The 60,948-nt window shown below is 43.2% G+C and overlaps 3 protein-coding genes across 3 annotated transcripts; 1 reads left to right on the top strand and 2 right to left on the bottom strand.

Moving 5' to 3' along the window:
• Window positions 1–309: 309 nt before the first annotated feature.
• Window positions 310–18,806, bottom strand: LOC306974140 (uncharacterized protein). The gene is made up of 9 exons (XM_079571306.1): window positions 18,679–18,806; window positions 11,671–11,714; window positions 11,518–11,587; window positions 9,382–9,447; window positions 7,163–7,347; window positions 6,998–7,132; window positions 3,273–3,517; window positions 1,721–1,979; window positions 310–403 (listed from the first exon to the last, which is right to left on the bottom strand). Exons 1-9 carry the CDS (start codon window positions 18,737–18,739, stop codon window positions 329–331), a joined length of 1,140 nt encoding a protein of 379 aa, XP_079427432.1. The 5' UTR covers window positions 18,740–18,806; the 3' UTR covers window positions 310–328.
• A 10,750-nt stretch (window positions 18,807–29,556) lies between these two features.
• On the bottom strand, window positions 29,557–43,813 carry sars2 (seryl-tRNA synthetase 2, mitochondrial). The gene is made up of 16 exons (XM_079561024.1): window positions 43,500–43,813; window positions 39,773–39,868; window positions 39,677–39,706; window positions 39,465–39,605; window positions 37,320–37,374; window positions 37,122–37,185; window positions 35,479–35,584; window positions 35,357–35,404; window positions 34,726–34,834; window positions 33,250–33,295; window positions 33,090–33,177; window positions 31,894–32,006; window positions 31,665–31,758; window positions 30,060–30,152; window positions 29,843–29,908; window positions 29,557–29,765 (listed from the first exon to the last, which is right to left on the bottom strand). The coding sequence occupies exons 1-16, from the start codon at window positions 43,773–43,775 to the stop codon at window positions 29,625–29,627; spliced, it is 1,566 nt and encodes a 521-aa protein (XP_079417150.1). The 5' UTR covers window positions 43,776–43,813; the 3' UTR covers window positions 29,557–29,624.
• Window positions 43,814–44,375: 562 nt separating this feature from the next.
• LOC306978120 (kelch repeat and BTB domain-containing protein 8) lies at window positions 44,376–55,813 on the top strand. The gene is made up of 6 exons (XM_079576604.1): window positions 44,376–44,784; window positions 45,338–45,491; window positions 48,279–48,357; window positions 48,446–48,673; window positions 53,363–54,856; window positions 55,796–55,813. The coding sequence occupies exons 2-5, from the start codon at window positions 45,338–45,340 to the stop codon at window positions 54,834–54,836; spliced, it is 1,935 nt and encodes a 644-aa protein (XP_079432730.1). The 5' UTR covers window positions 44,376–44,784; the 3' UTR covers window positions 54,837–54,856; window positions 55,796–55,813.
• Window positions 55,814–60,948: the final 5,135 nt, after the last annotated feature.

Genomic DNA, 60,948 nt, shown 5'->3' with positions numbered 1-60,948 from the left:
TTCACAATCTGCTGCTGTGGACCAACAGACAGAAGAACAGTCAGGACAGCGGCGACACACGCGGTAAATATCAAACATTATTCAGATTATTGCACAGATTATTGCACAGATAGAGCACAGGACGGTTACAGAGACGTGGAGAAGGTCAGAGGGGAAGAGGAGGCGGGGTTTATACCCACGTAAACTCTGGAGCGTCCTGAAATTAAAGTGCTCGATGCTTTTGCTCAAATCTCGTCGTTTAAAACCTGGACTCACGAAACGGCGTCCGGAGGAAGCATGAGGGGGGGTTTCTCAGTTCGGGTTCGGGGGGTTAGATTCAGTTCGTGTTTCAGTTTCCTCCTCGGCGAAGGGCCCTGAGCTCCGCCGCCACTTTCCGCAGCTCCACCTCGATCTCCAGCAGCTCCTGGTCAGAGCGGGGAGAGAACACCATCAGTTACAGCTGTGGATGTGTCGTATCATCTGGATGAGTCCGCCTACTTTGAGAAATATTATTATACAAATCAGAAGGACTTTAATCGTTTTAGAGTTTAATCTTAACCTCTTACCACCCGCCTAAACCAGATGCATTCTGTCCTCTTTGCCTGTTATATAGGCCTGTGTAACACCTCATTTGAAAGACCCACGTTTTAAAAGCTTCTTGGGAAAAAAGCACCAAAACAGCCACAAAAAATGAAGAAGAAGAAGAAGAAGATCTTTATTTATATAGCGCCTTTCACAGACATATAGTCACAAAGCGCTTTACATGAGACAGTTGTACATTCACTCCATACTCGGTGGTGGAAAGCTACGTCTGTAGCTTCAGTTTCCCCTGGGGGAGACTGTCAGAAGCGCTTTCGCGACTACACACGTCTGCGCCAACGGACCCTCTGACCACCACCATTCACTCACACACATCATTCATCCGAGATGAGAAGAAAACAAGGATGTAAACGCGACAAACGTGACAAAAATTCAACAAAAATGTGACAAAAATTCAACAAAAATGTGACAAAAATTCAACAAAAATGTGATAAAAATTCAACAAAAATTCAACAAAAATGTAACAAAAATTCAACAAAAATGTGATAAAAATTCAACAAAAATTCAACAAAAATGTGACAAAAATTCAACAAAAATGTGATAAAAATTCAACAAAAATTCAACAAAAATTCAACAAAAATGTGACAAAAATGTGACAAAAATGTGACAAAAATGTGACAAAAATTCACCAAAAAGTGACAAAAATTCAACAAAAATGTGACAAAAATTCAACAAAAATGTGACAAAAATTCAACAAAAATGTGACAAAAATTCAACAAAAATGTGATAAAAATTCAACAAAAATGTGACAAAAATTCAACAAAAATCAACAAAAATTCAACAAAAATTCAACAAAAATTCAACAAAAAAGTGACAAAAATTCAACAAAAATTCAACAAAAATTCAACAAAAATTCAACAAAAATTGACAAAAATGTGACAAAAATTCAACAAAAATGTGACAAAAATGTGACAAAAAATCAACACAAATGTGACAAAAAAAAGAAAGAAAGAAAGAAAAAAAAACATACAAAAGGTGACACAACACAGCAACAACGTGAGGAAAAAGATCAGTTTTGTGGGTCTTAGCTTTCAAATGAGGTGCTACACAGGCCTATAGCCAAAGAGGACAGAATGCATTTGGTTTAGGCGGGTGGTAAGAGGTTAAACCTGGTGTGTTTAGTCCCGGGTCCGAGTCTCACCTCTGTGTCCTCCTCCTGCTCGTCCTCTGGCCGGTCGTCCTCCCTCACATACTCCTCGTCTTCATCGTCCTCTCCTTCTTTCTCCTCTTTCTCCTTCTCCTCCTTCTCCTCCTCTTCCTTCTCCTCTTTCTCTCGTTGGAACTGCCGCGTGGCCTCGTCGCTGGCCTTCTCCATCTCCCTCTTCTGCTCCACCTTCTGCTCCACCTTCTGGCTCTGCGTGGGCGTCACCTCGGCGTCGCTGGGCCCGGTCGGGTCCTCTCTGGAAAACAACACAGAAGGTCACACTTCAAAAACCCGCCGACTCCAGGACGCCTTTTTCATGGGCATTTCGGTGCTCAAATTGCCTTCCCAGTGCTGTTACTATAGCCTTTTTCCTTCTTTCAAGGAAGATTCGCTCGTCCCTTTGCTGGAGTTTGTCCAGTGGGAAGAAAGAGTGAGTGCACCGTCTTTTCTCACATTTCTGCCTAAATTGGTCTAAATGTGGTCTGATCTTTATTAACCCCTTAACTCCCACCTGAACCGAGCACATTTTCTCCAGTTTGGCTTTACCCCAGTCCAAAAGCTTCTGGAAAAAAGCTGTGAAAATAGCAACGAAACTGAGACGAAAACAATGATGGAAATGTGACAAAAAATTGACAAAAATTGGACAAAAAATGACAAAAATGTGATAAAAATTTGACAAAAAAAGACAAATGTCACAAAAAAATGTAGAAAAAAATAGATGAAAATTTGACAAAAATTGATGAAAGTTTGACAAAAAATGACAAAAAAAACGACAAAAAAATGACAAAAAGTGACAAAAAATCGACAAAAAAATTACCAAAAAATTTGACAAAAAATGACAAAAATGTGATAAAAAATTGACAAAAAAAGACAAAAAATTGATGAAAATTTGACAAAAAAGGACAAAAAAATTGACAAAAAAATGACCAAAAAAACGACAAAAAAATGACCAAAAAAACGACAAAAAAATGACAAAAAGTGACAAAAAATCGACAAAAAAATTACAAAAAAATTTGACAAAAAATTACAAAAATGTGATAAAAAATTGACAAAAAAAGACAAAAAGTTGATGAAAATTTGACAAAAAAGGACAAAAAAAATGACCAAAAAATGACCAAAAAAACCAACAAAAAAATGACAAAAAAACGACAAAAAAATGACAAAAAGTGACAAAAAATCGACATAAAAAATGACAAAAAAAGACAAAAAAATGACAAAATTGTGACAAAAAGTAAAAAAAAAAAATTAAGGAAAAAAAAATAATAATGAGTTGAAAACCCCCAAAAAATTATGAAAAAAAAATGTGATGACGTGAGGAAAAAGATCCATTTAGATGAGTTTTGTAGATCTTAGCTTTCAAATGAGGCGTTACACTGGCCTACAGGATTTGGGTAAAGCTGACCTGGAGAAAACGCTCTCGGTTCAGGCGGGAGTTAAGAGGTTAAAGATCAGACCACATTTATGACTAGTGTCAGCAGAGAACGGTGAACTTACTCCTCCTTCCACTGCACATCATTTAAAGCGTGTCTTTAACAAAGCGTCTCCTCACGTGTGTGCCTCGCTCGCGCTCTCCGTCGCTGGCCTGGAGGTGGCGCCGTCGCTGCTCCTCTTCTGCGGCCCCTGCTCCTCCCTGATCCTCTGCATCTTGGCGTCCAGCTCCTGCAGCTCCTCGCGCCTCTTCTGCACCTCGGCGTCTCCTTCGGGCGTTTTGCTCTGCAGGTCCTGGAGCTCCGTCTGCACCTTCTCCTTCTCCACCATCAGCTCCACCTCCGCCTTCCGCCGCTGCTCCGCCTCCTGAGGACGAGAGGGGGGGGGACATTAGGGCCCCGGGGTCTGATGGCGGATATGTGATTATTCATATAGGCTGATGTGTTTTCATCTCTCAAAAAGCCTGCTGTAAAGCCTTTAACCTCTTAACTCCCCCCTGAACCGAGAGCATTTTCTCCAGTTCAGCTTTACCCAAATCCTGTAGGCCAGTTTAACACCTCATTTGAAAGCTAAGATCTACAAAACTAAATTGATCTTTTTCCTCACATCATCAGATTTTTTTTCATCACTTTTTTTGTTGGGCAGTCGTCTCATTTTTGTCAAATTTTCGTGACTTTTTTGTCACTTTTTTCTAAATTTTTTCGTCAAATTTTTGTCCATTTTTGTAATTTTTTTGTCACTTTTTCGTTCATTTTTTCTCAATTTTTCGTAAAATGTTTCTCACTTTTCTCTCAAATTTTTGTCCATTTTTGTAATTTTTTTGTCAAATTCTTATCACTTTTCTTAAATTTTTCTCACTTTTTTCCTCAAATTTTTGTCCATTTTTTGTCACTTTTTCGTCACATTTTTTGATTTTTTTTTTTTGGTCCATTTTTTTGTTACTTTTTGTCACTTTTTCGTCAAATTCGCATTTTTTTTGTCAAATTCGTATCACTTTTTCGTCCATTTTTTCTCAATTTTTCGTAAAATTTTTCTCACTTTCTCAAATTTTTGTCCATTTTTGTCAGTTTTTTGTACATTTTTTCGTCAATTTTTTTGATTTTTTTTTTGGTCCATTTTTTGTAACTTTTTGTCACTTTTTCGTCAATTTATTCCTCAATTTTTCGTCAATTTTTTTCCCAATTTTTTCCTCAAATTTTTTTCACTTTTTTCCTCAAATTTTTGTCAATTTTTGTCATTTTTTTGTACATTTTTTGTAATTTTTTGGTCACTTTTTCGTCCATTTTTTCTCACTTTTTTCTCAAATTTTTGTCCATTTTTGTCAGTTTTTTGTCATTTTTTTGTCACTTTTTCGTCAAATTATTCGCATTTTTTTGGTCAAATTCTTATCACTTTTTCATCCATTTTTTCTCACTTTTTTCCTCAAATTTTTCTCACTTTTTTCGTCCATATTTTCTCAATTTTTTGTCAAATGTTTCTCACTTTTTTCTCAAATTTTTGTCAATTTTTGTAAAAAAATGTGTACATTTTTTGTAAATTGTTTGTCACTTTTTCGTCAATGTTTTCTCACTTTTTTCACATTTTCATCCTTGTTTTCGTCTCAGTTTTGTCGCTATTTTCACACCTTTTTTCCAGAAGCTTTTGGATTGAGGTAAAGCTGGAGAAAATGTGCTTGGTTCAGGTGGGAGTTAAGGGGTTAATGTTGCAAAGGCACATAGACTTTTTGGGCTCATTGTCAAACTCTGATCTCTACGGAGCTGTATTTCTAAACACTGACTCTGAGCGGCAAGCACTATTTTCCAGGAGACATTTGATGGCACATCTTTAGGAAGAGTTTCGCTGTTATAGAGCTCCACAGTCCCGCCTCCTCTCCACAGTCCCGCCTCCTCTCCACAGTCCCGCCTCCTCTCCACAGTCCCGCCTCCTCTCCAAGTCTTTAACTCTTGGGCTGAATCCAGCTCTGTGGTTCTAAAGCGACCGCAGAGTCAGACGCAGGTGAAAAAAGAACGTCTGAGATCCATCTAGTTTAACTGCGAGCCTTCGTCCTAGAACTACATTACCCAGGATGCTCGGGAGTCCCATGATCGACTACGAGGCTTTTGATTGGTGGAGCTTCACGTTCCCCCACGTGTTTATTTATTGTAATGTAGAAAACATATTATAAACAATGTATTCAAACATAATGCAGGCAGATAGTTGACGTTTTATCCAGATCTAACACTGACAGTAAGAAAAACGTAAAAAAATGTTCCCAACGATCCAATTAAACGAACCACCGATCATTTTTATTCACATTAGCAGATTCAGATTGTTTAACAGTGAAATAATATAGAACTTTTGTCTGCAAAGTAAAAGAAACTGGCCGTGTTTGCTGAAAACCTCGTTGCCTTGACCAGCGGGCGCGATGTTGCAATGGTTCTTGGGATACGGAGTTTCTATAGTCAGGAAGTGAATGATGTCACAGCCTTGTACCTTTGCCTTTTCTTCAACATCAAGTCTTCTTTTTGGATTGAAATGAAACATTTTATGGTCACGAATGGCTACATCGCTGATTAGCTTTTGCGGTGACGTTAAACTCTTAATATTTGAATTTTTGGAAAATCGACGGTCGTGTAGACGGGGATTTTTTGCTTCCGGAGCAACAAGACTGCAAGGGGCGGGACTGTGGAGCTCTATAAGCACTTAGGTTTCTGGCGGGATAAGAAATGGACTTTTAAAGCAGTACTAAGTAACTCTTCCCCCTAGAGGCCGTAAGCGCCACTGCAGGTGTCGTAGCATGTTGTTTTTTTTACTCATTAATCGTCCCTGAGAGTAAATCCTTCACTGACAGAAAAGACAAAGAGAGAGAGAGGGATATTGTTCATCCAGTTACACAATGGAGATCATTTGTTTCACTCAAACTTGGCTGTAAATACTGTTAGCTTTGCCCATTAGCATGTTAGCTTCTTCTTCGTGATTCCATTAGTGTGTATTGGTGACTCCGACCCGGTGGCAGGAAAGTTGCAATGGTGGTTTTCTGGCCAGAGACACCAGAGGGAGATGAAAGACCCTCCAATCATCCCATTAACACTTGTATCACCTCCACAGGGACTACGGGGAGGATTTATTAAGAGAAAAAAATTACAAAAATGTGACGAAAAAATTACAAAAATTTGATGAAAATGTGACAACAAATTACAAAAAAATTACAAAAAAATTGACAAAAAATGACCAAAAAAAGGACAAAAATGTGACAAAAAATTGACAAAAAATTGACAAAAAATTGACAAAAAATTGACAAAAAATGACAAAAAAATGACCAAATATTGATAAAAAAATTGACAAAAATGTGACAAAAATTTGATAAAAAATTGACAAAAAATGACAAAAATGTGGTAAAAATTTGACAAAAAATGACAAAAAAAAATGATACAAATTTGACAAAAATTTGACAAAAATTTGACAAAAAATGACGAAAATTTGATAAAAATTTGACAAAAAATGACAAAAAAATGACAACAAAAAAAAGACAAAAAGTGAAAAAAAGTTGCTTAGTAAAATGATGCCATAACCTTGAATCTAAATGACTATGTTTTACAGAAACAAATGTTTTATTCCATTTAATTATAGAAAAGAAATGGTTCAAACCACGTTTTAATCAGTTCTTGATGGTGACACAGTTTATATGCAACACTTAACCACGTCACTGCCACCTTATTTACATGCAAAGCTTAAAGCGTATGGACTGGAGAGCTCACAGCCTATAGGCCAGTGTGATACGTAATTTGAAAGCCAAGACCTTCAAGTTTCTAAAATGTGAGATCTGTGAGAGTGAAAAGTGAAGATAAAAACCGCTCTGCCGCTCACCTCCGTCTCCTGCTCTTTGTCCTCGTAGATTTCCTTCTTCTTCTTCTTCGCCTCCTTCAGCAGCTCCTTCACCTCATCCTCCTCTTCATCCGTGGTCTTCCTCTGTTCCTCCTCTCCCTCCTCTGTCTCCTGCTCCTCCTCCTTCTTCTCCGGTGCCTCCTTCACCTCGTCCTCCTCCTCGTCCTCATCCTCCTCATCTCCTTCTTCTCCTTCTTCTCCTTCTTCTCCTTCTTCTTCGTCGTTTCTGTCCGAGTCCCTCTCCTCCTCTTCCTCGTCTTCGTCCTCCTCGTCCTCAAAGTCGGCATCCTCGTCGGCCATGTTGTAATCGTCGTCGTCGTCGTCGTCTCGCTCTCGTTCTCTCTCTGTGAGAAACAAAGTGTTTGTGAAGTCGCCGCCTCCTCATTTCATCACATTTATCACGTTTGTTTTTCCACTTCCTTATTCAGAGTTTCTTTCTTTAAGTCGAGGTTTTTACATTTTAAAGTCACAGACGAGGCTGGGAGACAAATCTGTTTGAATTTGAAATCCAGTCGGCAGCTTAGTTCTTAGTGTTAATAATGTGGATGTTACAAACTGCACAGGGACTTTTCCGTTTTTACAGTGATGCCTTTGATGTTTTTGGGTTTGTTGATGCATTTTAACGCGTGTATTATATTACACTTATTTTTATTGGTGAAAAAGGCCTCAAAATGAACTAAACAAACATGACGTGTCCAGCTCGTCTCCATGGAGATGTGACTAAACAGCCAAATATGAGCTTTAAACAGGTCAGGACCTCGTCCAGATCCATTCTGTGATTCCTCTGTAGTGATAAACTTAAACATGAGCTGGTCATGAGGAGCATGTTTTGTGTTGATGGCAACAGTGTCGTCCAAAATAGGGATGCACCGATACCAGTATCGGGTATCGGGCCGATACCACATGCTTGTACTCATACTCGTACTCATTCATGAGGTCCCGATACCGGAAACCAATACTATTTGACGTGCGGCCAGCGCAGCTACGAGGCGCAGCTCTCAGCTGAGGAGAGAAGAAGCAACAAACTGGAGAATTGTTTAGTGTAAATACAATAATCCACATAGAGCTGACTTTAGTACAGACTGCGCTCTCTAAACCAGAGTCTGAGCTGGATTTAACCAGAGCTAAATGTTGTTAGCGCTGCAGCGTCTGCAGTGTTTACAACATACAGGCTAACGTTGCTAACTCGCTGCTAGTGCAGTTTTGGCCATTCTGACGCCGTTTTATGCCCAGGGGTTTATTCATCTGAAAAACTAACCCAGCGACTAAAAAGTCCTCAGAAAATCCAGATTAAAGACATACAGCATGTCCATATTGAGCGAAAATGAGCTGCAGCAGAACAATGAAAACGCTGTAGCTTCTCGCTAAGTTACTACAAACACACGAGAAAATCTACAGGAGCTGAAGTAAAGACGAAAAGAGACCATTTAAGTAACATCTCAATACTATTGTTCAATAAAAATACATAAATGAATAAAGCTCAGGCTTTGGGAGCTTTAGGACATGGGCTTTTCTGTCTATGATGGACAGTGCAATAAAAATAAAAAATTATATTGAATGAAAATAAAATATAAATAATAAATGGCATCAGCACAATTCTAATAACTGCTCTTAAATGTGTCGCCGACTTTACTTAAGTAAATGAACATGAGTAAATTAACTAATTACAAACCAATCTGATGTGAAAAGAGTAAGAATGTTGAAGAAAATGCCTTGTACTCGTATCGGTATTCGGTATCGGCGAGTACTTAAATCAAAGTACTTGTTCTCAGTTTTAGAAAATGTGGTGTCGGTGCATCCCTATTCCAAAATGTTACGAAGTGTCCCTTTAACTAAAAACAATACTGTATATCTTTAAAATATATCTACAGTGGCCCGGCTCTACCTCAGATGCAGATAACAAGTCACACACATTCCCTTTCTTAGGATTTGCAAACGGAGGAAAGATAACTGGACAAAACAAGCTTCAAATCAAAACAACGCCGCCCAAGAAGTGACTTCCTGTTTGGATCCAGCACGCCAAAATAAAAGCTCACAGCTCGTCTCATTGATTCGTTCAGCAGGTTCTGGCAACATTACAAGAATATCATTAAATACACATTTAAGTTTTTTGTTTGTTAATAGTTCGGCAGAAAGAAAGTTGAACTAATGAATATGATGGTGCTTTTATTTTGGTGAGCTGGATCGAAACAGGAAGTCGCTTCTTGGGCGGCGTTGTTATGATTTGAAGTTGTGCACAGGCGGGTTTGAAGCTACTCGGTTGCGAATGAAGTTTTTTCTTAATAATACAGTTTTTCTGGTGCCAAACGGCTCTTGATGATAAAACCCTGTGATCCGCTTTTCTTATAAGGTTGAAGCGTTTGTACCGTGTTGAGCCAGATCCTGCAGCTCCTGCAGCAAACCGCGGTGTCTCTGCACCTGCTCCAGCTCCTCTGAGGAACAAACCGCTCGTTAATAATGTTAATAACATCACATGAAGAACAACAACGTCCTGCTTTCTGTTCAGACTCTTATAGTCCTGTCGCCGTGGAAACAGGGCCAAACAGTTTCTCATGAGGAGATCCTGTCCTGTGAGTGTGACCAGGGCTAGACCGGCCGTCGGGAGATTCGGGAGTTTTCCCGGTGGACCGACGTACTTTTGGGCCGGTCGGGCCAGTCAGATCGAGAAAAGGCCCGTTATACCTTAACACCGGCCCACGATTAGAGGGAAAAGCCATTGGAGGATCTATCATTACATAGATGCAATTACACAACTTCTCCACTAGAGGGATGTGATGCCTTTTATGCCCTGCTGGTGGCGCTTTCTTGAGTCATGGTTCAGATAATCTGGTATAATGAGCAATGGGCCTCTGGGACATAACACTCATGCCCCTCACATTGCGAATATAAGAGGAAATAGTTTATTGTAACTCCCTCCAGGACCCACAGAACCTTAGACCACTATTTTTTATACATTTTAGACAAATGTTTGCAAAGAAGTTCATGCTGGGAGTTGTCAGGTGACTCGTCGTCAGTGCAGTTTGTAAATCTTCTAGTTTCCATTGAAAGGATTTACAATGTTTGTCTTTTTGTGATTTCTGTTCTCATTCCACACGTCTGTAACTGTGTGGTGAGTTTTACCGTTTCATCTTCATCTACAGTCGATCATTTGGTTGGTTTGGAGAAGTTTATTTGTGTTGCAGTCGCGAGAGGAACTTCATTAACGGAACGCGCATTTTAAGATTGTTAAGTCATTTTACAAAAGTTCCTTCAAGTTATAAATGACAAGATAAAAGTGTTGAGTCTCTGAGGCGTTGCTTGAATTCAGCAGAATCAAAATGCAACGATTGTCCTCGATTTGTAGCTTATACTGTTTTAGTTCAAGCCAAGGGTTTATTGTTTTGCTCATCACCTCGACTATTGCATTGAATATGACAGTTTTTTTTTTTTTAGAGGGCCGATCTTGACCCAAAGGTCCCGGGCCGAATTTTTCTGCCAGTCCAGCCCTGAGTGTGACTCTTATTTATCGACTCCATTCGAGAGAGAAAATGATGATGCAGCTCAGTCTCCTCCTTTACAGGCTCCAGAAAAGGCCAAAAGGCTCCAGGGCTAAAACTATATCATGTATTTAACCGAGCTGGTTTAATGGTAGATTTATTTGTACTCCGCTCTGATGTGTTAAGGGAATAAACTGTATTTTTTTTTAGAAATGTTAAAAGCCTTTGGAGCCGGGATTTTAACCCCTTAACTCCCACCTGAACCGAGCACATTTTCTCCAGTTTGGCTTTACCCCAATCCAAAAGCTTCTAGAAAAAAGCTGTGAAAAAAGCGACAAAACTGAGACGGAAACAATGATGGAAATGTGACAAAAAAGTGAGAAAACATTGACAAAAAAGTGACAAAAATTGACGAAAAAGTGGCAAAAATGTCTCAAGAAATTGACAAAAAATGGAAAGAAAATTTACAAAAATGTGACAAAATGTGCCAAAAAATATTTTAAAATGTGATAAAAAATTGACAAAAATTTGACACAAAATGACAAAAATTTGATAAAAAATTGACGGAAAAATGTGGGGGAAAAAAATACAAAAAATGTTCTAAAAATGTGACAATAAAAACACAAAAATTTGATGAAAAAATTTAAAAATGTGACAAAAAAATGATAAAAAAAAATGGACGAAAAAATGACAAAAATGTGACAAAAAATGACAAAAATTTGACCAAAAAAACAAAAAAATTGATGAAAAAATTACAAAAATGTGACACAAAATGACAAAAAAATGACAAAAAAGTTACAAAAATGAGTTGAATACCCAACAAAAAAAAGATGGAAAAAAAATCTGATGACGTGAGGAAAAAGATCCTCTCGGTTCAGGCGGGAGTTAAGAGGTTAAGTCGTTTCAGACACGTGTAAAGTCCTCATTGGTTTCCATGTGTTATAGAAGCTTCTGGAGCCACTAGGGGGCAGCATCGCAGCACAGTCAGCCCCGTCATGAGGACCAGAGGGTGTGTAGAGGCGTTACCTGCTAACTGTGGGACACACTCGTCACGCGTGTCGTCTCCGCTCAGAGTCTGCTGGATCACACACTCCGCCTGAAACAACACACGCTGCTTTATTATTATTATTCACGGGTTTCAGTAACGGGATAAACGTGAAGCACAGACGAGTTTCAGACCTTGGCTTCCTTCAGGGCGGAGGACGAGAGCGGCCGACTCCCCACTGAGGACACACAGGATAATAACGTCACATGTCATCATATATCATTTATTTATTTATTTGACGAGTCAAAATCGGGTTCCTGTAAATATTTTGTCTCAAAATTCAGCAGATTAACCCCTTAACTCCCGCCTGAACCGAGCACATTTTCTCCAGTTTGGCTTTACCCCAGTCCAAAAGCTTCAGGAAAAAAGCTGTGAAAATAGCGACAAAACTGAGACGAAAACAATGATGGAAATGTGACAAAAAAGTGAGAAAACATTGACAAAAATGTGACAAAATGTGACAAAAATGTGACAAAATGTGAAAAAAATGTGACAATTTTTTTTTTTTTAATTACAAAAATATGACAAAAAATGACTAAAATTTGATTTAAAAAAATTGACAAAAAAATGAAAAAAATGTCACAAGAAATTGACAAAAAAATGACAAAAATGTGATAAAAAAATGACAAAAAAATGTGATAAAAAAATGACAAAAAAGTGAGAAAACGTTGACAAAAAAGTGATGGAAAAATTCATGAAAAAAAGAAAATTGACAAGAAACTGACAGAAAAATTGACTAAAAATTGACCAAAAAAAATTGACAAAAAAAAGACAAAAATGTGACAAAAAATTGACGAAAAAAAATTACAAAAAAGTGACAAAAATGTGACAAAACATGACAAAAAGTAAAAAAAAAAAATGAGTTGAATACCCAACAAAAAAATGCTGGAAAAAAATAATAATCTGATGACGTGAGGAAAAAGATCCTCTCGGTTCAGGCGGGAGTTAAGAGGTTGATAAACAAACACTTCTATAGCGCAGGTTACAGAGGCAAAGCTTTGTGTCTATCGGACAAGAAGTTGTCTTAGTCAAAGACTTATTGAATTTATGACAAACATTCTGGGAAAATCTTTAGCTCCAGAATAAAAGTGGAGAAAAGCCCCATGAAAGTGGCTGCAGATGAATCCAGCTTACACTCCAGCTTTCCATTTTTAATTCACCATCATAAACCAATGGCCTTTGAAAGAGATTCACCCCATGGCTCTTTTTCATTGTATATGTTTTATGTTGCTTCCGCAGGTCAGAGTCAGAGATAAGTTTCTGATGTGAGTGACGTCACTAAGTGCAGGAGCTCCACGTGCTCAGGTTGATTAAGTTAAACCTGTAAAGAGGCTTATCCTGGAGTCCGCTGGACCGTCCACACTGCCCCGTCTCTGCCCCGTCTCTGCCCCGTCTCTGCCCCGTCTCTGCCCCGTCTCTGCCCCGTCTCTGCCCCGTCTCTGCCCCGTCTCTGCCCCGTCATCAACAAACACGTTTCAACTGTAACAACCACATCCACTTTGTAAACGGACATTAAGACACGCTCCTGATCCCGGCTCCTCCAGAACCACCGTCATTACTGAGCAACAAAACAAACACTTTGAACCAGAGGCCGGTAAATATGGACGACACGGAGCCGCCGTAAACACCAGGCTGTGGTCATCACAAAAACACAAATACTGCTCTGACAAAAACACAAATACTGCTCTGACAAAAACACAAATACTGCTCTGACAAAAACACAAATACTGCTCTGACAAAAACACAAATACTGCTCTGACAAATACACAAATACTGCTCTGGCAAATACACAAATACTGCTCTGACAAATACACAAATACTGCTCTGACAAATACACAAATACTGCTCTGACAAATACACAAATACTGCTCTGACAAATACACAAATACTGCTCTGACAAATACACAAATACTGCTCTGACAAATACACAAATACTGCTCTGGCAAATACACAAATACTGCTCTGACAAATACACAAATACTGCTCTGACAAATACACAAATACTGCTCTGACAAATACACAAATACCATCAGTCTCAGCAGAGATGCCCAAACTTCCCGGTCCACACACACCTCCTCCAGCTGTTCTGACCCCGAGGCCACACCAGGCCAGCTCGGAGACATAGTCCCACCACCGTGTCCTGGGTCCACGAGGCCTTGTCCCACTAGGACATGCCTGGAACACCTCCCGCGGGAGGCGACCAGGAGGTATCCGGAACAGATGCCCGAGCCACCTCAGCTGCTCCTTTCGACGTGAAGGAGCAGCGACTCTACTCCGAGCTCCTCTCGGGTAACTGAGCTCCTCACCCGATCTCGGAGGGTGCGCCCAGCCACCCTGCGAAGGAAACTCATTTCGGCCGCTTGTATTCGCGATCTTGTCCTTTCAGTCATGACCCAAATCTCATGACCATAGGTGAGGGTGGGAACGTAGATCGATCGGTAAATCGAGAGCTTTGCCCCGACTCAGCTCCCTCTTCACCACGACAGACCGATACAGCGACCGCATCACTGCTGACGCCGCACCGATCCGTCTGTCCATCTCACGCTCCATCCGTCCCTCACTCGTGAACAAGATCCCGAGATACTTGAACTCCTCCACTTGAGGCAAGGACTCCCCACCGACCTATAGAGGGGAAGAACCTTTTTCCGGTGGAGAACCATGGCCTCAGATTCAAATCAAATCAAAATCAAAACAACTTTATTCATCCCAATGGGCAATTCTTTTCACTGCTCTCTGGCCTCAGATTTGGAGGTGCTGATCCTCATCCCGGCCGCTACACACTCGGCTGCAAACCGCCCCAGAGCAGCTGAAGGTCCCGGTTCGTTGAAGCCATCAGAACAACATCATCCGCAAACAGCAGAGATGAGACTCTGAGGCTCCCAAACCGGACGCCCTCCGGCCCCTGGCTGCGCCTAGAAACTCTGTCCATAAAGGAAATGAACAGAACCGGTGACAAAGGGCAGCCCTGAGGAGACCAACACGCACCGGCGATACCAAACGGCTACTTTTTGAGTATCGATATTGGGCAAAAAGTATCAATACTAATTTGCATATGTAAAATGTAGGCGTGGCAGCAATTTTAAATATAAAAGGACCATTTACATTTTTGTTCTGAGCCAAAACAGTCATTAAAGTATTAGTTTTAAACTTTGTTCCTGTATTTAATTTCACACTAACATTGTATAACCAGTTAAAGTAATATAATTTTAATGTACCTATTAATTATATAGAATATATATAAAAGTTTTTTAAATGTATATTGATTGAAATACATTCACCCATATGAAAATGACAAGTATCGGTATCGAGAAAAATGACCCCAAAAGTATCGATTCCAAAAAATGTGGTATCGCCCATCCCTACTAATATGTCAACAAAATAAAAGCACAGGTTTAAATCTGGGCCTGTCACTTTTTATGCACAAAATGAAAACCGAGAAAAAAAACATAAAAAACTCTTAAAAACAACATCGATATTTGTGAAACTCACAGAGTCACTGAACCTTATTCCTCAGACTCATTATCCAAAAATGCTGCACCTGCTGCTAAAGAAGTAATATTTACTAAAGTCGGTACTTCCGGGGTTAGCGTAGATACAGACGCATCTCGTCATAGAAGGGGGCGTGGCTTCGCCGAGGGGGAAAATAGAATCTTTTAGGAAACACATTTTTTCACTCTTTTAAGCCATTTTCTGGTGGAATATGAACTTATTTATCACATAAATAAAATCAAGTGTAAATCGGGCCCATATGGATATTTTCTCACAGCAGATTGTTCAGTAGAAGTGAAAAAACGGCAGTTGTAGCTAGCGCTAGCTAACCGTTAGCATTAGCCTGATGCTAACATGTAGCATCAAGTTAGCATTCTCCATGTATTTAGGGGCTGTTGAACCACTTTGCACCTCCTCATGTCTTTGTATCTTTATTTAGTTGAAACAATATTCATAATTCAGCGTTTGTTAAAGTAGTTTTTGAATAATTAGAGAAAGTTTAAATTTTTTCAAAATTGTTTTTCCCCCTTAACTGTCTTCAAACATGACCATATATGGGCGATTCCAGAGATGCCGTCTGTATCTCTTCACCTTATTCCGCCCCGCCCACTTTTGCCTCTTTATGCCTTGTCTCGGCACCTCGTTGTCCAGACACTTCCGGTCGAGCGCGAAGCCCGTTCATTTTAACGGAGAACGAGGGAAAATATTCTCCGCTCAAATCTGATGTTTAGTCGATTGATTTGTGTAAAATGTCCGATGTTCATTTGCACCGACATGTCGACACTGCAGCGTTTCTCTGCGCGGCCGAAAAACGGCTTTGTTTTCCTGTAGTGACTGATTTTATCTTGACTTCTCCAGCCCCATGTTAACACATAGGAGAAAAGGGGCGGGCACTTTTCATGGCGGCGCCCACGCGAACGCCCGGAATAAGGTGAAGAGCTGCTGCGCTGTTAGCATTTATATCTCCGCTAAACCGGAAGTAGCGATTTTGGTGAATATTACCTTTACAGCAGCAGGTTGAGCATGTTTGGCTCATGGTTCTGACACATAAGTCTGTTCTGTCACTCTCCGCTGAGTTTCACAAATACTGATGGTGGTTTTTAAGAGTTTTTGTAGTTTCTCTTCTGTGACGTCACCACTTAAAGATAAACCTGAGCGCCGCGAGGTCAGAGCGGGAGTTCACGGTTAATGGAGCTTTAGTTTCTCACACGTGTCTCTGCAGCTCCCAAAACTAAACAAAGATCTGACCTGTTCCTCAACACGTGAGAGCAGGAGCTTCACTCACAGTCACAAACTCACACTAAAGTCTGGTGCTACGTTTTTTTGGTCGACGCTCCTGTACTTTCTCACTAGTGCTGATGATATTGACAAAAAAAGAATCTCTCAGTATATTTGGGGGCTGTGATCTGCTGACAAACATCTACATCTACGTGGCTTTGTCGTAATGTGAACAAACTAAAGAAAAAAAACCTTTTTCCTGTGATTTCCTCATGTTTCCCTTTGATAACAACTCCCCCCACATTATTTACTTTTTACCACATTTTTTTAAATTTAAATTTTTTCCACTTTTCTGCTGAGTTTTGGCCGATGCCGATATGCACGATCGGCCGATTTTTCCGAACGTCTCGTCTATAATCCTGTGTGTGAAGCTTCTAAACCAGGGGCCGGTTTTCTTCATCGTCAAAAGACCAGGGGCCGGAGCCTCCACTTGAAGGATTTGAAGTAAAGCATCACTTTCTGCTTATGCCAGTGTTGTACATCAAACACACTGCAACAACGTCCATTTAAATGAGATAAATGACTTAAAATCATTTGAATAAAGGTTTTTTATGTTAAATTTATGTCGGTTTGAACTAATCTAAGATCAGATAAAAACGCTAATGCAAACGGAACAAATAGAAATCCCACTGGAAATCAGGAAAATTCACTTTTACTGTAAAAAATATTTATTATTCACTTGAAATTATACAGAATAATCTGAATTAAGAAAAACTTGTGCTCGTTCCATTGGCAAGAATAGGTTTTATCTGCTCTAAGGCCAAATCTGCTCCAACTTTAGATTTAACTCAAATAGATTTAAGTCATTTCTACCTATAGATGATATATTCTTTAGGATTATGGCCTATAAGCGTGCTCTGTTAAGACATTTTAAGGAATTGACAGTATTTTTCACATTTTTAGAGTTCTTTAACAGGCATCTGATCTCTGATTTGGGTCATAATAATATTTCTCAAAATCATCTCGAGGGCCAGATTTTTGTGATGGAGGGCCGGTTTTAGCCCCCGGGCCTGACGTTGCCGACCCCTGTTCTAGGGGGCGCTTCATTGGGGCAAAGGGCTGATATATTCAGTTTAGTAGATACTTTAGACAAAGACAAAAATCAGCAGATTCTGTAACAATAAACGATAAATCTCGATCTCTTTTGGTTCTGAAAGTTTATAACATGTACAATAGGACCCGAGGTGAACGAACCTGTGACCTGTTTCTCAGCTCCTCTGAGGCCTGAGACATTGACTCATATTAAAGCTCTGAGAGATATCGTCCTTATATCGGCCCGATATATCGGCCGACCTCTGATTGTTTACAACAATAATCCACATGATCTGTTGGTCCAGTCTGTGTTAAACACAGCTCGTTACGGCTGAGTGGATTAGAGACTTACAAAAGGCACTGACCCTGAACCTGTGTCGCCTTCAGCAGCAGATCACGCCTACGTTTGACTGACTCTGCTCATTTGAAAGCTAAGAACCTCCACAGTTCAGTCACTGATGGAGAAAAGGAGTTGGGATTGTGGAGCCGAGAGCGGAAGCCCTTTTATGTTTATTTCCGAGCTTGTTTTAGCCAAAAGACCCGGCAACCCTCACGATATCTGATCGTGTGAGCCGAGAGAATTATGTCGTAGCTTTGAGCGAGATGTATCGTCTACGAGATCGAAAACCGTTTGGAAGAAACGACAATATCGAGTTCACACATTAAAAAAGACACAAAACTTTTACACTTTTCTCACGTTTAATGAAGCGTATTTTTGATATTTTGTTGATATTTCGCTTGATCTTTTTCTGGAAACTCCCCAATGTAAATGTTCCCCTTTCGCCACTGTGAGAGAGCGTTTACGTTCCGACTGTCGCCGTCTCTACCGCCCCACGTCTTCACCGAACCTTCATCATACATGACCGTATTTGTAGCCCCCCCTCCCGGCCCTCGCAGCGGGACCCCCCCTCCCGGCCCCCCCTCGGATGAAGCGGCGTTTTTGCAGCTTTTATCCTGAACACATTTGACGGATCAGTTCTCGGCGCGCGCGCGCACCTTTGGCGTCTCCTGCCGCGTCCGCCGCGTCCGCCGCTTATATAACCGCGCTTTCCTTCAGCCACTTAACGCAAATCCTCCCGCAGCCGCGCTCCTTCCGCCCACACGGCCGTTCCCGCGCCTCACGTCGATCATTCCTCACGTAATCAAAATAAAACAAACGCAAACAACAACAAAAACCGCGACGCAGAACCGTGTCCGCGGCGCGTTTCCACCGCGGTCGCGTTTACGCATTTTTACGCAGCGGTTTCGGGAGATTTCTGCGCATAATTAGGGATCTGCGGATTCGAAACGCCGCGTGTCGCCTCCTCCTCGTGCGCATTTCGGTTCGATCTGAAGCGTCTTACCTTCCACCGCGGCCATGACGCAAAGCGCAGCCGCCAGACACAGCGTCCCCGTCGCCCGCATCGTTCACCTTGAGGGAAAAGAGCCGAGTGGAGCTGGAGGGGAGAGGAGAGAGGAGAGAAGAGCCAGATCACCCCGGAGGGAGGGGGGAGAGAGAGGGGTGCGCGTGCAGGAGGCGGCGCGCGTGCCCGGCCCAGTGTCAGGTGACCAAAGCCTCTGCAAATCCCCATTAGACTGTGGCACCTGAGGAGGCGCAACAGAGGACGGAGAGTTTACTCGAGTAAGAGGAACGTTACTGCAGGGGAAAAGTACTCACGCAAATGAGTACTCCAGTCAGATCTGCAGGGGGAAAGTACACAGAGTACTTCAGTCAGATCTGCAGGGGAAAAGTACACACACATGAGTACTCCAGTCAGATCTGCAGGGGGAAAGTACACAGAGTACTTCAGTCAGATCTGCAGGGGAAAAGTACACACACATGAGTACTTCAGTCAGATCTGCAGGGGAAAAGTACACACACATGAGTACTTCAGTCAGATCTGCTGGGGAAAAGTACACACACATGAGTACTCCAGTCAGATCTGCAGTACAAAAGTACACACACATGAGTACTCCAGTCAGATCTGCAGGGGGGAAAGTTCTAAATGAAAAGGCCAGACTTTTCCTTCCAGGTTCAATAAAAGTTAGAATTTGAAACTCATGGCTGGATCAGGGGTGTCCAAAGTGCGGCCCGGGGGCAAAATGCGGCCCACAGGCCCTCGGGCCTCTTCCTGAATCAGGAACACTGCAAAAAGTGTTTCTAAGCAAGTAAAAAATGTCTTAGTTTAAGAAATAAGTTCTTATTTTGTCGCTAAAAAGTAATAACGTTTTGTCGAGCAAAGTTTTCTTAAGAAAAAAAATCTTATTTATGGAAATAAAATCTGGCCATTTCTTGTTCAGATAAATTTGCTAAAAACTTGCTTATTTTTCTAGCAACAAGAAAGAAAAACTTTTTGAATCTTCTTCAGTTTTAGACAAAGAATATTTTTTCTTATTTAAGAAAAACTAAGATCAACAACTCTTAATGTCAGAACTGATTCTCACAGAGAGAAAATACATTCCATTCTTTAAAGTGGGCGGCTCGGTGGCACAGCGGTTAGAGCCTCAGCTTCACCGCGGCCCCGGGTTCGATTCCCAACAGGACGGGGCCTTTCTGTGTGGAGCATGTTCTCCCCGTGTCTACCACTAAAAACATGTACAATAGGTGAATCCTCCAGCAGGTGATTCTGACCATCAGCCTGGCTCCACATCATGGAGACGGGTCCCCGGGCGCGAGAAATACTTTCCTTAAATATTAGTATTTATTAAGAACATTTTGCTCAAAGATGTGTAATTTAGAACATTTTACTTAAATCAAGCAACATTTAAGTAACACACCCACAATTTTTCACTAAATAATTTTTTTTCCCCCTTGAATTATTCCGTTTTCTAAGGACTTTTTGCTTAATTCTAGGTATTTATTTGCTTAAATTTAGTGTTTCTTTCTTGTTTTATGAAAAAAATATTCTAGAAACAAGAATTCTTAGCAAGAAAATTGTAGCGTTAGCCATTTCTGCAGCAGTCTAACGTGAGTGCAGTCACCAAAGTGGTTATCTAGTAGCTAGCTTTTACGGGAGGAAAATCACACACCGCCATCGTTGCTTTGGCCTGAGAACTTCACTGACCATTTATTGCGCATGCTCAGTACAACATCGCAGTGCACGCAGGCACGCATCACGTCAGTTGTGTATGCTGATTTACATGGCTTTGTAATATGAACAAATATGCTTAACACTCCCACTCAAAGACATGTTCTTAGCATTCTAGTGGTAAACATAAACTTCAAAAAAACTTCAAAAATGTTTAGATTCGGTTATTTTACATTACTCTCCAAACAAATATCCCTTGAACCTCTCAAATTTAGTCTTTGTCACTGGCTTAGTAAGGACATCAGCTACCATGTTTGCAGTAGGACAGTACTCTATAAATATTTTCCCATCTGTGTGCGCAGAACGTACAAAATGATATTTTATATCCACGTGTTTTTTTCTCTGTCTGCATACTGGGTTTTTAGACAAAGCTATTGCCCCCTGATTGTCCTCATAGATTTTGACTGGTACATGGTTATTACCATGCATACCTTTAAGTAGTTGTACAAGGTACATACTCTCTTGAGCAGTGGCTGCAAGCGCCATATATTCGGCTTCGCAGGTTGATAATGCCACTGTTGGCTGTTTCCTACTCTTCCATGATATAACTGGACCGTTTGTAGTTAAGCTGAAACAGTATCCAGTTGTGCTCCTTCTGTCATTTTTGTCGGCTGCCCAATCAGCGTCACTATATCCTTCAAGCTGTAGGCTTTTGTCACATTTTTGATAGTGTAGCTCTTGACCTGTAGTTCCCTTTAAGTACCTCAATAGGTGTTTTGCTGTAGTCCAATGCTGTTGCTTTGGTTCTGCTAGGTGTTGCGACAATTTACTCACAACCCAGCTCAGGTCAGGTCTAGTAGAAGTCATAATGTATATTAAACTACCTACCATTTCTCTGTATCCTTTTGAGTCAATGACTTCACCCTCACTGTCAAAGTTTAACTTCTGTTCACATGGGGTGTATCTCGGTTTGCATTCGGACATTCCGAATTTTGCCAACATTTTATTTATGTGTCGCTCTTGAGTCATTTTAACCTTTCCCTCACTCTGTTTAAAGTCAATACCAAGGAAGTGTTTAAGTGGACCCATATCTTTCATCTTAAACCTTCTTTTCAACATTTCTTTGACTTCACTGAGTAAGATACTGTTACTGGCCGCTATTATCAAATCATCTACCCAGACTAGCAGAATCACTTTCTCATTCTCAGATTCTCTGCAGTAGACACATTGATCAGCATCATTTTGTACAAAACCATTCTCTGTAAGGTGATCATGCAGTAACATATTCCAATTACGTCCCGATTGTTTTAAGCCATACAATGACTTATTGAGTTTGCACACTAGTTGCTCTCCTGTGTTTGACTTGATTTCGAAACCCTCCGGTTGTTCCATATATAGGCTACCTCACAGTCCATCGGCGCATGGAGGTAAGCAGACTTTACATCCATCTGGTGTAGGGTAAGATCCTCTTGTACAGCCACCTGCATCAAAGCTCGCACAGAGGTCATGTTGGCTGTCGGTGAAAAGGTCTCTTTATAGTCAATCCCCTCCACTTGACCATACCCCTTTGCAACATATCTGGCTTTACAAGTCTCAGATCCATCTGCGCTCTCCTTCACTGTGTATACCCAGCGACCTCCCACTGCTTGCTTGCCTCTTGGCAGCGGAGTCAAGTTGAAAGTCTCATTCTCTGTTAAAGAGTTCATCTCCTCTTTCATCGCATCAGTCCACATTTTTGACTTTTTGGAGTCCATAGCCTCTCTGAATGTTTTAGGTACATCATAAGTCACCCTGTAGAAATAATCTACATTTTCACTTTCATCAGTATCACACTCAACTTTACACTGATAGTCCCTTAAATATTCAGGAGCTTTTCTTTGTCGTCTTGTAGGATATCTCCCTTCTCCTTGTTCTGTCTCAGTAGTATCTGTCTGGGCTAGACCTGTCTCTACAGTGTCTTCAACACTAGACTCTCTGCTCTCTTTAGGTTGTCTCTGACACTTGACTATCCTCTGTGGTATGTCCCCATAACTCTCAATGTCGTACTCCATGTCACAATCTGTCTGAGTCTGGCAATCTGCACTTTCTTTAATGATAGATTTGATCAGCCTATGTTTTAGGATTTTGCCTGTCTCAGGATAATACATGTTGTATGCTGGACTATATTTATCATAGCCGATGAAAATACCCTTTTCACACCGAGAATCCAGCTTCTTTTTATCCTGTTTATATATGTAGCATTCAGAGCCAAATACCTTCATGTTAGATAGGTTAGGTGTTTTTCCTGTGAAAACACGGTAAGGTGTCTGCTCTAGCCGCTTACTGTAGCACCTGTTTCGGATTTGAGCTGCTGTCTGTACAGCGTATGTCCATAACTGCTTTGGTAGTTTACTATCCAATAGCATGCATCGTGACATCTCAAATAAGGTTCTCCAACCCCTTTCGGCAGTTCCGTTCTGGTGAGGTGAGTAGGGTGCACTGGTTTCGTGCCTTATCCCATTATTCCTAAGTAAAGATTGGAACTCTTGCCCGGTAAACTCCGTACCGTTATCCGATCTAATGCATTTTATCTTTCCATATGGTGCTACGTCTGCAATAAACTTTTCAGTAGCTTTGGAAGTGTCACTTTTTGCTTTGATAAAGTATGGAAAAATCATCCCACTGTAATCATCAGTAAATGCTATTGCATATCTGTGTCCATCTTTGTCAGCTGGCTCTATAGGGCCACATAGATCTGTGTGTACTAGCTCTAGTACATTAGTAGCTTTAGCGTCTGCGTCTCTGTTCCTGCTTTGTGTGAACTTGCCCTGTGTGCATATTTCACAGTTTTGATTGGACTTGTCATTTTTCCCTTTTATCGACATCCCTTCAACAACTTTTTCTAATTTTACAACATCATCAAAGTTACAATGACCAAGTATCCTGTGCCACGTTTGGATGTCATGACTCACACACGCATTATCAATATTCTCATCTTCAACTGTGCTAAGGTAATACAGCCTACCATACACGTCCATCTTGAACTTGGTTCCATTCTTGTGGACCAGCCAGTCATCACCGTCCTTGAATCGGATCTCTGCTCCGCTGGATGTTGCTGCTTTGACTGAAAAAATGTTTTGTGGAAACGATGGAATGTAAAGTGCTTGCTTGAGCCTTGTCTTCACCTGGTGTCCCTCGCTGTCCAGCAAGTAGACTTCGGCGTCTCCCCTCATCTTCGCCATCCCGCTCACCTTTGTCCCGTCGGCGAGCTCGATCATGTGATCCTCGGGTCTAAAGCTGTTGTCCACTGTCTTAAATTTTGTGGCGTCGTTAATCATATGTGATGTGGCGCCGCAGTCGACCATGAGACCCTTCTTGTTACCTTTAAGTGTAGGACAATCGCTCATCTTGAAGAAACAAAAAGATGTAGGCTCTGCCTCTGTCTCTCCGTCAGCTTTCCTCACATGGTCACGGCCTCGTCCTCGACTGCGTCCTCTTCCTCGCTGTTGCGTGTCCCATCTTCGGCTTTCTCTTCTCACTTGGGATTCGTCCGGACAATTCCTGGCCATATGTCCCTTTTTGCCACACGCGTAACACTCAACATCAGTCAGGGCCATTTTCTTTCCTCGTCCTCTCCCACGTGGCCACAATGCTCCGCTAGTCTTCATCACGTTGTCTTCTCCAACATTCTCACTCTTGCCGTATTTTTCTGTACTTTCATAACTTCGTAGTTTTGTTTTAAACTCACCGAACGTTACTTCTTCGTTCGTCTGCGTGATGTGCACGACGAATGGCTTGTATGAATCAGGTAGCCCCTTTACGACCATGGCTATCTGAAGCCCATCACTAATCTGTTCGTCTGCTCTTCTCAATGACGTGAAAATAGTCTCTGCTCGGATAATGTAATCAGTCACAGTTTCATTGCTAGCCTTGTGGAGCGAGGAAAGTTCACAGTATAAACTCACAACGCGGGGCTTGTCCTTTCCCGCGTAGTGCTGGCGAAGAATCTCAAGTGCCCTTCTTCCATCACGTTTCGCGTCTCTCATTATCAGCGATAAACTCTTGTTGTCTAGACACTGCACCAGCTCTGCATATGCCTCTCCGTTTATCCTCTCATCTTCCACGAGAGCTTCTTCGTCGTCTTCATCGATGTCCGGGGTGTCCAGGAGTACTTCTCTGAGGCCGCGCAACTCCATGTGCGCGAGGAACCTCGTTTCCCAGAGCTCATAACTTTTCTCGTCCCCGTCGAATAAAAGTCTAAACCACCTTTGGCCTGCTTGACTGGGCCCATAACCTGTAGCGTTAGCCATTTCTGCAGCAGTCTAACGTGACTGCAGTCACCAAAGTGGTTATCTAGTAGCTAGCTTTTACGGGAGGAAAATCACACACCGCCATCGTTGCCTTGGCCTGAGAACTTCACTGACCATTTATTGCGCATGCTCAGTACAACATCGCAGTGCACGCAGGCACGCATCACGTCAGTTGTGTATGCTGATTTACATGGCTTTGTAATATGAACAAATATGCTTAACAAAAATAATGCTGACCCCATTGGCAGAATGTTTTCCTTCAAACAAGACAAAATGTTTTATTTTATGATTTTTTCCCCTTGTTTTTAGGAGGGCACGTTTTGCAGTGAAGCATCATCAGAGAAAGTCTTTTTTATTTCATATGTAATAATTCTACACAGTTATGACCTGACTGAGCTGGCGTTGAGCTTTAAGCATAAATAAAGGTGAGGCACAATTTAAACTCTGCTAATCCGAGGTTTCACGGCACAAACCTCTGACCTCTGACCCTTAACCCCGTGGACGGACCCTGGAAAGTGATTCATTACAAAGCTGAACATTCCCCGATCGTTTTGATGTTTTATTTATCATTAATGTTGTACAATATGCAGATGAAATACCATGATTGAAAACCTCCATGTATTTCTTTGATTTTAAATGACAGAGTAAAAACAAACCCTTTTCACTATAAACAGTGAGACGAGCAAAAGAAATAATGACAGGGGGCAGGTGTGAGGGCTGGTCAGCAGGGGGCAGGTGTGAGGGCCGGTCAGCAGGAGGCAGGTGTGAGGGCCGGTCAGCAGGGGGCAGGTGTGAGGGCTGGCCAGCAGGAGGCAGGTGTGAGGGCAGCAGGGGGCAGGTGTGAGGACCGGTCAGCAGGGGGCAGGTGTGAGGGCTGGCCAGCAGGAGGCAGGTGTGAGGGCAGCAGGAGGCAGGTGTGAGGGCAGCAGGGGGCAGGTGTGAGGGCAGCAGGGGGCAGGTGTGAGGACCGGTCAGCAGGGGGCAGGTGTGAGGACCGGTCAGCAGGAGGCAGGTGTGAGGGCAGCAGGAGGCAGGTGTGAGGGCTGGCCAGCAGGGGGCAGGTGTGAGGGCAGCAGGTGGCAGGTGTGAGGGCCGGCCAGCAGGGGGCAGGTGTGAGGGCCGGTCAGCAGGGGGCAGGTGTGAGGACCGGTCAGCAGGAGGCAGGTGTGAGGGCAGCAGGAGGCAGGTGTGAGGGCTGGCCAGCAGGGGGCAGGTGTGAGGGCCGGCCAGCAGGAGGCAGGTGTGAGGGCAGCAGGAGGCAGGTGTGAGGGCTGGCCAGCAGGAGGCAGGTGTGAGGGCAGCAGGAGGCAGGTGTGAGGGCAGCAGGAGGCAGGTGTGAGGGCAGCAGGGGGCAGGTGTGAGGGCTGGCCAGCAGGGGGCAGGTGTGAGGGCTGGTCAGCAGGGGGCAGGTGTGAGGGCCGGCCAGCAGGGGGCAGGTGTGAGGGCTGGTCAGCAGGTGGCAGGTGTGAGGGCAGCAGGGGGCAGGTGTGAGGGCCGGCCAGCAGGGGGCAGGTGTGAGGGCCGGCCAGCAGGAGGCAGGTGTGAGGGCTGGCCAGCAGGGGGCAGGTGTGAGGGCTGGCCAGCAGGGGGCAGGTGTGAGGGCCGGCCAGCAGGGGGCAGGTGTGAGGGCTGGCCAGCAGGAGGCAGGTGTGAGGGCTGGCCAGCAGGGGGCAGGTGTGAGGGCCGGCCAGCAGGGGGCAGGTGTGAGGCCAGCAGGGGGCAGGTGTGAGGGCCGGTCAGCAGGGGGCAGGTGTGAGGGCCGGCCAGCAGGGGGCAGGTGTGAGGCCAGCAGGGGCCAGGTGTGAGGGCCGGTCAGCAGGGGGCAGGTGTGAGGCCAGCAGGGGCCAGGTGTGAGGGCCGGTCAGCAGGGGGCAGGTGTGAGGCCAGCAGGGGGCAGGTGTGAGGGCAGCAGGGGGCAGGTGTGAGGGCTGTGAAACAGAGACCTCTCCTTAATCGAGGCAAACCTGAAATCATTTGTACTTTTACGACTGTTCAGAAAACAGAAAATATTCAGTGTAGTTTTTTTATTAATAAATATATAAATAAAATAAAGACCTTTTTTTTATAGGGAGCAAATAATCGTGATTTCAATTATGACCAAAATAATCGTGATTATTATTTTTTCAATAATCGAGTTTATAAGATTTCTCGTCCTCCTGCTCTTCTTCTCATGGAATGTATTTTGTTTGTTGTCGTTTTATTTAATGTTGCTTTACAAGGCCGTGGAAACCCAGGGTGCTGAGGGCGCTGCAGCACCCCCTGGTGGACAGTATGTGAACTGCAGGCAATATTAACCCCTTAACTCCCACCTGAACAGAGCACATTTTCTCCAGTTTGGCTTTACCCCAGTCCAAAAGCTTCTGGGAAAAAAGGTGAGAAAATAGAGACAGAACTGAGACGAAAACATTGACGAAAAAGTGACAAAAAAATGACAAAAATGGCCAAAAATTTGAGAAAAATTTGAGGAAAAAATGGATGAAAAAGTGATAAGAATTTGACAAAAAAATGCGAATAATTTGACAAAAAACTGACAAAAAATTTACAAAAAATGGACAAAAATTTGACAAAAAATCGAGGAAAAAATGGACGAAAAAGTGATAAGAATTTGACAAAAAAAAGTGAATAATTTGACGAAAAAGTGACAAAAAAAGTCACGAAAATTTGACAAAAATGAGTCGACTGCCCAACAAAAAAAGTGATGGAAAAAAATCTGATGTGAGGAAAAAGATCCATTAGTTTTGTAGGTCTTTCAAATGAGGCGTTACACTGGCCTACAGGATTTGGGTAAAGCTGAACTGGAGAAAATGCTCTCGGTTCAGGCGGGAGTTAAGAGGTCAATAAATAGGATTTATGCACAGGAAAAGTATTTTGGGGGTAAATTTTGTCCCTCATCGCCCCCGAACTAAAACATCTTCCCACGACTCTGTTGCTTTACCATGAAAAAAAGAATAAACGAAATGAAAGAGTAACTGTACCTGAATAGTTACTCAAAACGAGTATCCTAAATACAAGTATTCAGTTCAAACTCCTCAAATCACGGCGATCATGAATCCATCAGTTAATGACTTTCACACTTCGCTGCTTCGTTTTTCAGCGTCTAAAAATACGTCCTTTTTGGAACAATTAGAATTTATCTGATTAAGGTCAGGCCCATCCCTGAGCCGCTCACACAGGACCGGCAGCAGTAAAAGTACTCGGCTACTGTGGGGAAAATACTTTGTACTTAAAGGCTCAAAACCTGTATTTTTTTCTTACAAGCAAAGAAGAAGCCGCTAAATTAAAATGTTCGTTTTCTCCAAACTCATAACTTTCTGAACATATTTGTAGCATCTCAGTTCTTCACAGACGACTTTATTTCAGGGTCAGAAATGCCAGAAAATCTTACGGCTCAAAGTCCGTTCCTCGTTCTGAATATCGTCTCCACCGTCAGTTTCAGTTTCATTTGGTCTTTAAAGAGGGCGTATTCTGCTTTTTTCAGTCCCATAGCACCACAGTCTATATCACAGTACAATGATGACAAACCTTCTGTTGGTCTGTAAATGCAGTAAATTAGAATAACTGCCTTGTATAAAATGTCTCTCTCAAAATGGCTGTAGTGAATGTCTTGAAATAGGCCTCTGTCTCTTTAACCTCTTAACTCCCACCTGAACCGAATCATTCAACTTTTTTTTGTCATTTTTGGGCAATTTTTCGTCCAATTTTTGTAATTTGAAAAAAAATATATATATATCACATTTTTGTAATTTTTTGTCAAATTTTAGTCACATTTTTGTCATTTTTTCGGCAATTTTTTATCATATTTTGTCACATTTTTGTCATTTAAAAAAGGGGGAAAAAAATTACATTTTTGTCATTTTTTCGTCATTTTTTTGTCAATTTCTTGTGACATTTTTGTGAGATTTTTGCCACTTTTTCATCAACTTTTCGTCACTTTTTTGTCAATGTTTTCTCACTTTTTTGTCACATTTCCATCATTGTTTTGGTCTCAGTTTTGTTGCTATTTTCACACCTTTTTACCAGAAGCTTTTGGACTGGGGTAAAGAAATGTGCTCGATTCAGGTGGGAGTTAAGGGGTTAATAACCTCTGACCCTTTCGGACACGCCCCCTCCACACGCTGTTTGTGGCATCAGTGGGGAGGGGGTTCTGCTGAGGAGCAGTGGTTGGTTACTCGGCTGGTGACGAAAGCTCGGAGGCGTCTCCAGGAGGTGGGGGCGTTCCTAGGAGGACTCAGGCAAACCTATCCCTAAAATGGCCGCCATCAGAGTTTTTACAGATTACTCAGAAATACGTGAATGTGCCAAGGCAACACTTCAGCCATGTTTTTAATGAGGGAATGACATAATAACATGATGTAAAGCTTGAAAAAGTCCATTTTGCATAATACGTTTAAGTCTTTAAGTCTATTAAAGTGTGGTTATTCCAGCGGTGAGGCGTCTGGGTGAGGGTCTTCTGCTCCTGGGTGAGGGTCATCTGCTCCTGGGTGAGGGTCTTCTGCTCCTGGGTGAGGGTCATCTGCTCCTGGGTGAGGGTCATCTGCTCCTGGGTGAGGGTCTTCTGCTCCTGGGTGAGGGTCGTCTGCTCCTGGGTGAGGGTCGTCTGCTCCTGGGTGAGGGTCTTCTGCTCCTGGGTGAGGGTCATCTGCTCCTGGGTGAGGGTCATCTGCTCCTGGGTGAGGGTCATCTGCTCCTGGGTGAGGGTCTTCTGCTCCTGGGTGAGGGTCATCTGCTCCTGGGTGAGGGTCTTCTGCTCCTGGGTGAGGGTCGTCTGCTCCTGGGTGAGGGTCGTCTGCTCCTGGGTGAGGGTCTTCTGCTCCTGGGTGAGGGTCATCTGCTCCTGGGTGAGGGTCTTCTGCTCCTGGGTGAGGGTCATCTGCTCCTGGGTGAGGGTCATCTGCTCCTGGGTGAGGGTCTTCTGCTCCTGGGTGAGGGTCATCTGCTCCTGGGTGAGGGTCATCTGCTCCTGGGTGAGGGTCTTCTGCTCCTGGGTGAGGGTCATCTGCTCCTGGGCGCTGGGCGGGCCGGTCTGTTGGGCTGGTTGGGACCGATGTACTTGAGCGGAGAGTAGGAGGGTTTGTCGATGACCTCGGCCCCGAAGAACGGCTGCAGCGCTCGGGGCACTCGCACCGTCCCCTCCTGGAAAACAAACCGGACCATCAGAAACAGACGCTGCACTTTACAGGCTTGGACTAAACATTTGGCATCTGACTTACTTTGGTCTGGTGTGTTTCTAAGATGGAGATGATCATTCGGGGGATGGCACAGGCCGTCGCGTTCACCTAAAGAACAGCAGGGAATAATTAAAAATGCACTTATTTAGGCCAAAGCCAATCTCACTAATTAAAACCCCTGAAATCTAAGACTGCAGATGCCCCGTCGGCCACCAGAGGGCCTCGCTTTAAGGACATTAGTGGGACAGCAGGCGCTCACCGTGTGGGCGTACTGCAGGCCGCCGTCCTCCCGCTCGTACAGGATGTTCAGGCGTCGGCTCTGGTAATCCGTGCAGTTGGAGCCGCTCGAGATCTGGGCCAGAGACAAACACTCCGGTTAAAAACTCTCCGGTTAAAAACTCTCCGGTTAAAAACTCTCCAGTTAAAAACTCTCTGGTGATTATTTGCCCAAAGCAAAGCACAACACTGGAAAAATGACCATCTTAAATGAGATAAATGACTGGAAATTGCTTGAATAAAAGTTCTTCTGTGTTGAATTTGAGTCGGTTTGAACTAATCCAGGACACAAATGCTACAGCGCCAACGGAGCAACAATAAAACCCACTTGGAATCAGACAATAAATTGTTTTTCACGTGAAATGACACAAAATAAGAGAACACCGTAAATGCTCTAATATAGGCCGGGGCCTTTATTTACTCAAGGGCATCCAGGACCAGGCCTTTATTTGAACCAGGCCACAATTAGAGACAGGCCTTTATTTCTATTTGAGCAAAATGGACGACCAGGAAAATAAAGAAAAAGGAGATTTGTGTCCATTTGCACCTAAAATATTAGGTTCATTTATTAATGAGCATTTCAAACCCTCTCCCAGCGGCTGGAACATTGACGCCTTTTATTTTGTCGGGACAACAGGAAGTGTTTCGTTGCCGTTAGCGGAGCTTTGACATCAGTGTCACTGCAGGTTTCTGTTTCGTTTTTACCACGGACCGGATTATTTGTTGTTATCTCGTGTAAAAGGCGAGTTTAGACGGAGCGTTTGTGTTTGTGATCGATCATAAAACTGACCCGAGAGAAGACGAGGCGCTCGCGCTGATGGGAGGAGTTATTTTGAGGCGTGGGACTGACCTGCACACGGAGCAGCTGGACGTGCTTTGAAGACGCGATGGAGACTTTATTAAAACCCTGGAGGGTCACAAACATTTGTTGTTCGCCCTGTTTCTAAATATCGTCACAGGAGGTTTGAAAAGTGTCTAAATCTGTGTCAAAGTTATGCTCGGATCAGCTCCTCCGCAGCGTCCCCATCGGCCCGGGTTCCCGTTTGTTACTTCCTGCACGTGAGTTTCATTTACACCAGTATGAGACAAATTCCTAACATGGGGAATATTTCTACTGCTATAGTTTCTAATAAAAGCCCCGGCCTGTTTTAGAGACTGGCTTTAATTTGCCTCCGCCAGCCGCGAACCAGGCCTCTGCTAGAGACCCGGCCGCTAATGGAATACAGGCCAGTATTAGAGAATTTACGGTAACTACTAATAGAGGTTTTATCTCGTCTAAGACCAGACCAAATCTACTCAAACCTCAGATTTAATCTCTTAATTCAAGTAGATTTATGTCATTTCTTCCTTAGTGCATTTCTGTCAGTTGCCCGTGTTGTACATAACACGTGACCTAACTGGGTGTATTGACAGTATTTCTACCTTTATTTCTCCCGTTTAACTCTACTGGTGTTAAAAGTACTCTCTGATTTGTGTGATAATGTTTCTCAAAATGATCTTGAGGGCCAGAGGTTCTGTGCTGAAGGGCCGGATTTGGCCCTCGGGCCTGACGTTGCCGTAAACCATTAGAAAAGTGTCTTAACCAGACCTCTCCGTAGCGGTTCCTCCCGGGCATCCACGCCTCGATGTCGAACTTCCTGTTGGCCGGCGGTCCCAGCTCCTGCGTCGGCATGTCCAGGACTCTGACCCCACACAGAAAACACACAAGTCACGGTGAAGTCCTGACCAGGGCTGGGTTTAATGTGCTCAACATCCAGATATCCCTGATCTGAACCTGATCTGAGGAGACCTTTGTTCTCCAGAGTCACAGACGTCACCTGAAGTGCAGCTCCAGATCTGAGAAGAGCTCCTTCTGCAACGACACAAACTCCTGCAGCATCTCAGCGCTCTCCTGCCCAGACTCGTCCGCCGTCACGCCGAACATCTCCACCTGGAAACACCATCACTTTTCATCACTGCTCCAAACATCTGCACCTGGAAACACCGTCACTTCACTTTTTTCTCCCCAAATAATGAATATTTTTTCCCTACATTTTTTTTCCCCCAAAATATGTTTTTCCCCCCAATTTTGTCCAACATTTGTTCCCATTTTTATTTCTTTTTTTTCTCCAAATTTACCCCATTTTTTCCACTCGTTCTTCCTATTTATTTATATATATATATTTTCCATATTTCTTAAAAAAACGTACGTGTTTTTCACGATTTTTTTAACCAAATTTAGCCCAATTTTTCCCTTTGTTTCCTCCACATTTTCCACTTCTTTTTTCCCCATTTTTAATGTTTTTTTCTACCTGTCTTTCCCTTTTTTTATCATTTTATTCCTTTTTTTTCCATATTTCTTAAATTTGTTTTAGTACATTTACCTCAATTTTTTGTACATGTTTTTCCAGATTTTTTTCTACATTTTTCCATATTTTCTGTGTTTCTTCCTTCAATAATATTCTCAATTTCACCCCAATTTTTCCCTTTTTTTCCCCTCCACATTTTCCACTTCCTTTTTCCCAATTTTTAATGTCTCCTCGTGTTTCCCTTTTTTCTTTTTTTTCTCCTTTTTTTTTTCCATATTTCTTAAAAATGTTTTAGTACATTTTCCTCCATTTTTTTGTACGTGTTTTTCCAGATTTTTTTCCTTTTCACCCCATATTTCTTACATTTTTTTAGTACATTTTCCTCAATTTTTCCATTTGTTTTTCCCTTTTTTTTCTAAATTTTGTTTTTTTCTTCAATACTATTCTCAATTTCACCCCAATTTTTCCCTTTTTTTTCCTCCACATTTTCCACTTCTTTCCCCCCATTTTTTAATGTTTTTTCTCCTTGTGTTTCCCTTTTTTCCCTTTTATTTTGATGACCAACAGCATCCAAACTTGAAGATAAAGATCCTCTGTTTCTCTTCGGTTCCTGCTCTTGATACTTTCCTTTCTTCAGACCAGACTGTGTGGTTGAAGGTCCTCAGCCCTGAACATCTAAAGTGTATGTCTTGTTCTGCTGTTGAGTGAGAGGTAGTCGTCTGTACCTTGGTGAAATGGTGGACTCGGTATAAGCCCCACGTCTCTCGCCCCGTGTCGGTCTCCGCTCTGTAACACGTGCTGCAGCAGACCGTCCTGCAGGGGGCGACACACGGCTCAGGACCAGCATCAGAAAGAACAAGTGGATAATGTTTTAAAAGGTTTTACCGCAGGGGCAGGTCCCTCAGGTTCACCGCGTGGTCCATGAAAAAACCTACAGCGGACGAGACCAGAGCGGGTTAGTTTAACCTCTTACCACCCGCATTCTGTCCTCTTTTGGCTGAGTAACACCTCATTTGAAAGCTAAGACCCACAAAACTGATCTTTTTCCTCACGTTGTTGCTGTGTTGAGTCACCTTTTGTATGTTGAGTTTTTTCTTTTTTTTCATATTTTTGTCACTTTTTGTTGAATTTTTGTCGGTTTTTTTGGTCAGTTTTTGGGACATTTTTGTTGAATTTTTGTCACAATTTTGTTGAAGTTTTGTCGTTTTTTTTGTTGAATTTTTGTCACTTTTTTGTCATTTTTGGTTGAGTTTTTTGTCACATTTTTGTTGAATTTTTGTGACATTTTTGTTGAATTTTTGTGACATTTTTGTTGAATTTTTGTCACATTTTTATTGAACTTTTGTCACTTTTTGTTGAATTTTTGTTGAATTTTTGTTGAATTTTTGTTGAATTTTTGTTGAATTTTTGTTGAATTTTTGTCACTTTTTTGTTGAATTTTTGTTGAATTTTTGTTGAATTTTTGTCACTTTTTTGTTGAATTTTTGTCACATTTTTATTGAACTTTTGTCACTTTTTGTTGAATTTTTTTGTCACTTTTTTGTTGAATTTTTGTCGTTTTTTTTGTTCAGTTTTTGTGACATTTTTGTTGAATTTTTGTGACATTTTTGTTGAATTTTTGTCACTTTTTTATTGAACTTTTGTCACTTTTTGTTGATTTTTTGTCATTTTTTTTGTTCAGTTTTTGGGACATTTTTGTTGAAGTTTTGTCGTTTTTTTTGTTGAATTTTTGTTGAATTTTTGTTGAGTTTTTTTCTTGTTGTTGTTATTTTGTTGTTTTTCTTCTTATTTTTTGTGGCTATTTTGGTGTTTTTTCCCAAGAGGCGCCTGCGCAGCTGCTTCGCTGGAACACTCGTCGTATTTTTCAGCTAAAAGCGTGCAGAAGTCGGCCGTGGAGAGCGTGTATCTGCTGCTGTAAATGTGCTGTCCTGAGTCTGCAGCAGCTCCGGGCTGCAGGACGTGCGGGGCGGAGCCGAGAGAGAATGGCAGCGAGCTGGAGCCGCAGATTCAATGTAATTCGAGCTTAGAATTATCGGGCCTAATTATCGGCCACATTTTTTTTTTAGCGGCTTTATTGGGGATGGCGCCAAAATGCTGATAATTATCGGCGGCCGATATTATTGTGCATCCCTAATAATAATAATATTATTATTTGCAGTTATATGTGTTATATGTTATATGTGTTGACATCGCCATGTTTGGCCTGCGACCCACTGGCACTTTTTCATTTTGGCCCTCGGTGACAAAAAGTTTGGGCCCCCCTGTTTTAGAGAGTGTGTTAAATATCAGTGCGCTCTCAATGAAACACTGATGAGCCCTTGTTAAGACACACAGCTCTGCCTCCCGGCGTGGCGCTTGTACCTGCGATGCCGACCTCTCCGGTCCCGGCCAGGCTGAGGTCGGGGAAGCGGCCGTGGTCCAGGGAGTAAACCTGGGAGCGCTGGGCGTGCGGCTGCATCCCACAGCCCTCCTGCAGACACAGACACGGAGGTCAGATCACGCTCAGGACGAGCTCCAGAGGAAACAGACTGTCCTGCTTTAGAGAGGAGGAGAGAGGAGAGAGAGGAGGAGAGAGGAGAGAGGAGGAGGAGAGAGGAGGAGCAGAGAGGAGAGAGGAGGAGAGAGGAGAGAGGAGAGAGGAGAGAGGAGGAGAGAGGAAGAGAGAGGAAGAGAGAGGAAGAGAGAGGAGGAGAGAGGAGAGGAGGAGAGAGGAGAGAGAGAGGAGGGAGAAAGAGAGAGGAAGAGAGAGAGGAGAGAGGAGGGCTGTGCGTGCGGCTGCATCCCACAGCCCTCCTGCAAACACAGACACGGAGGTCAGGTCACGCTCAGGACGAGCTCCAGAGGAAACAGACTGTCCTGCTTTACTGTCCGGGACGTCGATTGGTAACACAGAGAGAGGAGCAACATTAAACAGCTCCTGATCCTTTTCTTAACGTGACCTGATGTTTGTGAAACAACCACATCTGTAAGAGTTTGTAAAAGCTGGACTCACGAAGACGGCCGCCTTGAGCATGTCGGGCACCGCCAGGGGGACGAAGCCCTGTGGGTGTCACAGTAAAAGCAGAGTCAGCCTCGGGGCAGCGCGGGAATGAACTTTAACCTTTAGATCCTGACCCTCCTCAGCAGCTTGTCCAGCGTGAAGCTCTGCAGCGCCATCTGGAGTCTGGCCCCGGCTCCTCTCAGATAATACGACCGGTGGCCCGACACGTGGGAGAGGTGTCTGCGGACGGAGAGCAGGAAGTACAGCCATGGTAAGTCCCTTTGATTCACTGCAGTCGGCTTTAGGAGACCAGAGAAGTACATTCCCACCGGGCAAAGGTCACATGACAGAGGGTCTTTGAGGCCCAAATATTAAAGTTTATATTATGGGACGGTTCTGTTTCCCGGTGTTCGCAGCTGCTCTGAGGATTTACCAGCGTTTGCTCTTGTGCAAAAGCAGCTGAGTCATTGACACATGTTTTGCCGTTATGAAGCAGCCGTCTTTATAAATGACTCCGAGAGCTGGGTCTAACTTTGTCCACTTATAAGACATGTTATTATCATGTTTCTGCTTTTCAAAGTCTATTCTAATCTTATTGTATTTCTTTAATTTTTTATTTGTTTATTGTTTATATTCCTGCCACTTAACACAGTAAGTGCCAAAAACTCTTTGTGTTTTTTTATTATTTTTATTATGAATCTAGACATTCTGATACACCTTATGTGTGATTTTTGTTGCTCTGTTATGAACAGAAGTGAAATTAATGACGATCAAAAACTTGTGAAAAGTCACATCTGGAATTTTTAATATATTATTGTGTTTCTTTCCTTTTTTTTTTTAGTCTGAGGGGTCATGGTGTTGTGCAATGAACAGCTTCTCTCAGCTTCTCAAGGAAAGATCGAAACAGTTGAGATTTTAACATTTCTCTGAGTTTTTAAATGGTTATAATCGGTCCAAGGACGACTGAGAAACATCCTGTTAAAGTCTTCAATCCAGAACCAGGATGTTTAAATGCACACGCCATAAAAAGAGATCGAGAACACGCGTGTTTCAAAACGTGTAAACAATGATGTCGTTGCCTCTTCACACAACGTTAGTGTTCGTCCAGGGAGGAGAGAGAGAGGAGTTAATCAGAAAGGAGAGTGTTGCATAAAACACTAATTATTAAAAAAATCTGTGATTTTGATCAAATTTAGCTTCGATTTCTCAGAATAGAATTAAACTGTTTTCACCTCTGGAGAGCTTAGAGTGTCGTCTTTCAAACGAGCCACAGCCTGTGTCCATAACTATAACACAGAATACACTGTGGTGCTACAAATATCATGACAAATGGCCTAGATTGTTGGCACTGTAAAGATTATAACAAAATCTGAACAGGCCTGTTCAGATTTTGTTATAATCCTTACAGCACTCAATGTGTTAAATGCAGATGTATTGTTATTGATAAAATAGAATATGAAATAATTTTTTGACTATTTATGTTAAGGGCTGAAATTTCAGGACCCATCGACTAAAGAACAGCAGAACTGTAGTGGAACCTGTGAATCAGCCTCCGAAACAGACTTCATATAAACCAATGAATGAATTGTTTGATTTTTTAACATTTAAAAGCATCTGTGACTCCACTATTACCATCAAAAACACAACTGTGCATGTTCTAATCCTTCATATATATTATTATTATCAGATATTCTTGTCATAGAAACTCTTTAATAATGGAGAACAGTCTTTAATGCAGACGGTGATGAACCAGAAGTATCTTTAATGACATGGTTACCTCTGTCTGATGATGCCGAGCTCCTCCCCCAGCTCCACGTGGCCTTTGGGCTTAAAGTCGAACTCTGCGGACGCCACAGCAGAAGAACAAGAGACACTTTCATATATTGAAGTATATTGAAGTATATTAAAGTATATTAAAGTATATTAAAGTATATTGAAGTATATTAAAGTATATTGAAGTATATTAAACACCGACCGCGCTTCTGTCCCACCAGCTCCAGCACTCGCGCCTGACTCTCGTCTCCGTGAGGCTGCAACGCGGAAAACACACTTCACAATCCAGGAGATTAATCAGACACAGCGTTAAGGTTTGATCTATTAAAATGTGGAATGATGCCCAGTTAACGGGCCTGGAGCGCCCCCTGCAGGCAGCGGTGGGAACGACATGTTATTACACTGTGAAACAAGTCCACGGCGGCGAGATGAAAACACTTTGAGTCAGTGATGATTCTGGGATTTAAAAGTCCTATTTCAAAAGGAATCAATCAACCCCCAAATAATCTTATTTATAATTATAAAAAGCATCTTCAAAAGTAAAATATTTTGTGAGTGTTTGGTCCAAGTGCTTAACCTCATAACTCCCGCCTGAACCGAGAGGATCTTTTTCCTCACGTCAGATTTGTTTTCCATCATTTTTTTTGTTGGGTATTCAACTCATTTTTTTTTGTCATTTTGTGTCACATTTTTGTAATTTTTTGGTCAAATTTTTATCAAACTTTTGTCACATTTTTGTCATTTTTTGTCACTTTTTATTGTCATTTCTTTTGTCCTTTTTGTGACATTTTTGCCACTTTTTCGTCAGTTTTTTGTCAATGTTTTCTCACTTTTTTGTCACATTTCCATCATTGTTTTCGTCTCAGTTTTGTTGCTATTTTCCAGAAGCTTTTGGACTGGGGTAAAGCCAAACTGGAGAAAATGTTCTCGGTTCAGGCGGGAGTTAAGGGGTTAAAACTGCAGTGCCCTCTATTGGCACTTGCGCCGGTATTTTACATGAAAATAACGAACAATACTTCAAAATACGACGAAATTACTTACATAATTTTGCAGTTTGTAACGTGTTAGACAAATCTTCAATTTTACCTCGTGTCCTTCATGTCCGTGAGTTAGCACATCGCTGGTTAGCCGGCGCCGTGATGCTAAACTCTTAATAAACTTTTATTTCCCTTATGTGTTTTTGTCACCTTTTTATTACTTTTTTGCTGTTCTTTTGTTACTTTTTTGCAGAATTTTTTGTCTTTTTTTGCTGGATTTTTGTCACTTTTTTTGCTGGATTTTTTTTTTTTTTGCTGGATTATTGTCACTTTTTTTGTTAGATTTTAGTCATTTTTTTGCTGGATTATTGTCATTTTTTTGTTAGATTTTAGTCATTTTTTTGCTGGATTATTGTCATTTTTTTGCTGGATTTTTGTCACTTTTTTGCTGGATTTTTGTCACTTTTTTGCTGGATTTTTGTCACTTTTTTGCTGGATTATTGTCACTTTTTTGCTGGATTATTGTCACTTTTTTGCTGGATTTTTGTCTTTTTTTGCTGGATTTTTGTCACTTTTTTGCTGGAATTTTTTTTGCTGGATTATTGTCACTTTTTTGCTGGATTATTGTCACTTTTTTGCTGGATTATTGTCACTTTTCTGCTGGATTTTTGTCTTTTTTCTGCTGGATTTTTGTCATTTTTTTGCTGAATTTTTGTCTTTTTTTCTACTGAATTTTTGTCATTTTTTTGCTGGATTTTTGTCTTTTTTTTTGCTGGATTTTTGTCTTTTTTTCTACTGGATTTTTGTCTTTTTTTTTGTTAGATTTTAGTCATTTTTTTGCTGGATTATTGTCATTTTTTTGCTGGATTATTGTCACTTTTCTGCTGGATTTTTGTCTTTTTTCTGCTGGATTTTTGTCATTTTTTTGCTGAATTTTTGTCTTTTTTTCTACTGAATTTTTGTCATTTTTTTGCTGGATTTTTGTCTTTTTTTTTGCTGGATTTTTGTCTTTTTTTCTACTGGATTTTTGTCTTTTTTTGCTGCTCTTTTGTCACATTTGTTGAGTTTGTGTCATTTGTGTCGCTCTTTTGTGTCACTTTTTAGCGCTTTTTTGTTGTGTTTACATCCTCATCTTCTTTTCTTTTTTATCGCTGTTTTGAAGAAGCTTTTAGATTTGGAGAGCTTGGAGAACAGGAGAAAACATGTTCAGGTGGGAGTTAAGAGGTGAAATAAGGATGAAGCGAGGCTGTTATGGTCTGACCTGGACGGGCCTTTCTGTGAGTTTGCTCCTCGTGTCTGGAGGTTTTAGTCATAGTTTTATTTTCCGTTTTATTTTGAAAAACCATGAGCAGCTCCTCCCCCCCCCTCACCACGTCGGGGTGTGTGGCGTTGGGCAGCTTCAGGGCTCGGCTGTAGAACTTCTCCTCCAGCTCCGTCTCTTTAGGGGCCAGTTCTCCGAGTCTGAGTCTGATGGACCTGCCTTTCTGTCGCATCTCCGAAAACTCCGGGACCTGAGGAGGAACCGTCAGATTCAAAGAGGAGTTTAAAATACTGCAGTCACGTGATGTAAGCAACAACTTACGGCGGAGAGAGACTTCTGGTCGTGACTGGTCTGGAAAGAGAGGACAGAGTTACACAAAGCGACGGGTCAGTGAGGAGGTTCCAGAGGACGACGTACCACCAGGCCTTTGATGACCTCACTGACGACTCCCTTCTGTTTCTCCAGAGACGACATTTCTGCTCGGACGTCCTGGAGCTGCTGCCACAACGAGACCTGCAAGAGGAGGGAAAAACACTGCATCAGCAGGAAAAACTTTAAACATTAGACATGTTCTCATCTCGTGCTACAACATCTTGATTTATGGAGCTTTGAGCCCCAAAAACAACTAAAGGTGTTTCTCTATTTGGAAGAAATGCAAATTTACTATATCGAGTTTGAGCTCCAATGTCAAGAAATGTGAAAAAAATAATGAATGAATAATAAATGAATAATGTAAAAATGAAAAATGTAAAAATGAAAAATGTAAAAATGTAAAAATTAAAAAATTAAAAAAAATGGAAAAAAATTAAAAAATGAAAAAAAAATGAAAAAAATGAAAAATGAAAAAAAAGGAAAAAAAATGAAAAAATGAAAAAAATGAAAAATGAAAAAAAAGAAAAAAAAATGAAAAAATGAAAAGAAAAGAAAAAATAAAAAAAAAATGAAAAAAATGAAAAATGGAAAAAAAGGAAAAAAAATGAAGAAATGAAAAAAATGAAAAAAAATGAAAAAAAATGAAAAAAAAAATGAAAAAAAAGAAAAAATGAAAAATATTAAAAATATTAAAAATTAAAAAATTAAACAAAAAATGTAAAAATGACAATTTAAAAAAATGCAAAATTAAAAAAATAAATAAAATAAAATCTGAAAAATGAAAAATAAAATGTATAAAATATATATATATAAAAATATCGCTCCACAAAAGTTCCAACAAATAGTGAGATGATATTTTTTTGTCAAAATGGCCCAGCCCTAAAATCCCCTCTGGACAAATCTTTGTACTGAACAAGTCAATAAAACAAAACAAAGAATTTGAACATTTGAACAAAACAAAAAAAATATCAGATTTGCACAAAAGGTTTTAAATTAACGGCAAATGGACTCAACGTATAAAGCGCTTTTCTCCCTTTATCAGGCCCAAAGCGCTTTACAGTGAGGAACAACTCATCCATTCACTCTCTCATTCATACACCAGTGTACGCAGACACTGGAGGCAAGTAGGGGGAAGTGTCTTGCCCAAGGACACAACGGCAGTGTGCATCTGCGGGAGCTGGGATTCGAACCCACGACCTTCCGATCAGGAAACGACCCGCTCTACCACCTGCCCCGATGTCTACCTCAAGACTGCACTGCTGTTATCAAAGCAAAAATAAAAAAGGTTATTGGAGACTTTTTCTTGTGCAACTGGAGACGGTTCAGATAAACGATTAAGTTCACAAAAAGAAACTCTCAAGCTGAGGTTTAAAAACACACACATCTTCAACTGAGCCCTTTATTTACAGTATATATGCTGCCCTCAGAATGATTTTAACCCATCTTATTTTATACGCTATTATTACTTGAGAATTTGTATTTATTTAAATGTGCACCATACAGAGCTTTGTTATACTGTGTTTTTACATTTTATAGTGAGTTTTCAATAAACTACTCGCATTTGGCTTTGACTTAAAGCAGTACTAAGTAACGTGTTTACCTTAATAAATCCTCCCCGTAGTCCCTGTGGGGGTAATACAAGTGTTTATGGGATGATTGGAGGGTCTTTCATCTCCCCCTGGTGTCTCTGGCCAGAAAACCATGTTTGCAACTTGACTCCCACCGGACCGGAGCCACCAATACACACTAATGGAATCACGAAGAAGAAGCTAACATGCTAACGGGCAAAGCTAACTGCGGGCTAACGTCACTTTAAACAGTATTTACAGCCAGGTTTGTGTGAAAAAAATATTTCCATTGTATAATTGGATGAACAATATCCCTCTCTCCCTTCGCCTTTCCTGTCAGCGTAGTATTTACTCTCCAAGACAATTAATAAGTTAAAAAATCGTAACTTGCTACGACACCTGCAGTTGCGCTTATGGCCTCTAGGGGGAAGAGTTACTTAGTACTGCTTTAACATTTCATTCCACAGCTCTCACTTTGCAGAAAATATATCAGGATGTGACTTTTAGTCCATATCGCCAGCCCTAGTAAATACTGTAGTTATTTTACACATGTGTTGGTTTGACATAGTGTTTCCCAACCCAGGGTATGCACTACGGCAGGGGTAGGCAACGTCAGGCCCGCGGGCCAAATCTGGCCCTCCAGCACAGAACCTCTGGCCCTCAAGATGATTTTGAGAAACATTATTATGCAAATAAGAGATCGAATTCCTTTTACAGTGCTCTAAAAATGCAAGAAATAGTGTCGGTATTCAAAAAATGCCCTGGCAGAATATCCCACTTGGTCCTACAGTAAAACAGTGAATCTCAACTGGTGGGTCAGGACCCAAAAGTGGGTCGCAGATGCTTTTTCAGTGGGTCGCGAGACGAGGAAACATTTTTTCAATATGTTCCATCTGAAACTGCATGGAATTTCAGATTTAAAGGCATGTCTACTGCTTGTTCAATAAAAACGTGTGTGGGAAAACAGAATATTTTGTACAATATATGACACATTAAGGTTTTATTTGGGTTATTTGGGCCTGTCATCCAAGGGCAGCGTTGGGTCCCGACTTGGGAACCACTGGTGTAAAACTTTTGGGATTTGGAGTTACTTTAGGCGACAATGTTGAGGTTCGGCCCTTGGTGTTTAGGCGATGATGAAAATTGTCCCTCCACACAGACAGTGAAATAAACCAATTAGCAACTAGCATTAGCGGACGTGACGACAGCTGTAGAACAATTCACAAAATATGAACTGAATATAAACTCACGCGGAGGCAAAATCCTCGAATGCTTCATCCATGATTAGTTTTGGCTAATGTTAAAGTTAATTAAACTAATAACATAGCGGTGCAGCGAGTGACATAACCTGTCATTTCTCTGTGACGGCCGTGATTGGTTAGGCCTGAGCCGCCAATCAGACACTTGTTTACCGTCTTTCACACAGAAAGATTACTACATATTAAGAGTTTAACCCCTTAACTCCCACCTGAACCGAGCACATTTTCTCCAGTTTGGCTTTACCCCAATCCAAAAGTTCCTGGAAAAAAGCTGTGAAAATAGCAACAAAACTGAGACGAAAACAATGATTAAGATGTGACAAAAAAGTGAGAAAACTTTGACAAAAATGTGACAAAAAATGACAAAAAATTGATTAAAAACATTGAAGGAAAAACTGACAAAAATGACAAAAAAATGTGACAAAAATGTTACAAAAAATGACAAAAACAAATAAAATGACAAAAAAGTTACAAAAATGAGTTGGAAAAAAAAGATGGAAAAAAATCTGATCTAGATGAGTTTTGTAGATCTTATCTTATCAAACTAACCCTGCACTACCGGGACCCACATGCAAGCACTTACTAGGGGCATTTGGAGGTAATTAATTTGTAAAAAGTTGAAAGTGAACTCTATTGCATGTTATTTTCAATGGAAATCAGATGACACATTTTGCAATGACATGTTAGTCTTGCATAGAACAGGCACATTGTCTTTCTTACATAAAATAATCTGGGCTTTAATATCCAAGGGGTTTGTAAGACAGATAAGGTTGGAGGACAGTAGGACACTGAGCTACACATCCATCCATTCAAAGTCATACTACAACTTGTTTCTGATGGCATTAATAACGCTTTTACAAATTATCAGACGTTCTGCCTTCAGTCTCCCATGACCCAAGACTACTGACTGTACATAAAGCCGAAAACAATCATCTTTCCCCTCACAATCTCGCGGACATCGGCTCCTCGCAGCTCGCCCTTCCTGCTCTCCACGTTAGCGATGGCCGCCTCCGGATCCGCGCACACCGGCCCCATGTCGAGCTGCGGTTTGTCGCTGTATCCCTCCCGGACGTGCTCGTACAGGCTGCTCCGAGGGCCCCCGTGTCTGCGGCGGTGTGCCGGGGCCAGGGCGGGCCGCGGACAGCGCCTCAGGGCCGGGGAGAGGGCAGTCAGAGCCCCGCAGCCCAGACGAGCCGCGGCCAGGCTGAAGGAGGCCGCCATTTTCGCTCCGTTCACAGACCGACGCGGAAGATTCGGCTTCACGGCATAAAACGTGACGAAAAGGGTTCAAATGTATAATAAAATCTAACTTTGGTAATGTTGTAAATGTAAAACAGTGTCTTTATGTTATTTAGTTTACTTTGAGTGGTGAAAAATCAAATAAAAAAAATAAACAATCAGTTAAAAATAATTTGGTCATATTTTGTCTTATAAAAACATCTCGCTTGCTTTAAGATTACAATTTACGATCATGATACGTGTTTGAAATAAGTGAGAATCTATAGTGTGTTTAAATAAGACAGCAGATAAAGATTATATGGTGTTTTGAGGTCAAAATCTAATCAAATATACAAAATTCCTAGAAGTCTTTAACGCATCACTAAATCAGCCGTTATTTTAAAACATTGACAATTTTATATGACGTGGACACTATCGTAACAATAACACGTAATGAACAATAGTACAACAAGAATACGTAAAAAATATTAGTTTTAACTGTTAATTTTAATAAAAATTGATCAAACTTCCGGTGTAAACAGTGGTCACGTGACGGAGGTCACCCAATCAGGAAAGCGGAAGTCGTTCATTGCGGTAATCCGGTTCAGACATGACAAGTGCGGCCCCGTCTCCTGCTCAACTTTCCGCTTAAATTCCTCAACAAAACCAAATAAAACTGCTTTATTTGCCGTTTTGGTGTCGGCAGGAGGTGCGATATTTGTGCCATGGTGGACTGAGCGCTGTTAGCGGCCTGAAGAGAGGGTTTAATCGGCTGGGTAGTTGGCTTTAGACTCGGGGAAATGTGGTTCTCCGCTCGGTAGCCTCGTTTTAGGGACTAAAGGCCGGGGCAAGATTGAAAAGCAAAGCCGACAGAAGCAGCGCACACGCCGGCACGGGCGTGAGGGAGCTCCGGGTGGCTGTTTCACACGGATACTGAAGACTGGCTCTTCATTTTTCTGGTTAAAGAAGGACACAACCCACCACAAAGCTGGAAACTAGACGGAGAGCCAAGGTAAGACGTGTGTGAAAGGATATTAGCATCACAATGGCTGCATCTTTACAAATAAACCGGTGAAGTTTCATTTCCTGGAGGGAAAACGGCACAGGATTTCTGCCAGAGCTGTAAAACAAACAAGTAAATAAATATACGTTATCTAAATAAATATCCTCATGGCAAGACCTTTTTATCCTCCCAAAGAGGCCCTCAGTGTGAATACTTTTGTTATGATGAGATGGAAAAAAAGAGGTACACACCGTTTCAGAATGATCTTGTTATGTGTGTAATTGTATCATCTTCACATGAAAGTTCTGTGTTAAGCCTGACAAAGATAAGACTTATCTTAAACAACATTCTCTCTCACATAGTGGCCTTTTGGACAGAAGGACTGGGCAGATTACACTTCCCTCTGGTGTTTAGTCAATAGTTTTACTCTAAAGGAACTTATTTGTCCGGGACAGAGTGCAAGGCTCGTCCTGTGTGCCCATGATGCAATGTTGTGAACAAAACGTTGTGTGCTTTCCCTGGAGTGGTGATGTTTTGTGTCTTTGCTGTTTTGTTGCCACAGATGAACGCAGTGCGGGGCGGCACGGTGACCTGGCGACCCCAGCCCTGGCAGGACGGGGACGGAGGGGGGGGCGAGCCTCTGTCCGACTCCGACTCCGAAGAGGAGGACTTCCCCGACGACAGCACCACGCCGCTGGGAGACTACATCACACATGGTAAACACGGAGCGCCGCACGAGCAGGTCACGGGGGGTCAGGGAGCGCTGTTTATCAACCCCTTAACTCCCGCCTGAACCGAGCACGTTTTCTCCAGTTTGGCTTTGCCCCAGTTCGAAAGCTTCTGGGAAATGGCAACAAAACTGAGAGGAAAACAATGATGGAAATCTGACAAAAAAGTGAGAAAACATTGGCAAAAAAGTGACAAAAAATTGACAAAAGAATGACAAAAATGTGATAAAAATGTGACAAAAAAGTGAGAAAACATTGATGAAAAAGTGGCAAAAATGTCACAAAAATGTCACAAGAAATTGACAAAAATTGACGAAAAAATGACAAAAAATTGATAAAAATTTGACCAAAAAATGACAAAAAAAATGACAAAAATTTGATAAAAAATGGACAAAAAATGGACAAAAAAATGACAAAAATGTGATAAAAAATGACATAAATTTGACACAAAAATTACAAAAAATGGACAAAAAAATAACAAAAATGTGATAAAAAATTGAAAAAAAATTACAAAAAAATAACCAAAAAAATTACAAAAATGTGACAAAAAATGACAGAAATGTGACAAAAAATTGACAAAAAAATTACAAAAAATTGACAAAAAATGACAAAAAAGTTACAAAAATGAGTTGAACACCCAACAAAAAAATGATGGAAAAAAAATCTGATGCCGTGAGGAAAAAGATCCTCTCGTTTCAGACGGGAGTTAAGAGGTTAATGTGTGTGAGTTGGTTGGTGGTGGTGGGAGGGGCTGATGGCACAGACTGGTTGCCTCGCTTCTGTCAGTCTACCCCAGGGCAGCTGTGGCTACAATAGTATCTCACCACCACCGAGTCTGGAGTGAATGAATAACATAATCAAAAGTGTATTTGAGTGTCCAGAAAAGCGCTGTATCAGACCGATGCATTATTGTTATTACAGACTTTGTGAACATGTCTGACGTGTGTCTGCAGGAGGGAGTCTGTGTTACATTATTATTCAGCTTGGATTGCATTTGTTTTGAAACTCCAGTGTTCGTAAAGAGCGCCGACCCTGCACGAACAGTCACTCGTCGACACCGGTCTTTAGTCGCACAGTGAGTCGGGACAAAGATCTAAAATAGAACCATGTGATATTTCAGAGGCTGGTCTCAGAGTGAGCCTCCTCTCGCTGCAGAGATGATCATCAGATACATCAGCCCAGGCACAAACAGGACACATTTTACTTTACGCAAATAATAAGGATGTAACGATGCATTCAAGCCCGGTTTGATTTCCGATTTTAAATTCCAGATTAAAATAGTTTGCAACGAAAATCCATTTTCAGTGAATCGTTACATCCCTAGTAAATAAACATAACGTGGATAAACTCAGGGCTCTGGAACCTGAAACAAAGCACTTTACGTTTGTTCTTCGGGGGCGCAGGGCTCAGGTTCGCAGGTTCTCCCTGGATCTACACTTGCTCTGATACTGATGGAAACATTTTGTGACCACAGTATCACGACAACGCGGTACAAGTGACTTCATTTGCTTCTCGTGAGTCTCATGCTGCTGGTTACTGGTGTTTCCCCCCTTGTAAATTAAAACGACCCCCAGAGCGTAAAAGGGCTAATGCTACAACAGTTAGCTAATAAGATGCTGTTTCTTCAGCAGATGTAATTCAAAATTGAACGAATAACCAGTCACTGAGGTTGTGACCAAAAGTAACGTTCACTTCACAGAAGCAGTGGTTTTAGTATTAAAGGAACAGGCCACCGTTTTTACATACTGAGATATGTTCTTACCTAACCTTAGTCGAGTTAATATATCCCCGTCTGGTCTTTGTCCGTGCGCTCTGTCACGCAAACGGAGCACAGCCTCTCCTATTTAAATAAAGTTACGTGAAGTGTTTTCATAAAGACTTCCCCCGCTCACTTCCGTCAATAACCTTTAGGAGTTACTGCGCGGACGCTGTGCTCCTGTATCATTACGCCTCACAATATAGTCCCCCTTTTTATCTGCTTATAAAATCGACACGTTACATTTCTGTGTAAATATACTTCGCATGAAAACACTTCACGTAACTTTATTTAAATAGGGAACACGTGGAAGAGCTTGGTAGCTTCTATCGTGAGCTTTTTTGGAGCTATATGACATGTGGGAGAGGCTGCGTATGTGCTCCGTTTGCCTGGCAGAGCGCACGGACAAAGACCAGACGGGGATATATTAACATGAAAACACATCTCAAAGTGCTACAGGCGCTAACGATAAAAACACAAAACATATTAAGAAAAAGCAATACAAAATAAGTGGGTCTTTACTTTTAAAACCCTCAGCAGACTGTGGCGCCCTCAGGTGGTTGAGGAGGGCAATTCTGAAAGGCCCGTCTCCCACAGTGCAGAGTTTGGACCTGCAGTGAGAGGCTGTCAGAGGAGCTGTCGGGTCGTGACGGTTGATGAGTTCTTTGAGGTACTCGGGTGCCGTGGACTCACTGATGGGCCAGGAGGGAGACTCACTCAGTCCTGAACCTAACGGGAAGCCAATGAAGTTTATGGATCAGGCCCCTGGCAGTGCAGTTCTGAATGTTCTGCAGGCTCCTGCCAGGGGCCCCGAGGAGGAGCTTTACAGTAGTCGAGCCTGGAGGAGACAGAGGCGAGAACCAGCCTCTGCATCGGAGGATCCACAGAAGCTTTGTTAACGTTTTGTCACTGGCGGCTTCTCTCCACTGGAGGTCGCCATCGCTGTAACTGTAATGACCAGTGTGGGCAGCTTCAGTGTGACGTGTGTCTGAAGGAGAGTCTGTTCTCTGGGGTTTCAGGGCTGAAGCAGCTCCTGGACGCGCAGCAGCTCTGTGACGTCACGCTGCTGGTGGAGGGGAAGAAGTTCATGTGCCACAGGTCGGTCTCTTGTAACATTCCAGTGCTGTTCCTTCGTGAACTCCCCGGTCCGGCCGACCGCGCTGACGTTTCTGTCTCTGTTTCGCAGAGTGCTGCTGGCCGCCGTCAGCCCGTACTTCCGGGCCATGTTCACGTCGCCGCTGGTGGAGTCGCGGCTCACGGAGATCCGCCTGGAGGACGTGGCGCCCGCGGTCATGGACACCGTGATCCGCTTCGTTTACTCCGGGGAGGCGGGGCTTTCCCTGGACACGGCGGAGGATCTGTTCACCGCCGCCAACCGCCTGCAGGTCATGCCCCTGCAGGAACTGTGCTCCAGGTACGACACGGGCACAGGGGGGGCACACGGGGGGGCACATGTGACGCACACGTCCTGGAGAGCCCCCGCCTCTGTGGTTTAGTTATTGTTGTCGTGACTTGACGTTTTTAAGTGTCTGATGAATGCAATGTTTCATAAAGTACGACCTGATCCTGTAATTCTTTCAGGATCTGACCGTAACCGTGTAGTGACTTGTAACGACCGTGTAGTCTGCCCTCTGCCCTCTGTGCTCTGACCTCTGCCCTCTGTGCTCTGACTTCTAACCTCTGACTTCTAACCTCTGACTTCTAACCTCTGCCCTCTAACCTCTGACTTCTAACCTCTGACTTCTAACCTCTAACTTCTAACCTCTGCCCTCTAACCTCTGACTTCTAACCTCTGACTTCTAACCTCTGACTTCTAACCTCTGACTTCTAACCTCTGACTTCTAACCTCTGACTTCTAACCTCTGACTTCTAACCTCTGCCCTCTAACCTCTGACTTCTAACCTCTGACTTCTAACCTCTGACTTCTAACCTCTAACCTCTGCCCTCTAACCTCTGCCCTCTACCCTCTGCCCTCTGACCTCCGCTTTCTGACCTCTGACCTCCGCCCTCTGTGCTCTGACCTCTGCCCTCTGACCTCCGCCCTCTGTGCTCTGCCCTCTGCCCTCTACCCTCTGCCCTCTGACCTCCGCCTTCTGACCTCTGCCCTCTAACCTTTGTGCTCTGCCCTCCGCCCTCTACCCTCTGCCCTCTGACCTCCGCTTTCTGACCTCTGACCTCCGCCCTCTGTGCTCTGACCTCTGCCCTCTGACCTCCGCCCTCTGCCCTCTGTGCTCTGCCCTCTGCCTCTACCCTCCGCCTTCTGACCTCTGACCTCTGCCCTCTGTGCTCTGACGTCTGCCCTCTAACCTCTAACCTCTGCCCTCTAACCTCTGCCCTCTAACCTCCGCCCTCTACCCTCTGACCTCTGCCCTCTGACCTCCGCCCTCTGTGCTCTAACCTCTGCCCTCTAACCTCTGTGCTCTGCCCTCTAACCTCTGCCCTCCGCCCTCTACCCTCTGACCTCTGCCCTCTGACCTCCGCCCTCTGTGCTCTAACCTCTGCCCTCTAACCATGGATCTATAATAATAACTGGATAAGACACTCCCCCCTTGCCCGCGCGCCGGTCGGCGGACGGCCACTCGATGGTACTGCAGCAGCAAATTCACATTGGGCCCAGAAAGGATTTTTGCCATAGAGCAGCCATGCGAAAAAAAACTGTCCGTATTCGGCTGACAGGACGCCTACAACTTTCACAAAGGTCGGATTTAGTGTCGATTATCATCTACATTAACATCATGTACTTTTTTCCCCTTCGAAATTTACGTATCGTCTAAAAAATACATTTGTAAGGACTTAGCCGAGCTCCGCTCTAGCCACGCTCTAGCTTTCCGCCGCGTTGATTGGTCAGAAGGTGCACGTGGTGCCGGCAGCGCAGCCGGGCACGTGCAGAGCGCGCCCTCGCTGTCCGTGTACGAGCACATGTGGGCTCGGAGGAAAAACAACAGCAGCAGCAGCAGAATGAAGACCAGCATGGGGAACCGAGAGAAAAGAGGACGCAAAACTCACTTTGCAAGTAAGTTTGTATCACACAGAATGTATTCTGTATTGTAAATGTTAGCATACACCACAGTTATTTATATAATGTAGCTTTATGAAAATAGCAAACAGAAACTACTACGACTACCATTTTTAAACAAACAGAAGCTATTCTAAAAGATGACAGTACCCCGATCCCATTTAGTCATTAAAATATACTGTATGTGCATCGAATTACAATAGTGACAAGGCCTAATACATAGTGAGAAGTTTGTTATTTGGACAAACGTCTCGAGAGCAAAATAAGGTTAGTTTTCATAGTGTCTATGACGTCGGACGCTTCCCTGCTATTTTGCCGTCACATTTCGATCTGAACAATATCTGACTGGCTAAGATCAGTTCCAGGAGTTGGAAATTGTTAGTTTTTAGTTCATTGAATAATATATAATGACGTGACATTTTTAATCAAGTTTGTCTAATAACTAATAATTGACTTTGTCTCTCAAACCAATGCTAAGTGCATTAAAATGAACAAAAAGCAACATGTTGAGCTGTTCAAGACGAAAATAAAAAGTGGTGTTAACCCTTGGTCACTGCATGTCTTTCTATGCATTGTTTTAGCAAAGCAAGACAAAAATGAAGGTCAGAAAACAGAGACAACAGTAATGTTAAAATTACAAAACAAACGTATTCATGTTATCATACTTGTTCACTAATGTAACAAGACTGGTGATTATATTACACGTAATAGACATATAATTGCACAGTAGAGATCTGTATAATTCTCATTCTGGTCTTGTGATCCAGAAATGTGAACTCTAGTATAATAAGGATGACAATATGTTTTTTCTTTCTTCACTGAGGCTGTTCTGCTGCAGAGAGGAGTCTGCTGCAGGATCTGTGTCCACTACGGATATGGAAGGTGCGGCTTTGTATGAACTTCTTTACTAACTGGTGATTAGCTCTTACTACTTCAGTTAGTTTGTTATGTGTTTCATAGCCACAAATAAAACTGTAATAAAGTTGCTGCTCAGTAATTCTTCCTATATTGAGCAGATGCTGCTGATGGCTGAGTCCGGTCACCCATCTCCTCCTCACGGGGCAGTTACTCCTTGGTTTCTTGTTGGAAGAGTCGTGCTCTGACCGTTAAAGCTTTATGTGAGAAGGCATGTGTTATACCTGAGATGTTTGTATTGTCCAGTAGGAGACCTGTTCCAGTCTGGGATTGTCATTGAATCTACTCTGTGCTCTGACAGCGGAGAAAAGAACTTAAGGTGGTCTGGGCTGAGTTTTTAGCTCAGTAGATAACAGCTTTGGGTATTATTCTTTTTCACTTTGTCATGGAAGATATTACGGGCACTTCTGGAAATGAAGCTAATACCACGTGTTCTTCAGAGTGCAGAGGATTACCGTTTATTTTTTTAACTGCTGCCATCGGGTGTAAATCAATAAAATGTACAATTTGGGCAAAACCCAGTGATTGTTTTTTGTGTATAGTGTTCTAGGCCTATTCTGCAAATATATTGCGGCAGTTTTCTTTTTTGCAAGATCATTAATTTATTGTATGTTGTACATAAAAAGCTTCATTGCATTTCAATTACATCTATTAGTTTCTGTGACAATGCCATAGACAATTGACATAAATGTTGATGGTGATTTATTTTACTAGAATGTGTTTTTTTAAACTAATTTTGCAATTCTGCTACAGTAAAATTATTTAAAATAACACTACTCACAACTGTACAATGTTCTACTCTTTTCTACTGCTGATTTACTTGTGATATATTGCTAAACTGCAAATGTTGTGAAATGCAATGTAATGTATTATAATAGATCTTGCCAGCCTAATAATTAGAGGATGGTCTTAATCACTTTGCCATTGTTGATAATTATGAATATACAAATTGCAATGATTCTTGTTCTCATGTTCCATCCATAAAAATGCACATTTCTACATATACACACTTTGATTACATGTTACATGACATAAAATACTAGATAACATTTCAGTGTGTCCATGCAAATTCAGCTCCTATAAGGAAGCATTATAGCAACAAATACTTGATATTTTTAATGATGGTGTGTAAAAGAAAAGTCAATATGCCAAACAAGACACAGAAAAGGTCAAATGTACTGAAAATATTACTTTAAATAAAGTAAAACTGTAATTGTGTTGTACAGGACATTTACCATGGATCTATTATATTAAACATTTGCATACTACGTCTGAAAGTGGGTCTCATCATTTCATGTTTATGTTCATGTCACAAGTTAAATGGATCAAATGCTGCGTTGTACAAAATTGCGGTTATTTAAAACTTACAAAGGTATAAACTGACTTTGACTTTGTCATAATGGTGAAAAATAAAAGTTGAATGTGTCTTTTAAACATGGGAAAACGGTGCAGATCTTTAAATACGCGTTGGGCTGTAGGCCACTTTGCGAGCTGGGTCTGCTGTTCAACTCAAGGCTGATTCTCCGCTCGCTCTAGTCGTGCTGAGAATATACAATTTACTTGACATGTGGTCAATTGTAGAAGTATAATTAACCTTTAATTAAACGTTGGAAAACAGTTCTAAAAGTGAAGAGCAGATATTATATTACATCAAAAACTAGGCTGAGCGATGTTGACCTGCTCAGCATACGGTGGAGCTGCGCTCTGCTGCCGAGCTGCGGCGCTCGCTCTCGTCGCGCTGAGAATCATGGGCATGGGCAATAAACATCCAGGTTTCTTTGTGTTTTTTATTTGAAATGATAAAAGACCACTAATATGGCCATAACAATTAATAGTATAAATTATACAAGCAAATAATAGCCGTTAAAATTTTCGCTGGGCCCAATGAACACGGAACTAACGCGGAAGTAAGAATTTTTTCTGGCTCGTTGCGCCAATGAGCACAGGCCATTGAAATCAACAGGCGGCCATATTGGAAACCCGGGGCTTGCCTCTAACCTCTGTGCTCTGCCCTCTAACCTCTGCCCTCTAACCTCTGTGCTCTGCCCTCTACCCTCCGCCCTCTAACCTCTATGCTCTGCCCTCTGTGCTCTGCCCTCCGCCCTCTGCCCTCTGCCCTCTGACCTCCGCCCTCTGCCCTCTGACCTCTGACCTCCGCCCTCTGACCCGCAGGTTCCTGTTCGAGCACCTGTCGGTGGAGAACTGCCTGGGCATGTACTCGCTCGCCCGCTCGCATCACGACCAGCTGCTGCTCCGCGCCTCGCTGCGATTGGTCGCTCAGCACTTCCCGCGCGTGTCCCGGCAGAAGGACTTCCTCCTGTTGGACCACGGGACGCTGGGCTCGCTGCTGGCCTCGGACCGGCTGGGCGTGCACTCGGAGGCGGAGGTCTACGACGCGGCGCGGCGGTGGGCGGAGCACCAGCCGCTGGAGCGCTACGCCCACATGCCGGCCCTGCTGCGGCACCTGCGGCCCGGGCTGCTGTCGCACGAGGAGAGCCGGCGGCTGCGGAAGGAGCTGGGCTCGGCGGCCGCGGCCCGGGACGAGCTGGGCGGGCCGCTGAGGCCGAGGGAGGGCATGTTCGAGAAGAAGATCGTGTGCGTGGACCTGACGCCGCGCGAGGACGACCAGCCGCGCGACTTCACCGTGGACTGTTTCGACCCCAGGACGGGGAAGTGGGAGAAGCTGGCGCCGCTCGGGTCGCTGGTGAGCCCCGGCTGCGCCGCCGTGGGGGACCGGCTGTTCGTGGCGGGCGGGATCCTCCGCACGGGCTCGGTGTCGGAGAACGTGCACGAGTACGACACGGTGCTGGACCGCTGGACGGAGCGGGCGGACATGCTGCAGCCCCGGGCCATGCTGGGGCTGCTGGGCTGCGGCGCCGCGCTGTACGCGCTGGGCGGCAGTAACCGCTCCGCGCTGCTCGACACCAGCGAGGTCCTGGACTTGTCCACCATGGCGTGGAGCGTCGGGCCGCGGCTGCCGCTGCCTCTGCGGGGCTTCGCCTGCGCCGCCCTGAGGTCCAGACTGTACCTCCTGGGCGGGACCACGCTGGAGCAGAACCGCGCGGTGGTGCACAGCGGCGTGCTCATCTACCACACGCTCACCGACTGCTGGACTAAGGTCACGCTGGACTCGGGCGCCACCTGCCTGGCGGGCGGCGTGGCCGTGAGGGGCGGAGTCTGTGCCATCGGCGGATACATGCGCGACACCACCAAGTTCCTGGACGGGAACTTTACGAACCTGGAGACCATGGACGCCACCGGGAGAGTGCTGTTTTTCCGAGAGGGCCGCGGGACGGAGCGCGAGGTGACGGTCACCAACGAGCGGGACCGGGCGGGCGCCGGCAGCGACCGCGCGCCCAGCCCCGTGGTGTTCCCCGGGCTGCCGCGCAGGATAGCGGCGGGGGGCGTGGCCCGGTGGAAGAGGAGGATTTACGTGTTGGGCGGAGAGAACGGCTCCAGGTTTTACGACAGTATTTACTGCTGGAAGCCGGGCTGGAGGAGCTGGGTCCAGCGGCGCGAGAAACTGCCCGGAGACACGGGCGGAGTCAGCCAGTTCGGCTGCACCACCCTCAAGTTCCCCAAGAAACACATCCTGAACCGGCTGCGGAGCGCCAAAGAGAACTGCAAGAAGAACGCGCACCACTGAGGGGCAGAGAGGGGTCAGAGGTCAGGCTGAGGGGGTTAAAGGTCAGGCCTGAGGAGGGTTAAAGGGCAGCCATGAGGGGGTTAAAGGGCAGGCCTGAGGAGGGTTAAAGGTCAGGCCTGAGGGGGTCAAAGGTCAGGCCTGAGGAGGGTAAAGGTCAGGCCTGAGGGGGTTAAAGGGCAGCCATGAGGGGGTTAAAGGGCAGGCCTGAGGGGGTTAAAGGGCAGGCCTGAGGGGGTTAAAGGGCAGGCCTGAGGGGGTTAAAGGGCAGGCCTGAGGGGGTTAAAGGGCAGGCCTGAGGGGGTTAAAGGGCAGGCCTGAGGAGGGTTAAAGGGCAGCCATGAGGAGGGTTAAAGGTCAGGCCTGAGGAGGGTAAAGGTCAGGCCTGAGGGGGTTAAAGGGCAGGCCTGAGGGGGTCAAAGGTCAGGCCTGAGGGGGTTAAAGGGCAGCCATGAGGGGGTTAAAGGGCAGGCCTGAGGGGGTTAAAGGGCAGGCCTGAGGGGGTTAAAGGTCAGGCCTGAGGGGGTTAAAGGGCAGGCCTGAGGGGGTTAAAGGGCAGGTCTGAGGGGGTCAAAGGGCAGACATGAGAAGGGTAAAGGTCAGGCCTGAGGGGGTTAAAGGTCAGGCCTGAGGGGGTTAAAGGTCAGGCCTGAGGGGGTCAAAGGGCAGGCCTGAGGGGGTTAAAGGTCAGGCCTGAGGGGGTTAAAGGGCAGGCCTGAGGGGGTCAAAGGTCAGGCCTGAGGGGGTTAAAGGTCAGGCCTGAGGGGGTCAAAGGGCAGGCCTGAGGGGGTCAAAGGGCAGGCCTGAGGGGGTTAAAGGTCAGGCCTGAGGGGGTTAAAGGGCAGCCATGAGGAGGGTAAAGGTCAGGCCTGAGGGGGTCAAAGGTCCGGCCTGAGGGGGTTAAAGGGCAGCCATGAGGGGGTTAAAGGGCAGCCATGAGGGGGTTAAAGGGCAGCCATGAGGAGGGTTAAAGGGCAGGCCTGAGGGGGTTAAAGGTCAGGCCTGAGGGGGTTAAAGATTAGCCATGAGGAGGGTTAAAGGGCAGCCATGAGGGGGTTAAAGGTCAGGCCTGAGGGGGTTAAAGATTAGCCATGAGGAGGGTTAAAGGGCAGCCATGAGGGGGTTAAAGGGCAGCCATGAGGGGGTTAAAGGGCAGCCATGAGGGGGTTAAAGGGCAGCCATGAGGAGGGTTAAAGGGCAGCCATGAGGGGGTTAAAGGTCAGGCCTGAGGGGGTTAAAGATTAGCCATGAGGAGGGTTAAAGGGCAGCCATGAGGGGGTTAAAGGTCAGGCCTGAGGGGGTTAAAGATTAGCCATGAGGGGGTCAAAGGTCAGCACTGAGGCGCGGTCAGGTATCACTGACGTCGCAGTTTGATGTTTGGAATAAAGGCCGTGTCCACAGCCTCTGCCTGAGCTCCAGCAGCTCCAGCAGCTCCAGAAGCTCCAGCAGCTCCAGCAGCTCCAGCAGCTCCAGCAGCTCCAGCAGCTCCAACCACTGAATGAAAAGCTTTAACTCGTGTTATTTTAATTTAAAAAGGATTTATGTTTAAATAGTTAAACGGGACGTCTCAATATTTTATGTAGATTGAACTTAATTATTTTATTCTAATGCATTTGTCTTAAAGGACAGAGGTCAGAGTTCAGGGCCTGAAGGGACTGGACGACTTCCTGTTTCCTGTTTACACTTTTAACCTAAACTAAAAACAAAATAAGATTAAGATTTGGCGTGTAGTTAAAGTCAGGATGATGATGAAAACATTTTTTAACTTTTGAGGAAAGTTTTCTTCCATTTGATGTTTTTATTTCTAAAAAATACATTTTATGCTTTGTATAAAAATCGAACCAAGTTTAAATTTTATGATTTTATTTTGTGTTAGAGGCGGAAACAGATCGTCTACAAGATTATGTCAAAATTACTGTTTGGATGAAATTTACAATGTCGAATGTGAAGAAATGTGGTGGGCAAATTGAGAATAAATAAGGAAAAATTAAGTATTTTTTGGGGGGGAAATTGGGAATAATTAAGAAAAAAATTAAGGAAAAAATTCTGGAAAATGAAGAAAAATTAGGCGGGAAAATGAAAATATTTAGGGAAAAAATTGGGAAAACATTAAGGTAAAATTGGGAGAAAACTAAGGGGAAAAAATTGGGAAATTGTTTGAAAAATATGTGAATTAAAAATGATAATAAAAAGGTAAATTAAGAAGAAATTTGGGGAAAAGTGAGAATTATTAAGGAAAAATTGGGAAAATTATGGAAAAAATTTGGACACATTTTGGAAAAATTAGGGGGAAATTGGGAATAATGAAGAAAAAATTGGGGAAAATAAAGAAAAAAATTAGGGAATTAGAATAATTTGGGCACAATTAAGGGAAAAATTGGGAAAATTGAAAAATATGTGAATCAAAAATGATAATAAAAATGAATGAATTGCAGCACATTTTTCATATTTCTGACGGTTTGTAGAAATATCGCTTCATCATCAGGAAAGATGTCGCTCGGCTCTAATATCAGTCTCAGAGAAAAGTTCAGAGGATTTTTGTTTTGTGTTTTTGAGTCTTTGAGGGTTAGATCTTGGAGCAGACGGAGGTTGTGGACACGGTTTAAAGACCCGGAGCTCGGTTTCGTTTGGTGGATTTGTTGAAGCACACTGAGCCAAAACCTGGACAAATGTGGAATGTATTTGTTCAATAGAAAAACAGCAAAACGCTCACACCGGACTTTTGTTTTGAGTTTCTTCTTCTGTGAATGAATCTGCAAAAGGAAACTGTTCTGCCGTTCGTTCCAGTCCTGGGTTTTTGTTTCCCGTCGCGATGTTTGCAGTGGGTTTGAAAACTAATTTATGGTTTTATTTTCAGCAAATGTGTTTCTCCTTTGTCTTTTCTGTGATTCAGAACGAGAAAGGAAACTCCCGAGTCAACTGCAAATCAGGCCTAAACCAGGACTAAACCAGGACCAAACCAGGACTAAACCAGCACTAAACCAGGGCTAAACCAGGACTAAACCAGAGCCAAACCAAGGCCAAACAAGGGGTAAACAAGGGCTAAACCAGGGCCGAACTAGGGCTGAACCAGGGCTAAACCAGGGCCGATCCTGGGCTAAACCAGAGCCGAACCAGGACTAAACCAGGACTAAACCTGGGCTAAACCAGGGCCGAACCAGGGCCGAACCTGGGCTGAACCAGAGCCGAATCAGGACTAAACCAGGACTAAACCAGGACTAAACCAGGACTAAACCAGGACTAAACCAGGGCTAAACCAGGACTAAACCAGGGCCGAACCTGGGCCGAACCAGGGCCAAACCAGGACTAAACCAGAGCCGAACCAGGGCTAAACCAGGGCCAAACCAGGACTAAACCAGAGCCGAACCAGGGTCGAACCAGAGCTGAATCAGAGCCAAACCAGGACTAAACCAGAGCCGAACCAGGGCTAAACCAGGGCTAAACCAGGTCTAAACCAGGGCCGAACCTGGGCTGAACCTGGGCTGAACCAGAGCCAAACCAGGACTAAACCAGCGCCAAACCAGGGTCGAACCAGAGCTGAATCAGGGCTAAATCAAGGCCAAACCAGGGCCAAACCAGGGCCAAACCAGGGCCGAACCAGGGCCGAACCAGGGCTAAACCAGAGCCGAACCAGGACTAAACCAGGGCCAAACCAGGACTAAACCAGGGCCGAACCAGGGCCGAACCAGGGCAAGGAACTGGCCATTCTATACTAGAATATTTGTCATCTACAACCAGAAAACGGAACAATAATGTGTGGAAGATCTGCAAATTTACCACTCGGGATTCATCTCCAATCACAAGAAATGTTTGAAGAATGAGGGAAAAATTGGGAGAAATTGTGGCAAAAAAATAAGGAAAAATGTATTTAATTTATTTCACCTTTATTTAAACAGGAAGTCCCATGAGATAAATCTCTTTTCCGAAAGGCTCAGAGGTTCTTACAGAGACAGGGGCCTATTTCAAGACATTCACTACAGCCATTTTGAGAGAGACATTTTATACAAGGCAGTTATTCTAATTTACTGCATTTACAGACCAACAGAAGGTTTGTCATCATTGTAGTGTGATATAGACTGGTGCTATGGGACTGAACGAACAAAGTAAACGTGACGACTCATGGAACAACGAGACCTTAAACCAGTCCTGCCCTGGCTGCGAGTTAGCAGGCGCTGCGTCTGCTTTAGCTTAGCCTTTTTTGGGGCGGGGCTTTGTGGAAGGCCTTCAGTATCATTGAAAAAGGATTCAGACGAGGTTTGGGCAGGAATGTGTTTTAGTCCTTTAGGTCTGAGGTTTGGTCCTGGTTTCCTCTGGTTTCCTCTCGGATTCCTCTGGTTTCCTCTCAGTTTCCTCTGGTTTCCTCTGGTTTCCTCTGGTTTCCTCTCGGTTTCCTCTCGGTTTCCTCTGGTTTCCTCTCGGTTTCCTCTCGGTTTCCTCTGGTTTCCTCTGGTTTCCTCTCGGTTTCCTCTGGTTTCCTCTGGTTTCCTCTCAGTTTCCTCTCAGTTTCCTCTTGGTTTCCTCCGGTTTCCTCCGGTTTCCTCTCGGTTTCCTCTCAGTTTCCTCTGGTTTCCTCTGGTTTCCTCTCAGTTTCCTCTCAGTTTCCTCTGGTTTCCTCTCGGTTTCCTCTGGTTTCCTCTCGGTTTCCTCTGGTTTCCTCACGGTTTCCTCTGGTTTCCTCTCGGTTTCCTCCAGTTTCCTCTCAGTTTCCTCTGGTTTCCTCTCGGTTTCCTCCAGTTTCCTCCAGTTTCCTCCGGTTTCCTCCAGTTTCCTCCCGTTTCCTCTGGTTTCCTCTTGTTTCCTCTCGGTTTCCTCTCGGTTTCCTCTCAGTTTCCTCTCGGTTCAGATCGTTTTTAATTCCGTTTAAAAGTCGCTGAAGTTCAGACGCGGCTCCTTTTTTCTGGTTCTGTAACGTTTACACTGGTTTAAAATGAGCCAAACCCACAGTCTGTGGTCACAGCATCAATAAAGGACGATTTGCTGAGAGTTGTCTTTTTATTTATGTTTGAGGATCTGTGCTTTACTGGAGTAGTGTTTGTGTCTTTGTTTGTGTCACACTTATTTCAGTGTTTTCTTGATCAAATACTTAAGTACATAAATCCATGTAATATCAAATACAAACAGTGACATTACATCATTTACTGAAAATACACATTTCTGATCAATTTCACCCAAATCTTTGCTCAAAAGTTTCCCGCTGTCACATTGTTCTCCTGTTTTCTTTCAAAGACAAAAAAATGTGACAAAATGTGACAAAAAATGACCAAAAAAATGATTAAAAAAAAGACAAAAAATGTGACAAAAAGTATTGAAAAAATGACAAAAATGTGACAAAAAAAAGATGGAAAAAAATCTGATGACGTGAGGCAAAAGATCCATTTAGATGACTTTCAAATGAGGCGTTACACTGGCCTACAGGATTTGGGTAAAGCTGAACTGGAGAAAATGCTCTCGGTTCAGGCGGGAGTTCAGATGTTAAAGCTTCACGTTCTGCTGCTGTAGAAACAGGATTTATCACTTATTAATGTGAAAACGGTTAATCATTATTAAGGCTGATGATCAGGACCAGCCCTGATGGACAAAGTCTGTTCATTTTCACGTCTCAGCTGAAACAGTGTCTTCACTAAAGCCAGAGGACGATGGACGAGTCTGTGGCCATAAACAACGCGGCCGACATCAGCGTCATCGCCGGATACTTCCTCACGGTCATCGGCGTCGGCGTCTGGGTGAGGAGAGGGAGGTTTCTCTGATTATTATCTGTGTTTGGAGTCACAAACCTGGAAGATCAGGAACACTGGGGGAGGGAGAGGAGGGACAAACATGGGGGTCTTTCCTGCCTTTCATTGTTAACCTTTTGGAGTGACAAACAAAAGTACATTTAAACATTTCCAGTACAAAAAAAAAAACTTTGTCATCGTTATTGAGAAAGTCTCCAGAAATATTGAGATATTATTTTTGTGATTATTACCCAGACCTCGACCAACATCAAGCTCATCGTTCTGAATTTCGCCTCCACGTTTGGACGCCTTTAACCCCTTAACTCCCACCTGAACCGAGCAAATTTCTCCAGTTTGGCTTTACCCCAGTCCACAAGCTTCTGGAAAAAAGGTGTGAAAAT

The sequence above is a fragment of the Gobius niger genome (genome assembly GCF_951799975.1).
Source record: "Gobius niger genome assembly, chromosome: 1".
NCBI classification, from domain to species: domain Eukaryota; kingdom Metazoa; phylum Chordata; class Actinopteri; order Gobiiformes; family Gobiidae; genus Gobius; species Gobius niger.
Note: the sequence above shows the minus strand (reverse complement) of the source record. Positions and strands in the feature narration are given on the sequence as shown.

What these genes read in the sequence shown, in the direction of transcription:
- LOC306974140 (XM_079571306.1), bottom strand. Translation starts at nt 18,739, where the DNA reads ATGCGGGCGACGGGGACGCTGTGTCTGGCGGCTGCGCTTTGCGTCATG. An exon ending in CGTCATGGCCGCGGTGGAAG is followed by an intron (nt 11,715 to 18,678) that starts GTAAGACGCTTC and finishes GTGTGTCCTCAG; the next exon opens with TGGGGAGTCGGCCGCTCTCG. An exon ending in AGCGCGAGCGAGGCACACAC is followed by an intron (nt 1,980 to 3,272) that starts GTGAGGAGACGC and finishes GTTGTTTTCCAG; the next exon opens with AGAGGACCCGACCGGGCCCA.
- LOC306978120 (XM_079576604.1), top strand. Translation starts at nt 45,338, where the DNA reads ATGAACGCAGTGCGGGGCGGCACGGTGACCTGGCGACCCCAGCCCTGG. An exon ending in AAGAAGTTCATGTGCCACAG is followed by an intron (nt 48,358 to 48,445) that starts GTCGGTCTCTTG and finishes TCTGTTTCGCAG; the next exon opens with AGTGCTGCTGGCCGCCGTCA. An exon ending in CTGCAGGAACTGTGCTCCAG is followed by an intron (nt 48,674 to 53,362) that starts GTACGACACGGG and finishes TCTGACCCGCAG; the next exon opens with GTTCCTGTTCGAGCACCTGT.
- sars2 (XM_079561024.1), bottom strand. Translation starts at nt 43,775, where the DNA reads ATGGCGGCCTCCTTCAGCCTGGCCGCGGCTCGTCTGGGCTGCGGGGCT. An exon ending in CTCGGCATCATCAGACAGAG is followed by an intron (nt 35,585 to 37,121) that starts GTAACCATGTCA and finishes CTCCGTCCGCAG; the next exon opens with ACACCTCTCCCACGTGTCGG. An exon ending in GAGTCCACCATTTCACCAAG is followed by an intron (nt 32,007 to 33,089) that starts GTACAGACGACT and finishes TGGTGTTTCCAG; the next exon opens with GTGGAGATGTTCGGCGTGAC.